At 45.6% G+C, this 71,802-nt stretch overlaps 1 protein-coding gene across 1 annotated transcript; it reads left to right on the top strand.

Annotated features, from left to right (window-relative positions):
• Nucleotides 1–33,995: 33,995 nt before the first annotated feature.
• UPB1 (beta-ureidopropionase 1) lies at nucleotides 33,996–64,801 on the top strand. The gene is made up of 10 exons (XM_021687892.2): nucleotides 33,996–34,143; nucleotides 40,538–40,709; nucleotides 42,706–42,793; nucleotides 50,693–50,787; nucleotides 53,340–53,501; nucleotides 55,794–55,963; nucleotides 59,942–60,023; nucleotides 61,246–61,288; nucleotides 62,762–62,916; nucleotides 64,426–64,801. Exons 1-10 carry the CDS (start codon nucleotides 34,040–34,042, stop codon nucleotides 64,507–64,509), a joined length of 1,155 nt encoding a protein of 384 aa, XP_021543567.1. The 5' UTR covers nucleotides 33,996–34,039; the 3' UTR covers nucleotides 64,510–64,801.
• The last annotated feature ends 7,001 nt before the right edge of the window (nucleotides 64,802–71,802 follow it).

Genomic DNA, 71,802 nt, shown 5'->3' with positions numbered 1-71,802 from the left:
GGTCTAACCACAATGGAAAACAATATGGAGTTTCCTCAAAAAATTAAAAATAGGGGTGCCTGGGTGGCTCAGTCGTTAAGCGTCTGCCTTCGGCTCAGGTCATGATCCCAGGGTCCTGGGATCAGGCCCTGCATCGGGTTCCCTGCCCGCGGGAGGCCTGCTTCTCCCTCTCCCACTCCCCCTGCTTGTGCTCCTGCTCTCGCTCTGTCAGATAAATAAATAAAAATCTTAAAAAAAAAATAGATCTCCCTTCAATCCAGCAATTCCACTACTGGGTATCTCCCCAAGGGAAATGAAAACAAGATTTCGATGAGAGACCTTTACTCCCAGGTTTATCACAGCATTATTCACAATAGCCAAGATATGGAAACAACCCAAATGTCCATCAACAAATGAATATATAAAAAAGATGTGGTACATATACATAATGGAATATTATTTAGCCATGAGAAAGGATATCCCGCCATTTGTGACATGGATGGTTTGAGCACCTTATGCTATGTCAAGCAGAGGAAGACAAGTACTGTATGATAACACTTATATGTGGAATCTTAAAAAGTTAAACCAGGCGCCTGGGTGGCTCAGCTGGTTAAGTGTCTGCCTTTGGCTCAGGTCATGATCCCAGGACCCACATTGGGCTCCCAGCTCAGCAGGGAGTCTGCTTCTCCCTGTCCCTCTGCCCCTCCCCCTGCTTGTGCTCTCTCTCTCTCAAATAAATAAAATCTTTTAAAAAAATTAAAATTTTAGGGGCACCCAGGTGGCTCAGTCATTAAATGCCTGCCTTCAGCTCAGGTCATGGTCCCAGGGTCCTGGGATCGAGTCCCACATCGGGCTCCCTGCTCTTGCTGTATCTCTCTCTGTTAAATAAATAAAATCTTTTGGGAAAAAAAAATAAAAAAAATTAAATTTAAAAAAAGTTAAGCCTGTAAAAAACAGAGAGTAAATGGTGGTTACCAAGGGCTAGGAGTTGGGGGGATAAGATTGATGGGGCTGGGCGCCTGGGTGGCCCAGTCGTTAAGCGTCTGCCTTCAGCTCAGGTCATGATCCCAGGGTCCTGGGATCGAGTCCCACATCAGGCTCCCTGCTCAGCAGGAAGCCTGCTTCTCCCTCTCCACTCCCCCTGCTTGTGTTCCCTCTCTCACTGTCTCTCTCTCTCTGTTGAAAAATAAATAAAATCTTTAAAAAAAAAAAAAAAGATTGATGGGGCTTAATGGTACAAACCTGTAATGAGTAGTAAATAAGCCACAGAGATCTAATGTACAGTATAATGATAAAGATAATAAAATTGTACTATAATTATGTGATATGATAAATATCCCCACATCAGCAATCATATTACAATATATAAACGTATTGAAGTAACTAACTATACACCTTAAACTTATACAATGTTACATGTCAAATGTATTCAATAAAAGAAAGTTTAAAAAATGACAAAGAAGTTCAATCTCATTAGTAATTAGGGAGAGGCAAATTAAAATATATTTTGCACCCATTCATAGTTACTCAACAAATTAAGTGTTGGTAGGGTCCAATCATGTGATTAGGGGGTTGGGGCTTTAAGTGTGACCTTCAGGGAAGGGAGAGCCCTGGGGACTGAATTCAACAAGCCTATGTAATGAAAGTCCAATAAAAGTAAAACTCTGGGGGCACCTGGGTGGCTCAGTAGGTTAAGCGTCTGCCTTTAGCTCAGGTCATGATCCCAGAGTCCCTGGATCAAGCCCCACATCAGGCTCCCTGCTCCGCAGGGAGTCTGCTTCTGCCTCTGCCCCTCACCCCGCTCATGCTTTTTCTCTCTCTCTCTCTCTCTCTCTCAAATAAATAAGTAAAATCTTAAAAAAAAAAAAAAAAGTAAAAAGCTTGGGTGACAGTGAGCACTGGATAAGGCATGGTCCCTGATTAATAATGCTTGGTGCATATTGTTATACATTGATGTGCTGGGAGGGTGATTCCTCCTGACTCCATGGGGAGACAACACAGAAGTTTCAAGTTTGGGGCCCTCCCAGACCTCACCTTATGCATCTTTTCTTTTGGCTGCTCAGGATTTGTATTATTTTTGTCATAATAAAACTGAAATTTTAATATATATTTTTTAAGTATTGGTGGGGAGATGAGGAGATAGAAATATGCAATAGGTGAAGCTGTGAATACCCTATGACCTGGCATTTTCCATTTCTAGGCCTCAATCTTCAATAAAAACATACAATATAATAGAGACACACACATATATAAATAAAACCATGCACAGAGGCGTTCATTGTGTCACTGTAATGCTAAAAAGCTGAAGCAACTCTCAGAAGTATAATGGATATATAAACTGCAATCTGTCCCTTCAAGGAAACTATCATATGGAAGACAAAATGAATGAACTTGATATATCAACACTTATTCTGTACTCCAAGTTAAATGTCTCTAGCTATTTCTAGACCATACTTTGAATTCCTACCTTTAGTGCCAGTGCTCATGGCTGTTGTCCTTTCCCTCACTTTTAGCTCAATAGTCTTAATGAGATAATTTACATGCAGCTTCCTCTTAAAACATTCCTGGGTCCTTTTAATTCCGACGTTACAGATGAGAAACCAAAGACCCAAAAAGGTTGAGTCATGCTAAGTTCACATGGCAGATGACTGGTAGAATTAGAACGGGAACCCTGGCCTTCTGACTCCTTGTATGATGTAAGGCTACAGATAATCTCAGAGAATGGTAAATACAGAATTTATCCCACCTCTCAGCATGGGGGCACTCTGTTGCTCACACAACCTCAGATCGCGTGGCCTCAGCTGCTACCACCCCCTCTGGCTGGTGAAGTGTTTGGATCTGACTTTACCAATAACGTTCCATGTGACTCAGTAAGTCAAAATCTGAGTCTCAGTTTTGTGGTTTGGTTGATGCCAATAATCACATGAGCTGCCTGGCTATTACATGAGCTCATTAATAGAATCAAGTGAAATAAAAGATAAGGAAATACAAGTATATGAAGGGAGAAATTAACTTTTTATTATTCTCAGGATGCAAAAATGCCTGCCCTCTGGCTAAAAGGGGCATGGGATGTCCAATTTGTAAAAAAAAAAAAAAACTGACGCGGAGAGTTTTGTCATTGCAGATAAACGAAGCATGGTGGTGGAGTGGGGGGTGCTGGCCCTCATACCAGAAGCAGCACTCTGGAAGCTCTGCTCCCTTCTCCTGCCTCCTCCTGCTTATAGCCTCTGTGCCACTGAGTTCTCTGGCACGGGAACACTAGCAGGCAGTCTGGGGTCCCTTGAGACAGGGCTGGCCAACCCTGACAAAATATTGAAGTTAGCCAAGTTGGTCTTCTACATTTCTTCCCTGTGCCTTTTCTCCTGGTCTAGCCTTTGTTATATCTTTCCTGAGTTACTGAAGGAGGTGTTCTATACAACCAACTCCCCCTCTCCCAACCACTGTTGGGCTTCCCACTATTTAAGACCTGTAAGGACCCTGAGGTTAGGAACTGTGTCTCTGGCCCCCTCTCGGCAGAGAGTCCATACTCAACAAATGTCAAACTGAGCCTGTCTTCCTCCTTAACCTGCCTGTCTTCCTCCTTAACCCGAAACTCTGTGCTGAGCTGAGCTTCCTGCTCACAAGGAAATATCTGATAGGTCCCTTCCCACAGATTCCTGGGGACTGTTGCCTTGTCTTCCCCTCCTAGGCTAGCTGCTTTTTCCTATAGGCCATGGGAAGTGATAATAAACCCTAGGGGGATGGTCACATACGGAATGGAGAAAGGAATAACGACTGGGAATGTTTGTGCTGGGGGACTCTGCTCCCTGCCCTGACTCCTCTGTTGTAGACCAGAGGTTTCACACCACCATGTTCCCCATCACGGGCAGGCAGGTAGCCTGGGGTTCCCCATGGACAGGGCTTGTGCTGATAAAGGCTTTGAAGTTGAGCAGGTTATACTCTCTTTTCTCATTTTTGAAAATAGAGAAATATGTCCTATTCTCTTGCTTCACAATGTTGTTAAGAATTAAATGTGAATTAATTAATGAGGCATTAAAGATTAAATGTGAAAATTAGTAAGAAGAGAAGCGAGACAGGCAAGACAACTTCAGAGCCAGGCCGGTTCGCCAAGCTCCTCCGCCTGTGATGGACCTCCTTCTACCTGGACCAGAGACATGAGGACCAAACACAGGAGGCCCTGCCCTTCTGAGTGAGCTTTCATCTACATAGGACTGTTTTCTCTGCCAAATAGACCAAAAGGAAGGAAAGCCAGCAAGATGAGTTCTTTTCTTAGCTCCTAAATGGCTGACATTTTAGGAAACCAAAATTCTGAATGGGACCAGAGGGGATTTCAATTCATCCTGCCTATCTATAGGCAGAGTCAGGCTTACACAAGGACTCTGTTACACAGGGTGTACTTTCAGAGGTACTTTCAGGGGATGCCCTTGTCCAAAAATCTCTTCCAAACTTACTTGCTCATACTTGAAAATCCATCATTACAGCCTTATTTCTTTGGCAGAATCCAAATGTAGGTTTTGTCTTCTGTACAATTGCCCAAATCACACATATAAAATCCTTATCAGTCACCTCAATGTGAATGGAATACATTGGTCCTTTCCTGAGAACAGGCTTGGATGGAAAGGAGAGGACAAGAACATTGCAGGCAGCAGCCCTTACGGCCAGGAGAGGGAAGATGGGAAGGTGTAGAAGAGAAAGGATGTAGAAGGAGGTAGAGCTGGTAAACTTTCCACCTGGAAAGTTCGGTATAGCCTCCAAAATACACAGAAAATCTACATGTTAAAAAAAAAAAAAAAAAGCCAGACCCCCCACCCTTCACCACCCCCCCACCAAAAGATCACATTCTATGATTACATTTATATCTAGCAAATGTAAACTAATCTATAATGACTGAAAACAGATCTGTGGTTGCCTGGGAAGGGTTGGGGGTAGGTAAGAGGGAGAAATGACAAGGGGCATAGGGAAACATTGGAAGGTGATCGATATCTTGATTATGATGATGGTTTCAGGAGTGTATAGATGGGCCCAAACTTATCAAATCATACACATTAAGTATGTGCAGTTTACTGATTGCATTTCAGTTATACTGCAATAACATTTTTTGGAAAAGAGTGAAAAAAAAAAAAAACAACCAAAAAACTATGTGAGTACTGTATGCCTGCCAAATAATCCATCTCACATACCTCTGGTAAATTCTGGCAGAAACAAGTGTTTTCCAAGAGCACACCTCATCTCTCTGAGAATCAGGTACTCTCTCCGTAAACTGATAAAGATGAACTAGACAATCCCAAGGTCCTATCCAGATATCACAGTCTCGATTACAAGGGTCAAATATATAAACCAATAGAAAACCATTATTAAAACCTAAAGGATTTGATACAAATACAAGGCAGGAATTATTAAATAATCAACATATACAGAGATATTGGGCAAAAATAATGGATTAAATACATGCATCTAATTTCACTGTATCTAAAACTCCATAAAGAGGGATTTTTCCCCCCAAGGGCAAAGTCTCCAATGGGAACTCTTAGAAAGAAAAATTATGACATCAGAAATGAAAACCTTAATGAAAGGATTAGAAGACAGATTGAGGAAATTTCCCAGAAAGTAGAGCAAAAATACAGGGATAGAAACTAGGAAAGAACAGATAAAAAATTCATCTGGGCGCCTGGGTGGCTCAGTCGGTTAAGCGACTGCCTTCAGCTCAGGTCATGATCCTGGAGTCCCTGGATCGAGTCCCGCATCAGGCTCCCTGCTCAGCGGGGGGTCTGCTTCTCCCTCTGACCCTCTCCCCTCTCATGTGCTCTCTCTCATTCTCTCTCTCTGAAATAAATAAATAAAATCTTAAAAAAAAAAAATTTAAAAAATTCATCTGAACAGTTGAATCACAGAGTTTTAGAAATACAACAGATACAAATTAATTCAAGAAAACACTCCAGAATCAAAGGTCATGAGTTTTCAGATTGAAAGGGCCACTGAGGGCCAGCACAACAGGTATGTCACTGTGAAATTTCTTAACACGGGGGACAAAGAAATCCTACAAGGTCACATGCAAAAAGGGCTTTGTCCTCAACCACAGCCCTGGAAGCTAGAAGACAATGGAGCCAGGCTATCAACGTTCTGAGGCAGTCGGACACACACGATTTCAAAAAATTTCCCTCTCATGAACTCTCAGGAAGTTGTAGAAAATATGTCATCAAAAAGAGGGAAGAAAGCAGGAAATGAGAAGACACAAGATCCAGAAACAGGTGATCCAACACAGGAAAGAGGCAAGGGAATTCCCCAGATGGTAGTAAAGGGAGGTTCCAGGGTGGCAGCTGTGCGGTCTCCCCCCACTCGGAGCAGGAGAGAAGGCTCCAAGAGACCTTCTCAAGAACAAACTGAGAAGACACCGGGGTAACTGGCAGAGTTTAAGGTTAATTAGTGATAAGATCTTAGAAACTTACGTGTATGAAAAAACAAAATAATCAAACAAGAAGATAACGTTGTGAAAGAGAAACAATCATGGTTGACTATGTGGCTCAGCTGTGAGTGGCATTACATTGTCCTAATAACAAGGGCACTAATTATTGATCTACCAAAAATTACCATATAACTATATAGAGAGTAAGGGGGTCTGGGAAGCGTGCATGTACGTAAAAGGGGGGAGCGGAGAAAAGGGAGCTGAATCCTCACCTCCCCCATTGTGGTAAGTCAACAGATAATGCCTGAACTGAAAAATCAGGAAGTAGCAACACAAACATGTTATTTATAGATAGGTAAAAGAATTACTTAAACAAGTTGAAAATGGTCCCTCTAGGGAAAGGGAAATGGGGGGAGGGGAGTAGGTAGAGAGAGGCCGAGGACTGCTCTTTGTCTTAATTAACCTTGTAGAACTGGTTGACTTTTTAAATTATGTGCCTGGTATAACGTTGATAAAATTTTAAAAATAATTTAAAAATGAGTGTGGTGAATGAGTAGTGTGACATTAACACTTACTGAGGGTCTACAGAGCCTGCAGGTGTCCCACATCTATGTGCTAACCTGCTGGTGCCAGGTTTGCTGAGCTGCTGGTCATGCGAAACACATGTGTGAAGGTGCTTCCATTAGGGAGGTAGCATGGGGGCTAACCCCACACCTGTGCTTACTGCTGCCTCGATGACTTAGTTGCTTAGCCTAACTCTCAGCGTCTCACCTTGGGCAATCCTGTGAGGGTTTTGTGAATAAATGTCTATAGAATGCCGAGTGAGCAGGGCCTAGATCTACAGCCAGCTGCTTCAGGTCCTAATTTGGAGAAGAGCAAGGGATAGAGATGTAGTGAGTGGGACAGAAAACTATGCGCTCTGCTAAGTGACAGACAGACTCTGGGGCTGGCAGCATGAAAAGAACGAGAAGGCAGTCCTGCTTCTGGGTTGGTTCATACCCGGAGCATCAGACTTTGATTCTTAGACACTTGTGTCTTAAATTTCAGTGAAAACTGGAAAGTTTCTGCTTCTGGAGGTTGAAATGGAGACTCCATGGGGGAAGTTTCTGAGACTGAGTCCTGTTGTCAGCTACCACCCTGAGGGGCGGCACAGCATGGGGCCAGATCTCAATACAAGGTATTGTGTGGAAGAAAAACACCCTAAACTAGAAATGAAAAGACCCAGCTTCCTAGATCCCCCTCTGACACTTACTGCTTTGTGACCCTGGAGAGTTTACTCACCCTCATGGCTCACTTTTCTCTTTCCTTAAAGGACTTGACTCCATGATCTCCAGGGTCCGTTCCTAGCTGGTAAGACAGTAAACTCCCTGAGGCCAGGGACCGTGTCTGTCTTGTTCTTTGTTGGCTGTATATTGCATTCCGTAAACCTGCTATGGTCCCAAATGTGTAAGGGGTGAGGAGGAGAAGAACCTTTTGAGGGGGGTTTTTTCCTTTCTTATTTTTCATTCTTTTGTGTTTTCTCTGCTGTTGTTGTTTTCTGTTGGCAGGACGCATCCAAAGATCCAAATTTGTATTAAAAAGAAATGAAAAAAGGAGGAAAAAAAGTACCTAGCATAGTGCCTGGTACATAGCAGGTATTCAATACCTATTTGTTGAATGAGTGAAATGGAAGATAAAGACAGTTCATTAGGCTCTTCAAACCAGAAAATGACCCCAGTCAATGAAATTAACTACAGATGAAGAAACAAAAGCCTAGTGAAAAGGAAAAAAAGTCTTTGTGGTCACCCCAGCTAAAGAGGAATGGAACTGGCCTCAAGTCCCAACACTGTGGAAGCTCAATAGATGGTAGGTCAACACAGATTAGACAGGGAAGGGAAGGAGCCACATCTCAAAATACTTAGAGGAAAACATCAGTGTAACAAGATACTATTCTGGAGGTGCCTGGGTGGCTCAGATGGTTAAGCGTCTGCCTTCGGCACAGGTCATGGTCCCAGGGTCCTGGGATTGTGCCCCGCATCGGGCTCCTGACTCAGCGGGGAGCCTGCTTCTCCCTCTCCCCCTGCTCATGCTCTATCTCTGTGTCTCAAATGAATAAATAAAAGCTTAAAAAAAAAAAAAGATACTATTCTGAACAAACTGGTAAAGTCTGGCAGTGGAGTAAGACAAAGTAAAAAGAGCACATAGCATTTGGTTCAAGTTCCACCTCTGTTACTTGCCTGTGTGATTTTAGGCTGGCTACCTAATCTCTGAGGCTGTTTCTTTTTCTAAAAAGCAGGGATAATAATAGCATCTACTTCACAGAATTTTGGTTAGAATGGAAGTAAGTTAGATGTGGTATGTGAAGAAAATGTTTTGCAAGCTATAAAATATAGATTGTTAATCTGTTTGGCCAGGATCCCCCCTAAGTAATCTTTCACTAACAAATCAACGTGGTCATTAACAATAGGGTTGTTTTTTTTTCCAGCCATCTAGTTGTCACTTTGAAAATCAAGTGGAAGGACCTTGAAAGGTAGGTAAATTTTGATGGAGGAGGGCAGGAGGAAGAAGATGTGGGCAGTTAGAATCTAGGCAGGGATGCTTCATGGGCTGCTCCTGAGTGGTCAAGAGCAGATAACTCCAACGCTGAGCATAAAGAAGACTGGCGCAGGAGCCAGAAACCGGATTCTAGACTTTGTGATTGGGAGAATCTGTGAACCCTCATCCCGGTGGTTTCCAATTCTGTAGAGGAGAGGTAACCGCCACCTCTGCTTTCTTGGAGGTAACTGTAATGTCACGTGAGACAGTGGATGTGAAGAATTTTTAAGAATTATTGATCACCATCTCTACAAATGAGAGAATATCATTCCTTTAGAAGAGATGGATGAGGTGATGGGAAGCACATGTATAGTAAACCTTGCCTACTGTCATGGACAGAATTGTGCCCCCCACCCCGATTCTTATAATGAAGTCCTAACCCCCAGTGGGACTGTGTTTGGAGACAGGGCCTTTAAAGAGGTGATTAAGATTAAATGAGGTCATAAGAGTAAAGCCTTAATCCAATAGGACTGTGTCCTTATACCACGAGGAAGAGATACCAGGGGATGTGTGCTCACAGAGAAAAGGCCATGGGAGCACACAGCAAGAAGGTGGCCATCTGCAAAGCCAAGGAGAGAAGAGGTAGGAGAAACCAAACCTGCTGACACTTTGATCTTGGACGTCCAGCCTCCAGAACTGTGAGAAATAAATTTGTTTTTTAAGCCCCCTGCTCTGTGGTATTTTATTACAGCAGCTCTAGCAAGCTAGTACACTCACCTAACAGCTCTGCTTCCCCAGAACAAATTCTCCCTTCATACTGAAGGATAATGTACAAAAATGGTTCCTAGAGGCACTCTGGCCAGCCAGCAAAGGGAGGAGGCCATGTGGCTGGTGGTCAGGATCGGGTTTTAGAAGCTTGTCCTGTCTAGTTAATGGATTATGCTTGAATGGCTGAGTGAATGGAAACCAGCTTTGTCTGCTCTTAGACACTGTTTGTTTTCTTTTGCCTATATACCAAGATTCTGAAGCTCAACAGAATGATAAACTGTTTAAAGAGCTTTTAGTACAAGGGAAAGATGTAGGCCCATGAGTAAAGCTTAACTTTACTCTTTGTGATGTGCTAGGTAATTTGAATAATGATACCTTAGAAATCGGAGACAAAGTTTAAATCTTGGTTGGGAGCTCCAAGAGTAATTATGTGGGCTTCTTTTGAGGTTGAATTCTGTCAGAATTAAAAAGACAAATCTGGCAATTCTGCATTACTCCCTACACATTAACTTCATAGGTTTATTCATTCAACAGATTTTCTTGATCACTTACTTCATGCCAATTTCTATTCTAAATCAGTTGAATGGGGGAAATATAGACAAGAGCCTGAGGATAAAAATAAATTCTATGGCCTGACATTTAAAAATCCAGTTCAGTCTGGGCCCTGACAACCTCTTCAGTTACCTTCTACAACTCCTATTCAAATGCCTTTCTCCAAACAAATCATGCCAGTGAAACCTTTCTTTTTCTTTTTTTTTTTTTTTAAAGATTTTATTTATTTGAGAGAGAGAATGAGAGACAGAGAGAGCACACGAGAGGGGGGAGGGTCAGAGGGAGAAGCAGACTCCCGCCGAGCAGGGAGCCCGATGTGGGACTCGATCCTGGGACTCCAGGAACACGACCTGAGCCGAAGGCAGTTGCTTAACCAACTGAGCCACCCAGGCGCCCCGCCAGTGAAACCTTTCTAAACTTTGTACTTTCACTCTTGTTCCCTACCTGGATTGCTTTCTATACCTTATTTTAATCCTATCCATCCAGCAAAGTGTGGTAGTTAGCCCCTGAGAGGACCCCCAATGATCTCTGCCTCTTGGTATTCACACACTTGTATGTGGGCTGAACCTAGTGACTTGCTTCTAATGAAAACAATCAGCAACAGTGATGGGATATCACTTTTGAGCTTAGGTTACAAAAAGACCAAAGCGTCTATCTTGGTTTCTCTTAAGTCTCTCACCCAGGGGAAGCCAGTACCAAGTCTTAAAGCAGCTCTGTGGAGAGGCCTGTGTTATGAGGGACTGAGGCCTGCCAATGACCTCTTCAGTGGGCTTGAAATTGTTTTCTCCTCTACCCTCCCTATTCAGCCTTGGAGCTTAACTGCAACCTCATGAGAAACCTTGAGCCAGAGGAGCCCAGCTAAGCTGTACCTAGATTCTTAACCCATGAAAACTGTGAGATAATAAATATTTATCGTTTTAAGCCACTAAGTTTGAAGGTAATTTGTTACTCAGCTGTAGACAACTAATACAGAAAGTGGGGTAATTTGTTATATAGCAGTAGATAACTATACACAAGCCTTGGTTCAAATTGCTTCCCTGATTGGCTTTGACCTTGCCTAGCCCAGAGAAGCCTCTGCCTTCTTTGAATTTGATGTAGAACTGTTGATCTCATTGATCATTTTATACTTTTGCAACATTAGCTATCTTCTATCCTCTGTTTCTAGTCCTTTCCAAATAACCGAAAGTCAGTAGCTGCTTAAATTACTCGCTCAGAGTTAAGTATTGGCAAGGTGGAGAAAGGTTTGGGGAAGCTAGAATTTTGTATGACAAAGGAGGTTTAGTTCATTTTTGATGGCTGACTGATAAACATCTTGTAGGTGGGAAGTTGAAGTAGAAGTTAGAAGAGGAACCACAGCTTGGGAAGAACTAATTTTTGGTCTTCATCAAAGTGAGGCATCAGCAGCCAATACTAACAGCCAATTCTCCTTGTAAATTCTTTCTAGTGATTTCCTTCTTATTGTGTGAGGAGCTTAGCCTTCTGTTGGCAGTTGTGAGAGGTAACCGAGGGTGGCTCTGGGGCACTGGGGTCACTTCAGAGAAGGGAAGCCAATTGTTTTCTCAGGGCCCCTCTCTCACGTTTATTCTTTTCAGGGCCTCCGTAGCAGGACTGTGCTGAAACCCATTTCCTACACGTAGCACCATTTATTTAAAACACACAGCACATATACACAAAAAATCAAATGCAAAGGAAAAGGGGGGGAAAGGCTGCTGAAGACCAGAGTCACTAAAAGTTCAGGCTAAGAATAGACAAGGAACTCTGAGAGCTGCTTGGCTATGTGACCTCCTGCAGGGGCTTGGCAATAAGCCCAATTCAGCTTTGTTTTTTCTATGCCTTTACAAAGAAAGAGCACTAGCTTGGGAGTCAGGAGACCTGGGTTCTAGGCCTGGCTCTGCCAGTGCTGCCTTCTATGAACTTGGGTGAGTCCTTCCCCTTTCTAGGCCTCAGTTTCCCATTTGTAAGATGAAAGGGTTAGGCTAGACTCCAAGATGTTCCAACTCCAATACACAGAGAACACAAAGGAAAGTAAAAAGAATGCTGGCTGGCCTGGGAACTAGGAGACCTGACTTCTTACCCCAGCTTTGTCATTAAGAACCACACCTCTTTGGGCCTCTATTTCCTCATTCATAAAACAAAGTGATATATTCATTCATTCATTCTTTCCACAAATATTTCTTGAATACCTGAATACCGTGCTTGGTGCTGGAGATATGATGGTGAGCCAAGACAGACATGGTCTCTGTTCTTGTGAAATTTCCAGTCTATTGGGGGTGGAGGAAAGAAGGAGAAGATTAACTGTAAGTAGTCACATAAATGAGGGTGTTATTAATGTCAAGATAAGTGTGACAAAAGAAGGATCATACTTGGCTCTCAGTGACTGGGGGATGGGATAGTCACAACTTCCATCAATTTCAATGTCCTGTGATCCAGTAGGCATCTCTGCCAGAAGGTGAAGAGAAACCCTTTGAAAAACTTACATCTCAAAAAACAAAAACAGACAACTTACATCTCATACCATAGCTATTTTTCAACTTAATTAACCCAATCAACCATCTATTGTGTACCTACTACAAGGAATCAACCTCCCAATTCCTGTCTTGCTGGAGCTTACACTAGTGGGCAGAATGGATTCATAAATTGACATAGCTATGAAATGTCTCACATCATTCTCTGATTGCTACTTATGTGCTTTAAATAATAATATTTATAAGAGTTAAGAATCAAGTAGGGACTTAGATGTGCTAGGGCAATCAGAGACATTTTCTTGGAAGTAAAAATTGAGATAGGTCCTGAAGGTTTGCTACATGGTTTCAGATAAACAGAAACAATGATATCGGGGTACAATGGCCCCATTCCCTACTAGTAGGCAGTATAAGTACATGGGACATAGAAGAACAACCTAAATCCCCTTTTGCGCAGGAGGCATCCAAGCCTCACTCTTTGTCAAGGGGCAAGAGACCTCTTCTGTGACCTACTCTGAACAGTATCTCGTAGATCAGGAGGCCTGCTTCTGATGGACATCCTGACTTGGGGTGGCTACCTTACCCCTGTGAGTCTGTTATCTCATACGTAAAATGAAGGTATTAGATGATATCCAACACCCCTTACTGACTAAAACCTGATTCTTTATAAGAATTTCTATTCTCTTATAATTACACTGGTGGTTGCTGCCATGGAATATGAGCTATGGGATCTTAGACAAGTTAATAAATTTTCTAAACCTGATTTAATTTCTTTTTGAAATTAATTTTTCAAATAAAAAAGTAATACATGCACAAGACTTTTAAAAGTCAAATACTACAGGGGCGCCTGGGTGACTCAGTCGTTAAGCGTCTGACTTCAGCTCAGGTCATGATCCCAGGGTCCTGGGATCGAGCCCCGCATTGGGCTCCCTGCTCCGCGGGAAGCCTGCTTCTCCCTCTCCCACTCCCCCTGCTTGTGTTCCCTCTCTCGCTGTGTCTCTCTCTGTCAAATAAATAAATAAAATCTTAAAAAAAAAAAGTCAAATACTACAGGGGCGCCTGGGTGGCTCAGTTGGTTAAGTGTCCAACTCTTGATTTCGGCTCAGATCATGATTTCAGGGTTATGAGACTGAGCCCTGCATTGGGCTCTGCTCTGGGCCTGCTTAAGATTCTCTCTCTCCCTCTGCCCTCCCCTCCCCTGTCTCCCTCTTTTAAAAAAAAATCAAATACTATAAAAGACTATTATAATGATTACAGAGCTTCTGTCTGGGGAATAAAAAAGTTTTGGAGATAGATAGTGGTAATGGTTGCACAACCTTGTGAATGTAATTAATGCTGCTGAATATATGCTTAAAAATGGTTAAAATGGCAAATTTTATATTATACATATTTTGTCACAATTTTAAAAAATTAATAATGCGATACAGCAAAACCACTGAATTAAACAATTTAAAGATTTTATTTATTCATTTATTTGAGAGAGTGAGAGAGAGAGAGAGCACACGAGAGGGGGGAGGGTCAGAGGGAGAAGCAGACTCCCCACTGAGCAGGGAGCCCGATGCGGGACTCGATCCTGGGACTCCAGGATCATGACCTGAGCCGAAGGCAGTCGCTTAACCAACTGAGCCACCCAGGTGCCCCTGAATTAAACAATTTAAGTGGCTGAATTGTATGATATGTGAACTGTATCTCAATAAAACTACTAAAAAGGAAAACTTAAAAAACAAGAGTGTACCGTAAGTGTATATTCTCCATCCCAACCCAGAACCTCTGGCCACCCCCACAGGCAGCTATTTATTTCTTGTTTCTCCTTCTAGAAACAGTCAGGCATAAACAAGAATATATGAAAATCTGTCATAGCTTTTTTTCTTTTTTTTTTAAGATTTTATTTATTTATTTGACAGAGAGATACACAGCAAGAGAGGGAACACAAGCAGGGGGAGTGGGAGAGGGAGAAGCAGGCTTCCCGCTGAGCAGGGAGCCCGATGCGGGGCTCGATCCCAGGGCCCTGGGACCATGACCTGAGCCGAAGGCAGATGCTTAACGACTGAGCCACCCAGGCGCCCCTCTTTTTCTTTTAATTCAAATGAAGGAAGTCATATTCTGTTCTGAACTCTCCCAATTCACTTAATAATATTTCTCGTGTTGTTGCATATCAGCACATGCAGATCTACTTTATTCTTTCCTGCTCCTGCATAGAATTCCACTGTAGGGACCTACCACAATTTATTTAATGAGTTCCTTTATTGATAAACATTTTGATTGTTTTTAGTCCTTTTATACAGCAAAAAGTGTTGCAGTAAACATCCTTGCACTAATGACTTTAAGCACATGCCTGATGATATCATCTACAGGATAAATTCCTAGTTCTGGTATCGCAGTGTCAACATATCAAATATGTGCATTAAATATTAACACTGCTAAGTTGATTTCTCTAGAGTCTATATCAATTTATACTCCTACCAACAATTCATTCATTCAACTAATATTTGAGTGCCTACCATGTGCCAGGCAGTATTCTAAGCCCTGGAAACACATCAAATGAACAACAACAAGAACATAAAGACAAAATCCATTCCCTAACAGAGCTTACAAGTCTTGTCCGGGGAAAAGGCAAACAAAAAAGTAAAATATGTAGTATTTCAGGTACTAAGAAGTGCTATGTCTAAAATAAAGCAGAGAAATGAGTGTTGGCCAGGGGTGGGGACTGGTGATTTAAATAGGTGGTTAGGGAATGAGAATTCTAAGCCTCACTTTCCTTATCTGTAAGATGGGACAATAACAGTACCTATTTCATAGGACACTACTGAAAGAATGCTATGAGATTATATCTAGTACATAGTAATGAACATTTCCTAGATGGAAGCTATTGTTATTATAAACAAACTTATAGTTAGGAAAATCTGTGGCCTAGGGAAGAATAATTTGCCAACAGCCCCAGGGAAAATTGTGGTTGGGTAAGTACCAGAACCCAGGCCTCCTGACCGCTTATGCAGTGCACTTCCAAATATACCAAGGGACCAAAAGCACTAAGAAGCCATCCTCCCAGGGCTGCTAATGGGCAACATAGTTTTAAGTTGAAGAGCTCTCTGAGAATGTGATTTTTGAAATCAGCAAGAGGGGAGGGAAGATGTGGGAGTACATAAGGTTCCTCTTCAAGGAGAAGCAGGCCAACTTCACTCTGGCCTAAGGCTGAGCCTGCTGGGGTTTACTCACAAGACGTTCAGATCCAGGATGGTGCTCTCAGCCAAAGGCAACAAGCTTTCTGGCTGCTGCTGGCCCATCTGCTCTGATGAGACTCTCCCAAACCCTGATCTCCCATTGGTTTCATTCCAAGGAATCTCCTGGAGGAAAGATAAGCAGCAGTTATTTCACAGCTGTAGAAATAGTAAGTTCTAGAGGGACATTTATATCTGTTTGGCTGGGTGAGATTTTCAAGTAGGCCAAGGATGCAGTGGTGGTCTCTCAACTCCTTCTCTGTGCCTTTTTCTAACCTTGTGGCACCTCCTCTCCCTGCCCACAAGCAGGTACCCACTGCTTGCCTGGGCCTTCTGCTTACACAGAGCCCTCTCTCTGCCTGGGTTCTATCCTTTCTTCATTGAGAGTCTTATTCCCTAACTCATCCTAACCGCTCCTTTAAAAGAAGATGCTCACTAGTTTAACAGAGTCAGTAGGAAGTGGGATTCAGAGAAATCAGCATTCTGGGCTTGACCTCTGTTAATGAGTGTTTGTAAGAACTTGAGCAACTCAATTATCTTTTCTGGGCCTCAGTATCTTTATCTACAAAAATATTGTATGTCATATGGCATTTCAAGTACCATGGAGTAGATTATTCTGCAAAGGGCAGAGACCCCAGGGATCTACCTAAAGACAAAAAAGTACACAGAGAGGTAGTGAGGCCAAGGGCAGAAATTTTCAGAGTGGAGATGCCAGGACCCCTAAAGTGCTATTAAAAGGTGTGTTATGATGACCAGTGTCTGGTGAGTGGCATCAAGTATCTAGTCCTGGGTCAGCTATAAGGGAGGTCCCCCCTAGACAAAAGGCCTAGGTTTTAAAGTCTATTCTTGTATTGAGTAGGTCTCAATGCAAGGAAAAATCCAGACCAGCCTTGTACCATACCATGTCCACTCTTGAAAGAGCAAACATAAGTAAAAAGAGCTTTGGCCCAGATCACCAACAATTACTTGAACATCATGGTATCGGACTAGCTGCAAGTTTCTTCTGCAAGGCTAAAAAGAGGACGCATGAGAAACATTCAATCAATAAAAGGGCTCTTGAGCTCAAATTTGGGTAAGTGACATAAGAACATTTCAAAAGACATCAGCAAATGTGTGGGTGTGTCCACTTTTGTTTAAGCTCTGGCTGGTTACATTAATAGATGAAGCTTCTGCTGGGGTAATTTGACAAAACTTAAAAATCTTAGTGACTATCACTAATATGTGCTCTCTCTCAAGGTGGCATCCACAATCTTAACTTTACACACAGAGAAAGGTGTGGGGGATGAAGACTTAAGATTCCGAATTTTGAGGGCGCCTGGGTGGCTCAGTTGGTTAAGCGACTGCCTTCGGCTCAGGTCATGATCCTGGAGTCCCGGGATCGAGTCCCGCATCGGGCTCCCTGCTCGGCGGGGAGTCTGCTTCTCCCTCTCCCACTCCCCATTTGTGTTCCCTCTCTCGCTGTGTCTTTCTCTGTCAAATAAATAAATAAAATCTTTAAAAAAAAAAAAAAAAGATTGCGAATTTTGAAATAACCTGACAGTCACTACATCATTGTTCCTGCCTGGAAAAACGACCCACACCCCCAATTTTTCTTCTTTGGTGCCCCACATTTGGGTTGACAATGAACTCTCACAGGCTTGAGCCTTGCAACATTGTTGGCAAGGCAGAAGCACCCACAGACACTTAGTACTTGGGTTGGTAAATCTACTGAGCCTGCTTAGATCCTCTCCCTGCCGAACACTGATACGGTCAGACCTCCCGAGTCAGCGGTGCATCCCAGCTGAGAAACACTGAAGGAGGGGTGGCACTGTTTTCACAGAGTCTTCAGTGACTTTCCACTGAGCTGTGGGAAAATTTGACAGTTGACTGTGGCTGAATCATAACTCAGAGGTCCTGACCACTCAGATCTTTGAAGATTCCTTTCATTCCTTTCCCAAAAGGGGAACCTGGCAAACTCCAATTGGTTAATTCCATTTACCAAGGTTGCAAGGAACAGAAGGTAAATGGAACCTTATTGTTGTCAGGAACTTTTTATAGATTTTTTTCATTGAATCTCCATAACCATTCAGTGGGTTATTTACTATTAGTATCCCTAGTTGACAGATGAGGAAACTGAGGCCCAGAGAAGCTAATAACTTGCCCACGGTCATACAACTTGGGTAGGAGATGCTGAGATAATGTAGCATCCTGACTCCAGAGTCTGTGCTCCTAACCATTATGTTATACCATATCTAAACACCAGCACAGATATTCCGAGCTCAAAGGCACTCTGGATATCATAGATCAACCCCTAGATTTTGCAGCTGAGAAAACAGACCTAGTGGGATGATGGGAATTGCCTAGCGACAGAGCCAGGATCTGAGGCAGGTCTCTTCACTCCGGGGTTCAATGCTCTCTGTTGTATCAGAAGTCCTTGGGTTCTCTATATCATCTTAAGAATCTGGAGTTCTTTGATACCTCATCCCTTATTCTTTAGGGAATAGGAACTTAAATGTACATAAACATAAAAATGCTTTCATATCGTTTTTCTACCATATACTGATCTTCCAATTCTTCCTACCCCTTTTTTAGAAGTCTTTTTTTTTTTTTTTTAACTTGGCTCCTTTTTTGCCTTCTCCTTTTTTTAAATCTCAAGAAAATGAAAGCATTTTCAGATAGGATAAAAAAAATCTTTAACCAACTTTCCCTTCTTTTACCAAAGCATTTTATTTTACTTTATTTTTTGAGGGGGGAGGGGCAGAGGGAGAGAGAGAATCTTAAGCAGGCTCCATGCCCAGCACGGAGCCCGATGCAGAGCTCAATCTCACAACCCTGGGATCATGACCTGAGTCAAAATTAAGAGTCGGACATTCAACCAACTGAGCCACCCAGATGCCCCTACCAAAGCATTTTAAACACTGCTATTCAGTGATGATTTCTGTCAATCATCCAATTAGCATTTTTTAATCTCACACTACCCTCCTCTGCTCCCTCTTCTTAGGAGATGACCACCTAAGGCTCGGTATGTCCCCTTAGCTCCCTGTGTCCAACTGCAGGCCTTACTCTGTTGAGGTTTTTTCCTCACGTCCTGCCCCTTGTCATGAGATAATATCCTTACTGCTCCCCAGGCAGTCTCTATACAGTGACCTTGGTCTCATTCTTTCCCACCTCCTTCTAAATCTGGACCAACAATTTTTTTTTTAAAGATTTTATTTACTTGACAGAGAGAGACACAGCGAGAGAGGGAACACAAGCAGGGGGAGTGGGAGAGGGAGAAGCAGGCTTCCCGCCGAGCAGGGAGCCCAATGCGGGGCTCGAACCCAGGACCCTGGGATCATGACCTGAGCTGAAGTCAGACGCTTAACAACTGAGCCACCCAGGCGCCCCTGGACCAACAAATTTTATTTTATTTTATTTTATTTTAAAGATTTTATTTATTTATTTGACAGAGAGAGACATAGCGAGAGCAGGAACACAAGCAGGGGGAGTGGGAGAGGGAGAAGCAGGCTTCCCGCCGAGCAGGGAGCCCGATGCGGGGCTCGATCCCAGGACCCTGGGATCATGACCTGAGCCGAAGGCAGACGCTTAACGACTGAGCCACCCAGGCGCCCCTGGACCAACAAATTTTAAAGGGGTGGGAATGAGTCTGGAAACAACATGTGGCAGGCAAGTGTTTAGTCTCTGTAGTCCAACAAATCCTCACCCCTCTGGGCAAGTTAGTTAGCCTTGCTGAGCCTCATACGTCAAGTGGATAGGAGACCCCCACTTCAAGGTGATTATGAGAATGGAATGAAAGAATGTATAAAAGTGTTAGGAGATAGCCTAGCACACAACAGACACTGCCTTCTCCCTATTCTGGCTCCTTCCCCTTTTTTCATAAATATGTTCAAAAGAGTTTCATTTTTAAAAAAGCCAGATCTCATCCTCAAACAATGAACTGTTCTTTCTCCTTCCTGTCATTCCAAGCTTATTCAAAGCTTATCCTCATAGTTGTCCCTTCCTTCTCCTTATTCAATTCATTTTGGCCACTATATATTGAACTACTAGGGACAGCTTAGCCCATTTCAATGCTCTCCTGAACTCTGAATTCAATACACACTTGTGAATTGACCCCTCAAGCATTAACTACTACCTGGCACTCTGACCTTGGATGGCCTGCTCATTTCTGCATCTCCTCTAACTTCTCTGAACATTGCTGTCTCAGTCACTTTCTACCTCTCATCTTTCTGCATCCTGTGTTCAGGTGATCTCTTCCTTTCCCATGGATTCAACCACCACTATTTACTAAGATTCCCAGCTCTTGCTCTCTCTAGTCTAAATTCTAATCCTTAGGCTCCAGACCTGAATTTCCAGCTGGTCACAGGAATCTCTCTTTGGAGGTTCCATAGGTATCTAAATCTCCAAATTTGCTCTTTTTCCCTCAGGGCTCCTGTTTCCTAAATGGCTCCACCATCAAACCAATGCTCAAGGAAGAAACCTGAGTCATCTTGAGTGTATCGTCTATACTCCATATTCTGTATTTGAATGGTCACAAATCCCTTTTAATTCCCACAATATCTCCTGAATTCATCCTATTTCCAGTGCCTTAGTTCAGGCCTTTGTCATGCCACAGCTAAGGCTCCACACTGAAGGCCCTGACTTCCAGTCACTCACCCAGTTCACCCTCTGCTCAGATCTGTGATTTATCTAATTAACAGATCCGAGCATTAATCACCTGCTCTCAAGTCTTCCATAGCAGTGACCCTACAAAATCCTGAATATTTACATCTCTAGCTCCCCATTAGAATGGAGGCACCTCTTATTAATTATTGTATCCCACTGCCTACTAGAGTCACTAAATATGCATCAAGAAAGCACATCAAATTAATGAATACAAGCCCAGAACAATACCATGTATAGTAGAGAATACAAAAGAATTATAATATGGTCCCTATCCTCTAGGAGCGTATACTCTAGACAGTATACCGGACAAAAGAAACATGAGAAACTACAGTATTAGGTACCTAAACTGAGATACAAAGTCCAAATGCCAAAGGATCTCAGAAGAGAGAGGTGAGTGTAAGATGGAACTGCTGATAAAGACCTCCCACAGGAGGAGATACTTCCTGAGGACCTTAAAGGATATGGGTGGGGTTTGTGAGGGCATTGGTGGAAGGGGAAGGATGCTCCAGGATGGAAATGGCCAGTAAACAGTACAGCGCACTGGGTGGACAAAAAAGAGCGTGGCTTAATGGGAATGAGAGACTATGTTAGGGGACAATGAGACTAACCTGGAGAGATAAGGTGGTCCCGAAAACAGAGGCCCTCAAAGAGTCAGGAAAAAAGGAGTTTACCTTGAATTAGAAAGCTGTAACTTTTTTGAGTGTTAATAATAATGCAAAAACAATCATATACAAAAACTATCATAACATAAAAGCTACCTTTTGATACACACACACATACTCTTAACACAGCAAAGCTTTGAGATAGAGACTATTATCACCATCTTACAGATGAAGAAATTGAAGCACAGAATAGTTATATAACTTACTTGGGGCCACATAGCTGTGTGCAAGGCCTTGTACTAAGCACTGCTGCCACAGATAAAGAATATAGTTCCTGTTTTCAAAGATTTCAAAATCCAACCAGAGACAGGTACTCAAATTAGTACCTCGTAAATAAATATTTATAAATCAATGTGTTAGGTATTGTAACAAATACCTACACAAGATGGGAGTGTTATTTTAGGAAAACTAATGTAAAACAGCTCTATCAGGAGACAAAAGAAATCAGAGAAATGAGCTTCCTAGCTAATACAGTGATCCAGGCCAGCTCCAGCGAGGAAGGTAATGATGGTGGATACAGTAAGACTGGAAAAGGGGCGGAATGCAAGACGTTTCAAAGGCAGAAAGGACAGTAACAGGTTTAATGTAAGTTTTTTGTTTTTTGTTTTTTTTTTTTTTAAAGATTTTATTTATTTATTTGAGACAGAGAGAATGAGATACAGAGAGCATGAGAGGGAGGAGGGTCAGAGGGAGAAGCAGACTCCCTGCCGAGCAGGGAGCCCGATGCGGGACTCGATCCCGGGACTCCAGGATCATGACCTGAGCCGAAGGCAGTCGCTTAACCAACTGAGCCACCCAGGCGCCCAAGTTTTTTGTTTTTTAAAGATTTTATTTGTAAGTAATCTCTACACCCAACGTGGGGTTCGAACTCACAGCCCCGAGATCAGGAGTTGCATGCTCCACTGACTGAGCCAGCCAGGTGCCCCCAGACTGAAGTCTGGGAAGTCTGGGAAGCTTAAAGAAGGATGTTGGTAAGAGAAAGACATCTTCGTTTGAAGGTATACTGAGTTGAAGACAAAGTAGGACTGCTCTGCTCTGGGAGAATGTAAAAGGCCTTAATATAGTAAGATTTAGAAATGTGACTTTTAAAATTGTTAGTACCCAGGCTTGAGTTGTATATAAAGAAAGAATTTTTAAACATTTTAATTAACTCTCTGCCAGTAGGATGGCCTCTATGTATTTTCTATGGTTTTATTTTCTCCTCACATTCTGCTAGTCTCTATTATCAATGCTGTTTTATATCATCCTTTCCACAGAAATGAGATATGATTATAATGTAATAAAGCTGACATTTAAACATACAAGAACTTATCTATCTGAGACCGATTCCAAAAATGCTGTTTTTGTTCAACACCTTTCTGGAAATTGTCAGCTCTGGAGTTGCTTTCAGGGTCAATCTATAACCCACACTTGTTAACACACTTGTTAACATCGCAAACCTGATCACCCATTAACTTAGCTCTGAGTTAACTTTTCTTGTTTTTGTTTTTTCAAAAATAAAATCTACCTTCCCCCCTAAAAAACAAACTAGATTTCTTGAGCATCAACACTAATGCTCTAGAGGTTGTGCCACAGACTCTGTAGGCAATTTAGGGACAGGCTTTCCTCTTTTTTTTTAAGATTTTTATTTATTTATTTGGCAGAGAGAGCGAGAGAGCACAAGTACAAGCAGGGGAAGCAGCAGGCAGAAGGAGAGAGAGAAGCAGGCTCCCCGCTGAGCAGGGAGCCCGGATGCGGGGCTCGATCCCAGGACCCTGGGATCATGACCTGAGCTGAAGGCAGATGCCCAACCAACTGAGCCACCCAGGTGCCCCAGAGAGAGGCTTTCCAAATATTCTGAAGAGTGGCAACATCACTATGGGGAAGGGTTGCTTCTACTGAGGGTGGGGCATTGTACTGCTAATTATTTTATAGATCTACTTTTCATTTAAGCTTTGGAGCAGCCATACATGCAAGTCCTATCATCTTATGCTAAAGAAGAGGAAAAGAAGGTCCAGAAAAGTTAAGTAACTTGTATTAGTCATAAAACTAATACAGAGCTCTGCCAGACTTTAAAAACTTTTGATTTTGCCACCATACTATGCTGCTTCTGATAAAATAAGAACATTGCTTCCCAATGGATGGTAAAGTTACTAGTTAAAGGATATCAATACTAGGGGTGCCTGGGTGGCTCAGTTCATTAAGCATCTGCCTTTGGCTCAGATCATGATCCCAGCATCTTGGGATCAAGCCCCACATCGGGCTCCTGGCTCAGCGGGGTGCCTGCTTCTCCTTCTCCCTCTGCCTCTCCCCCTGCTCATGCTCTATCTCTGTGTCTCAAATGAATAAATAAAATCTTTTAAAAAGAATAAAGGATATCAATACTACATAATCCCATCTCACGTAGCCATAACTTTAATATTCTTTTAATTTCATTTGTTTCCCCACCACTTTCTGTAATCTATTAACTCAGGAAAATGTAAACAACCAGCCATGAAAATTTTTCATAGAACTTGAATTATGTCTACCTTATAGAGATATAGAACATTAGAAATAGAAAGGTTTTTAAATCATCAGGCCTGACTCCCTCAGATTACAGTATTACTATATGGATGGTGTAAGTATGTTATAATCCAGATCAACAAGCAAATAGAATTTCCTTGTGTTTGTATAATGTGTTCAACTGAAGGTTATTGTATATTTATCATCAGGGGTTTTATTCATGAACACTCAGTTGAATATAGACAGTAAGTTTTACTTATTCCTCTTTTAAATTCTACTCATTCACCAGTGGTATGCCATACACATTTATATATAGCAGACGCTTATACTATCTTAAACTGAATTGGAAGGCTGCAGGCTTGAATTATTTAAGAGAAAAACATTTCCACTTGTCCTGCCAAACACATTGATCAATGCTCACTTAAGTGATGCAATCATCTCCTCTCATTTTGTAAGGGCTACTCTCTTCAGGTGACTAAGCAGTCTGCAATCTTCCTTCCTTTAATTGGATAATTTTCAGGCTTGTCTTCTCCTTCCGGTTTTTACAACTTCACGCAATCATTTTCTCCTGTGAATATGGTTAATGGTTAATGGTTTCATGGCTAGAGTCTCTAGCACACATATATCTAGAACTCTCTAGACATCCTTCCATATACTGGTGCAGTGCAACCCTTTATCTACTCTGCTGTTCCAGACAGACTGGCTACTCTGCAATGGTCATCTTTTTCTGCTTGCAGTCTCGCTTTTCCTTTTTTTTTTTTTTTTGGATTGACCTTCCTGTGTCTTCTACACATCCTCTGGCTCAGATGTTTGTTCTCCCACCTCTGGACCTGTGTGGCACTTTCAGTAATGTTATCACCTAATATTATAAACACAGCTATTGTTTATCAAGCACTAACCATGTGCTATGTCTGGAGCCTTATGTATATAATACAAACTACCCAGCTTTTCCTCCTACCCCTTCATAACACACTTCCTGTACCGTATAAAGGCTCTTAGAGGTCCAGCACAGTACCTGGTACATAGCAGGTGCTCAAGGAATTTCTATAAGAGTCATTATTATGATGATGAAAACAAGCACCACAACTTATTCATGTTTCACCCCAGTACCTAGCACAATGTCTGGCACATTAAACACATGTTTACAAAACTAACCAGTGAAGAGAACAAATATTAAACACCTATAAGATCTCTGTGAAGCAAGCTGTACAGCTTGCCACGGACTGCTAAAACTAACTCTTTAGAGTCCAGACAGGAAAAGTACGCAGTTATTAAGTTAGCAGAGATGGAGCTAGGGAGCCCAGAAGCACAGCTCAGAATTCCAGCAGGACACATACTGGGTTCAGGAAGCTCTTGTTGGCTGGTGGCTGCAGAGGCTGAGTACAGAAGATGGGCTTCTATGGATTGCTCTGGCACAGGCCAGTATCAGTTTGGCTCCCCAAGTGTAGATGGCATGGTCAGACCAACTCCCTTAATCGGGGAGAAACCTGGGACTGTAAGAAAGGCTCATGATGATCAAGGGGGCCCTGATTCTTAGAGAATTGAAGCCTCTATCTGCAGCACCCACAGAGATCCAAAGGTGAGGCTCTGGGGCCGTGAGATTTAGCAGCAGGCAGTCCAGGATACAGTGTTAGAGTCTGGCGAGAACTAGCAGGACCTGGGTGCACCTGGGTGGCTCAGTCAGTTGAGCCTCTGACTCTTGGTTTCAGCTCCGGTCATGATCTCAGGATCGTGGGATGGAGTCCCACGTTGGGCTCTGCACTCAGCGGGGAGTCGGCTTGGGATTCTCTCCCTCTCCTTCTCCCTCCGCTCCTCCCCCTGCTGTGCTCTCTCTCTCTCTCTCAAATGAATAAATCAATCTTAAACAACAACAACAACAAAAAGAACTAGCAGGGCCCAGCAACCAGAATGAGACTCAAAATCTAGATTCAAGTCTTTGGCAGTGCTAAGTTTGAAAGGTGACAGTGCACTGTGATGGGTTTAAGGAAACAAAATGTAGCTTCCATTACTGAGCTGGAGTGCAAGAAGGCTTAATGCTTCAAATATAGTAGACTAGTTATCCGATTTGGGGCATTCATTCAGGCAGGACTAGCAGCAAGGTTGAGATAGGCAGTAGGACTCAGATGCTGGGACTAAGAGCAGGACTTGCCAGTGGTAAGGTTGTTGGTGGGGCAAAGAACCTGGTACCTTATTACAATACTGCAAGCACTCCGTGATGGATCATTAGCAAACACTACAGCCTCTCAGAGCACAAAATCTACTTTGCTTCAGTGAGGATTTCAAGATGCCAGTTATCTAAGGTGCCAAATAAAGTACAGAACACAAATCTGTTTAGCTTGGCTTCACAAATATCTAATTCTTTCTGTATACTTGTTTCACCCTTAGACTGTGTACAGCTGTGTACCTGCTTGGTCTCTTAATCCCCATACAGTGTTTTTTTCCCCTTTAATAGAGCCCCAACCACTTCCAAGTTGAAATTACCTTTTACAACCACAAATTGGTTGTTTCATCCTCTGATTCTGTGACCAAAACTCCAGTCATCATTAGGTCCTAGAATCTAGGTTCACTCATACGAGCAGTAAAAATGGTCCTTTTCCTTTAAAATCAACCTACCAAATACTATACTACTTGAGCGCCTGGGTGGCTCAGGTGGTTAAGTGACTGCCTTTGGCTCAGGTCATGATCCCAGAGTCCTGGGATCGAGTCCCACACTGGGCTCCCGGCTCAGCGGGGAGTCTGCTTCTCCCTCTGACCCTCTCCCCTCTAATGCTCTTTCTCACTCTCTCTCAAGTAAGTAAATAAAATATTTAAAAAAAAAACAAATACAATACTACTACTAATATTAATAATGAAATCTTCTCATCACCTAGTTCTTCAGTAAAATTGCACTTGCTGACTTACACTTTTTCAGACACCAAACTGTCTTGTGTTATTCTATGGTCTGCGTATGGTTCTTTGGATTTGATATGCCTAAGTTGTTGGGTTTTTTGTTGTTGTTGTTCTTATTAAAGCAATATACACAAATCATGGACTATCTGGTTCAACTACCCATCTGATGACTGACTTTCTTCTACAATACTCCCACCAAGTGGTCATTTGGACCATCCTTGAACACCCAGAATGACTGAGAACTCATTGCCTGCAGAGCCAGCCTATTTCATTTTGTACCACCTGTTGAAAATAACTGCTTTGGGTTGAAATATGCCTCCCTGAGTTTCTATCCATTGACTCCAGCTCCTCTCCTTAGGGCCAAATGGAACAACTATAAACCTCTTACATGCGGCCACCTTCAGATATTTGAATAAAGTGACAATATTCTTCCTGACTTTGTTTGCTTTGTTTTGCTACATAAATGTTCCCAGTGCCTTTGACTATTTGTTGTTGTTGTTGTTAAATGTTCTCACCAACATTACTCTTTCTTTTCTGGATGTATTCAAGATGATTTATATACCTTGTATCCAACCCAGAGCTAGATAAATTTCAGGTGTGCTTTAGATACTACACCTCTCAATATGCAACCTAAGACCGTAACAGCTTTTTTTGGCAGCCACAACACACTGCTGGCTCACATTGAGCTGATAGACAACTATCTCTAAATGCCACATGTTTTGCTGCTAAGCCCACTGCATATTTATGTAACTGTTTTGGGAGGAGAAGGAAGTAGAAAAGAAGGTTGGTTTTTTGTTTTGGGTTTTGGTTTTCTTGAGAAGCAGCTTTATTTACCACATTGATATTTCATGAAATTTGGGTCCCAAAAACTCAACCTGGGATTTTGCATTCCTAATGATACATGAGCCTGTGTTTAGTTGGCTAGCCTAAATGATTAACAAACTAGTGATGGTTCATGGAATAGATTTCAGCTTCCAAGAGTCAACTTTGCTTTATTTCATGGCCTCAGACTGCAGCCTTCCTCAAAAATTACTCAATGTTCAAAAAGCTATTTATCACCAGAAGAACTGGTGGAAAGCGTGTAAATGATTCAGTGCAAAGGCATTATCACCACTGGTAAAATACCTCAAAGATAAATATCCAGTACATTAAGGATGGTGTGTGTGTGTGTGTATGTGTGTGGTTTCCCATGGAAATAGTATATTCAAACACCTTTTCCTCAATTAAAAATAATTATCTTACAGAGATAACACTGTATAGATTTTCAAAGATATTTCAACTTATTTGATTCTTTCAAATCAAAGGAAGTGGAATGGGTATTATTATCCTCATTTATAGATAAAGAAACTGAGGTTCAGAAAGGTCATGACTTGTCTATAGTTACATAACCAAAAAGTATAGGACCAGGGTTGAACCCCAAGTTCTTGGATTTCTAGCCCAGTGCAGCTCCCGCTGTACCGTGGCAATCCAAAGTAAGTGTGGACCAGTCCTGGCCTTAAGGCACTAATGTCCAAGAAGCTCTCCTGCAGGTGTCAGGCACATGTGCTCCACTTGCCCTTGCCATCCACATAAAAAAAGGGGGAGGGTCTCAATGAAATCAGTTGTTACAACACTTGAGAGATGTCAAACTCTAGCAATAATAAAACCATAGAATTTATGAGAATTAGCTCAATACCTTTAAATTAAGAGATTAGGGGGCGCCTGGGTGGCTCAGTCGTTAAGCAGCTGCCTTTGACTCAGGTCATGATCCCAGGGTCCTGAGATTGAGCCCCGCATTGAGCTCTCTGCTCGGCGGGAAGCCTGCTTCTCCCTCTCCCACTCCCCCTGCTTGTGTTCCTGCTCTCGTTATCTCTCTCTCTGCCAAATAAATAAATCTCTAAAAAAAATTTAAGAGATTAGGAAGTGGTATCAAGTAATTTACCTAAAGCTGCAATTACCTAATAGCAAAACCAGGATTAGAACCTGTTTATATACCTGATTCAATGTTCTTTCTGTTACACTGTACTGTTTCTCAAAATACAAGTAGGCAGCTGTTACCTATACTTAGGACTTTCTGAAAACGGGGTCTGAAATGTATTATCTATAACTCAAGAATGTTATGGCCAAGGATGCCACCAAACTCTCAATCCAAGGAAATATGAACCAGGAGGCTAATTAGAGAGAGATGAACCATGACCTATTAAACTGCAACTTCCCAGTAAACACAGCTGTGCTATATGAAGTAGTCCCCCAGGATGGACTCCCTCCCCCAATATCTATTGTTGTTGAGAGCCACTCAAGGATTTGGACTACTTGTATCCTATATGATCAGCATGCCCCAAAGACATCTGAGAGTGTGACTGAAAGGAGACGAACATGAATCTGCCCCAGCCAGTTGTGGTCTTTTTAAAAAGCAGGCTAAATAAGTAGCTACTGAGTCAATGTACATAAAAAGGACTCATCAAGTGACTATAAACATTTATAACTGATATGGTGTTCAATTTGGTTCAACAATCATTTATTGAGCTCCAGTTATATGCAAAGCTCTGTAGATTCAAAGATATGTCATACCTCTATCCTCAAAAAACTTCACAGATTGAATATTATGGCAACACAGAAGTGGGAATTTAGGTAAGCCTGAAGGAGCCAGGAAAGGCTTTATTGAAGAGATACTTGAATTTAAGGCTTGGGTAAGAACTATCTAAGTGAAGAAGGAGCTGAGCAAAGACAGCGGTGTGATATGGTATGGAATGTTTGTACAACTGGCAGCAGTTGGACAATACTGGAGCCCAAAGTATAGGGCAGGGAAGAGTGGTAATATGAAATGAGGTCCAGTTAGAGGGCCTTATTCCATGCACTCTTGGACTTCGGACTAAACTAATGGAGTGCCATTGAAGAACAGATCACCCTGGGAACCAAGACCAAGGGGGAATTTGAAGTTGGGAGGCAGAAAGACTGATTATGAGCTGGTTGAAGTAATTTAAGAAATGATGAGAGCCTGTACAAGGAATGTGTAAGTAGCAATAGGAATGCATCAGATAGGTCATATTCCAGAAAAAAAACTAAGGCTGTTGAATGATGTTATCTGAAGGGTGGGGTTTCCTGATCTAAATATCTCTCTTAGGGCCTCTCCTATGCCTGACACACTATCAGAGGTTCCTTCTGGCAGGATTTGAAGAGGACCTTACTAGATTGGAGTTGATCAATGCATTTCAGTTTTGGTCAACTAATATTAATGTGTATTATGCAAGTTTAATGAGTAAAGAAGGCCTTGAAGGGAAGAACATGCCTAGTCATGAGAGGAGAAGCAAGCAAAACAAGGGATAAAGCAAAACACAAGACAAAACATTCAGGCCACTAAAAAGCAAAGAAACTTCACCACTGGCAGACAAAGTCACCATTTTAGCTGGGTTGTCTCTTCTCTGCTACAAAATCCATTTTCAGTCAGCTTGGGTATGCTATTCCAAAACTCCTTCATGTGGGACACTGAAGTCTACATAAGGATAATAATAATAATTATTATAAAATGAACCCTAGCAAATAAAGAAGAACTGTGACTTCTGAACTAAGGAACATCATGTAGGGACAAATTAAGATAGGAATTGGGTCTTTAGAAAGTTGCTTAGAAATCAGGTCACCTCAGATCTTTCCCCCATGACTATCAGTGAAATATTGGCTCCTGTATTTTCATTTCCAGTAAGTGTCATGTTTAACTTGGAAATCTGACAAATACCAAAAACCCCTGCCCCATAGTTCACAGTAGTACTGGGAGGATGAAATGGGACAAAAAGAGGCAAAAGCTTGTGTGTGTTGTAAAGTGCTAAATGACAGTATAAGCAGCCCTCTTGCTCGAAGGAGAAAAGAGAACAGGTGGGATCTCCGCGTCATAGCCTTTGCAAGACTGCTCAGCAATGATTATAAAATTTTAGTTCTTCAAGGCCATAGTACTTTAAACACTTTCCTTAAGAATCAAGATTAACGCACACTGTGAACTTAAAAGTAACACTTGTGAACTTAAAAGTAACACTTAAAAACAGACACTAGTACATTTCTAACAAATGAGCTCTTTCTAATAAATCAGCTTCTATAATGAAACTCTTTTGTCACAAATAAGCATGTTAACAGAGAAATTTATATGACTAGATTATTAGAATCATATTTTGTTAGAATTAGGAAAGGCTTAGTTCATCTCTATAAACTGTCTTCCCAGCCTCTTGCCCTCACCAACCTTTCTTACAACAGGAAAACTGAGATAAAGATTGAACCCAGACTACACTGTAGATTTCCTGTTCCTGGCCTAAGGCTCTCTCCTCTATAAAATAATTTTTAATAAAATATTTCAAATATAAAGAAAAGCATAATAACAAATACCCGGATTTTTAAAATGTTAACATCATATGCTTTGAATCTTTTTTGACAGGAAATGGCACTTTAATGCTTTGAATCTTTTTTTAAAAAGAATTAAAATATTATGTATCAGCCGATGATGCCCATTCCTCTATCCCATTCCCCTACCACCTTCTCCAGAAATAACCACCATATTGAGGTTGGGGTATATTCTATTCTTCCTGTTCATGTTTGTATACACTCAAATGATTATATATCCATAAACCACACCATGTTGCCTCAAAACGAGTTGGTGTTCAAAACAAGGAGTCCCTCATTCTAGTACGCTTGCATGCAATTAAAACCTTTGGGGCTTGGCTGGGTATTTCAAAAAGAAACTAGGGCAGAGCTTAAAGTCTTTTTTAATGATTACCATAGAAGGATCTAGTAATGTGTCTTACCATTTAGAGTGAAAAATAAATCTTAGGCAAATATAAAAATTTAAATACAACTTTTTTTTTTAAATCCGTCTCAAGTTAGCACTTCATATTTGTGAAACCCTGGTTTATAATGACCTAGTGTGAATGACCTGTCACGGAACAATAGGGAAAGATGGATTAAGCAATTTAACTAGTAATAATAGTTTCTACTTCTGCTTCAAGATCCAGCTCAAATGTCACCACCTTAATGAATCTGTTCTTGATCCCATCAGAATTAATTCCTTCAACAGTCATTTATCGAGTGCCAGAGACCTGTAGATACAAAAGTAGATCAGACCCAGTTCCTGCACAGGGCTCAGAAATAATTACACAATAGTTTTTGATAAATGCTCTAACAGAGGTATCCATAAAGGGTTAGTGAAATCTATACTTTTCCTGGACCAATTGGAGAAGACAATACAGAGGAGGCGATATTTGAGATGCATCTTGCAGGATGAGTAGGAGCTCACAAAACAGAAGATAAAAGGTCATTCCAGGTAGGGAGACACTGAATGAGAGGGTACAAAGGATGGTAAGATATCAGTTTTAGAAAGATAACTAAGGATAGACATCAGAGGTATAGGGATAAGTTAGAAGACTAACAACAATTCAAGCAAAAGATGATATGATTATAGGCATGAGGTGGGAGGGGGAAGGATTTTAACAAAATTTGGGAGATAAATTTAGCAGAATTTGATGCTTCCTTGGAGGGAAAGAAAGAACGTGGAGTTGGGGATGACTCTCAAAGGCTTGGCAAAATGAGTGGGCAGTGAGGCCATTAACTAAAATAGGAAATACCATACAAAAGATAAGAACAGGCCTGGGGTTGGGGGGTCAAGTTTCCTTTGAGGCACTTAGAGTTAGCAATGAGAACTCTTCCTTGGGCCTTCAACAATTTCCTTTTCTAGGCCAGAAATCACCCCTTCCTCTGAATTCCATAGCATAATGTATACCTTTTCCACATCAGATTATTTAAATCTGCTGTATCTATAAGTATTTACAAGTTTGTCCCTACCTTAAACCATGAAGAAAAAGTACTAGGTCTTGTTCTCTGCGTATTGTCCTTATCTCAGAGCCTTAACATACAAAAAGCCTCAGCCAAAGTTTGCATTCTTGAAAAGGGAGCTCCATCAGATACTAGAAGCAGTCGGTTAACATTTATCAAAACAATGGCCAAAACTTGTGAGTTATTGACTTATATAAAATATCTAAAGCATTTGGTCTACAGCACCTGCTTTTAGATCCTTTTGTGCTTATCTTATCTTACTTTTTTATTTTTTAAGTAGGCTCCACGCTCAGCGGGGAGCCCAACGCCGGGCTTGAACTGACGGCCCTAAGATCAAGACCTGAACTGAGCTAAAAGTCGGATGCACAACCAACTAAGCCACGGGGGCAACCCTATCTTATCTTACTTTTAAACCCTGCAAGGTAGTTGTATTCCTATTTTACAGATAAAGCAACAGGTCAGAGTGTCTGAATAACTTTCCTGGAGTCACAAGGTTTGCAAGTTGCTTAACCAGGATTTGGGCCGACTGGTTTCTTCATCAGAGTTAAGCTTCTCTGTTCTAATTCTCAGTTGGGCTGAAAAGTAGATCTTTGGCTCCTGAGGGGGTAGCACTCTCTGGTTCGGCGGGAACTGCGAGAGGGGCCTCACCCCTATCATCTCATTGAGTCTAAAGCGCCCCCCTCCCAGCAAAGTGCCCATGCGGGCACATCCACTGCAGACGGCAGAGCTGAGAGGGGGCCCAAGGGCCCGGAGGGTGAGCTCCCTGCCCGGGGACCCAGCATTTTGCAGTATTCACTCCACGAAAGCGCATGGGATCACTTGGCCCTTCGCTCAGGTGAAGCGCTGGCCAGGCTCGAACCCCGAAGCCCGAAGCCCGAAGCCCGGAGTGGGCGCGTGCGGCCAGGGCCTCCCAGCCTGGCCCCGCCGGGGATGGGGGGCGGGGTGGGCCGGGGCGGGGAGAGCCATAAGTTCTCACAAATACGGGGCACTGGAAAACGGTGGTGCAGTTACTGCCCTTGGGACACTGAAACTCGTCCCGTACCTTCCTCCGCAGTCCCGTGCGGCGCGCCGGCCCGGCCGGCAGCCCCGGTTCCGCCGACCGGAGACCGAGGTCGGGGCGGGGAGAAGCCCTGCCCACTGGCTGCGGCGGGAACCGGCCCCACGACGGTGCGACCGAGCGGGCCAGGCATTTACCTCAGACGGCGCCGCTGCCCCCCGGAGGCCGCGCCCAGGGCTCCCTCACCGCCTCTCCGCGTTCTCGGTCCCGCCCGACACCTCCGGCCAGGAACCGGAAGGCGAGGGAGAGTGAGAGGGTAAGAGAACGCTTCTGGGGACCGGGGCGAGAGCCTCCAAAGGCCGCAAGTACCGAGCAGCAGCCGCCCAGGGCGTGCAGCTGAGGCGCGAGGACTCGGGGCAGTCCCGCCCGTGGAAGGGGCGTGTCCTGGCGCGTGCGGAAGGAGGTGCGAAGGGCAAGGGGCGGTCCCCCCCGCGAAGCCCTGGAAGGCGCGAGGAGGGGGCGTGCCTCACGTGAGCCCTCCAGGGGCCGGAGGTGCGCGAGTAGAGAGGAGAGCGCGTGCGCGGACCTGGTTGTTGGCTCCTCCTTCTCCTCTTTCTGGGGGCAAAGGGTAGGCAGTATTAGTCTGGACATCAGCGCCTCATCCGCGCTTGCAGACTCCAGCCATGGCGGGGCCTGAATGGGAGTCCCTGGAGCAATGTTTGGAGAAGCACCTGCCACCCGCAGACTTGAGGGAGGTGAAACGCATTCTCTATGGCAAGGAAACCAGGTCTGGGGCCCAGAGGCTCGGGTGGGGAGACCTTGGGGCCAGCGAGTGTGGGTTTGGGGAACCAGGGAGAGTGCTTCAGGATCTGAAGGGTTCTGAGGGGGCCATGAAGATCGGAGTTGGTGAGCAGAGGCCTTAGGAGATCTAGATGTGATGGCTCTGGGCCTCAGGGGTTCCCCAGCCCCCGAGTGACCTTTACAAGCCAGTTCTCCCCTTGTTGCCCAGAACTCGGAAGGGGAAAAGAACCTGGAAGGGAAAGGACAGTTTTGCTCTCTGTCGCTTTCCCTGTGGCCACCCAGCTCTCTTTACCTACTTCCAGTGACCAGCTTCCTCCCCAGAGGCAGGCCTATGCTCTGGGGGTCTGTCTGGGTCAGTGCTTCCAGCCAGAGCCCCTAGCAAGTCACCTGACTGTCCAGGCCCAGCCCTTACTTCCTGCGGTGACTGGGCCTCTGGCAGATCCTCGAGGTAGAGGCTGGCTGAATCTGGTTAGAGTAGGAACCTTTCCCATTGCAAGGCCCAGGAGTTAGTTACCACACTTAGTGCAAATGTTTTTCCACTCGCAGCTAGTCGTGTGCATCACTAGGACATTCTGAGGTTAGTGCACCGCTGGACACTGGGTATACAAAGCTGGAAGACATTTTCACTCTTGGTTCTCTTCAATCCACTTTTCTCCAAGCAACCCAAAGATGTAAATCATATCTTGTTGCTCCTTTGCCTAAAACTCTGTGAAGGAGGGGCACCTGGGTGGCTCAGTCGGTTAAGCATCTGCCTTTGGCTCAGGTCATGATCCTGGGGTCCTGGGATCCAGCCCCTGGTTGGGCTTGCTGCTCAGCGCCGAGCTTGCTTCTTCCCCTCCCTCGGGCCCCCCCACCTTGTGTGTGCATGCTCTCTCTCTCTCTCAAATAATGGATGGAATCTTTAAAAAAAATAAAAAACTCTGAAGGATTCCGATGGCTCTTAGAATGAAATCCAAACTCTGAACCCATGCAGCTTCTGACTTAATCTCCTTCCACTTCCTTGCCCACTGGTGGGCTCCCCGCCCCCCAAGCCAGACTGTGCACTTCCTGACCTTGTGGCAGTGACCTTGAGGCAGGAAACTGATAAACCTGAAACTCAAGGGTGTTGATTGGGTCAGTGGTTCCCAGCCACTGGCTGCAGTGGAGTTACTGCAGGGAGGCCAGATCTCAGATCTAAGAGGACATAAAGTGAACTTCACCATCCGCTAGTGAACAGGGCTAGTGGATGGTAAAGGTAGAACAACTGCCTTTGGGGGTAGGAGTGGTACAGAACTCTCTTGAAAAGGGCTCTTCATACCCAAAGAGGGATACCTGGGACTGGGTGACCTTCAAGGTCCCTCCAGTGAAATCATGCTGACCTACTACTTTCCACCATACCTGTCAAGAGGGAAGCGTCTTAGAGTTGAAGGTGTTGAAGGTGTCTTAAAGGAAGGGTCTCAGGATGGGAATAGGTTTGTTTTGTTTTGTTTTGTTTTTAAGGATGAGGTGGGCATATTCTTCTGGGAACAGAAATGGAGAGAGTTTGTGGTGTCAGAGAGAGGTAAAGCACAAGAGTCTTAGGAAAAGAGAAACAAGTTTCTCATGTAAGTGACTGGCTGAGGCACCTTCTAGAGACTGGGATAAGGACTACCTTGCAAGAGGGACCTTATGTGAGCATTTGGATCTCCAGAGTGGGGAGGAATTATAATGGGTGGGAAAATGAGAGCCAACACCCATTGGCCAGTGATGACTGGGCCTCATTGAAGGGCTTGGCTTATAGTAACTGTTCATGAAAGGTTCTCTTCCACTCAGCACTGAGGCCTTCCAGGCTTTACCTCTAGGGTATTGTCCTTTGTACTTGCTCAGTCCTTGCAATTGGTTGGGATTTGGCTATGCACATGACTGTGAACTGAAGATGGAAAATCATTAGTCATTTAAAAACCTTCTCCCACTTAAACCCCTGCTCACTCCTTATAGCCTGACTGACAGGGCCACCTCTGTGAAGGCCTGGTGGAGCCCGAGTCCTCAGCCCCTCCCTCAGGACTCCTGACTGCATTCCACACAAGCCCACCTTCTCTCCTGATTAATTGCTGTGCCAAGCACAAAGACGATGCTTAATAAGTGTATGTCAAGTGAATGAGCTAAATAGGCTTTTGCCTGGGCCAGGCAGATGAAATCCTCAAAGAGCATGGACTCTCAATTTTAAGACAGCCAAAACCAAGAAGCATTTATTCATTCAACAAACATTTAGTGCATGTTTATTTTTGTCCTGGGCACTAGGAGTACATGGTTCCCCCCTTGGAGGGGCTTTCCGCCTTTTGATGGTTGCCATACACGATGAGAGAAGGATGCAAGGAAAGCTGGAGAGAGTGTACATGAACAGAGGTGGAGGTGAAGGAGATGGAGAAGTTGGTTTGGAGACAGGAAGGGCTCAGGTACTCCGGGTCATGGCCCAGACACCAGGGAGCATGCTCATTCAGGGATTGCATGTGTAGAATGCTGTGGGGAGGAGGCAAAAGTAGGCACGGTAGGCCCAGGGACTCTGTACACCATGCTAAGGGAGCGGGACCTGTCCTAATGGTGGTGGGAGTCTTTAAAGAATTTGAAAAGAGCAGGTGAAAGATGAGGAGGCCTAAAGTAACAGAGTGCCTGGGAGCCAAGAAGAGGAAGGGTTCCAGAGGTCTTGGGAGGTCAGCAAGCGGTGTGGATAGCCAACACAGCAGAGGAGGCAGATCGGGTGGCTGGTTTATTCATCTAATGGGGAGCAGCTTTGGGGAAGTCTAATGAGTTGAATTGGGGATGCTGTCCAGTTTCCTAGGGCTGCTGGAACAAATTACCACACACTGGTGGCTTAAACCAAAAGAAATTTATTCTCACAGTCCTGAAGACCAGATGTGCAAAATCAGGGTGTCAGCAGGGCCACACTTCTCCAGAGGCTCTGGGGGAGAATCCTTCCTTGCCTTCTCTAATTTCTGGTGGCTTCTGGCATCCCTTAGCTTGTGGCAGCATCACCCCAATCTCTGCCTCTGTCTTTACATGGCCTTCTCTTCCCCCTGACTCTCCCCTGGGCATCTCTTATAAGAATACTGGTCACTAGATTTAGGGCTTGCCTGGATAATCCAGGATGATCTTATCTTGAGATCTTTAATTACATCCGCAAATGTCCTTTTTCCAAATAAGGTCTCATTCACGGGTTCTGGGTATTAAGATGTGGATGTATCTTTTGGGGAGCCTCAGTTCAACCCACTACAGGAATTGTGCAGAGGTGGTCCTCACTGGGGGAGGCTGGGCTTGGGACTGTCCTCATTGCAGGCGGAAGAGTGCGTACAGAGTGGGACAGGCCCAAGGAGGGATTCAGGAGAACCTGCTGTTAAAAAAAAAATCAGAGGAAGTGGAGACTTTGCATGGTACTCCAGAGGTGAGGAAGTAGGGATCAGGGGCCCTAGGGCAAGTATCAAGGACAGCAAGCAGGATAGGGACAGAGTGTCAAATGGTATAGGGAGGTCTAGAAGGATGAAGACAGGAATGTGAGTCTCTCCCATTGCTAAAGCCAACCAGAAGGCTGGTGGCAATTCAGAGTGGGGGAGTGGGCCCCAGGGAATAGGGGGCTGAGAAAGGTGTGAGAGGTGAAGGCTTTGGGGAAGCTCCCTATGAAGGGGAGGTGAGGAGAGCAAGTGAGGTAACAAGAGGGACCTGTGGAGTGTTTCCTTTTTTTCTCTGTTATTTATTTTTTTAATGGGAAAGATTTAAATAGCTTTTTTTTTTTTGAGAGAGAGCATGAGCAGGGGGAGGGGCAGAGGGAGAGGGAGAAGCTGACTCCCCACTGAGTGCAGAGCCTGGGGTGGGGCTCAGTCCCAGGATGCTGAGATCATGACCAGAGCCAAAGTCAGGAGCTTAACCAACTGAGCCACCCAGGTGCCCCTCAAATAGCTTTAATGGTGGATGTGATAGGTCTGTAGGAGACAGGGAGAAATGTCCAAGTTATGCATATTGTTAAGTAAGAAAGGCAAGTGGAGAGCAGAATATACAGAAGGACACCAATGTAGTTTACACACTTATAGGAAAATGTTGGAAAAATACCTACAACATTATTAAGAGGGGTTGTCTCTGAGATTCGGGACTGGAGCTGAGGGGTGTGATGGAGAGGGGAATTCAGTTTTCATTTGATATCCTTTCCACTGTTTGATTTTTTTCTCCCAACGAGCATGTGTTTCTTTTGTAGCAAAGCTCTAGTTTAATTATTTAAAACACTGATGGTAAAGAGCTATTAGAGAGGAAAGATGAAGTTCTAGAAGCTAGAGGTAGCAGAGGAGGCAGGAGCTGGGCTCCCTCAGACGGGGTCTGCCTTGACCCTGATGGGGGAGGTGGGGCCAGGAGGGTATGTTGGAGCCAGAGCAGGAAATGATGGGCTCTCCTCCTTGACATTAGAGGTGAGGCCATGTGGGGCCTTAATATCAGGATAAGGGGCGGAAGGGCAGAAGGCCGACTATGGGGACCAAGGGAGGGTTTCCGGCGGCATGGAGCCCTTCTGAGGTTGTGGTTCATCTACTGGTCTCTGCCTCACCCCCCTGCTGGGCCATAGCCAGTCTATATCCCACAACATCCCTATGCCAAGCCTTTCATGGGCACAGTACTTGTTTATGGAATGGGGCTCAAGGGTCTGTTGGGTTCTCCCAGACTAAGTGGGGCAGGACATGGTGATGGACCACTTGGATAACCAGAAGGTAGGGGTGACTAAACAACCTGAGGGTGGCTCTCTCTGAGGATATAGTGGCCTGGCCTGTGCCATCTCAAGCCTAGGAGAATGAGTGTCTGCAGGGAACTGGGTGTGGGAGGGATGGAGGCAGCACTCAACATAGTGACAAGGCAGGGAGGCTGCACATCACAGAATAACCGGGCTCATGGTGATGGAAAGATGGGGAGAGCCAACAGCTGTGGGCATCGGATGAGGAAAGACGGCCAGAGGCTGAGGGACATCTGTCATCCAGGTGACGGCTACAGGTGGGCTTGCAAAGGTGAGACAAGATCTCTTCCATCTGCTCTCTTCCTGGGATGAGACCCAGATGGAGGACAGGCCTGCCAACAGGTCTCCCAAAGAACGGTCCTGCTCCCCCGCCTGAGGGGAAACAGACACACAGAGCCCTTCTCCTTTTTCTCCTATCCTCCATGGTGACTTGTCGTGGGGCTGAGGGCTGTAGTGGGGGGAGCCCTTTGCTTGAGGGCAGGAGGACTGTGTCTGAGGCAATCACGGCAAGGGGAGGTGCGGTGTGGGCAATGCTGCTATTTCTAACCTGCTAAAGTGAACGGAACCCTGACTAGTTGAAAAGCAAGCTGATTGTCAGGGGTGGAACCCAACTTGGAGCTGTCAGGGCCGTCACATGGAAATCGCCTGGCAGGGGGCGGCGACAGGGGGCTTGGGCTGACAGGGCTGTGATTTTGAAAGGAACGTCTTTAAGAAAGTGATTTAAAGTAGGAGAGAAATATTATTATTAGATAATGGCTGTCAGGTTATTTTTTGATGTGTTCTCTGAGTATTTCATAACCATCTCGCCCCTAGATGGTTAGGCCTTCCTGGCCAGAGGCCATGTCCCGTGCACCTGCCGGTTTCGCCTCAGTGCACGGCATCCAACAAGCATCAGGAGGTGTTTGCTGTTTGGCCAGTGGTCGCTTAGGTGGAAGGTTTTATAAATAATCCATTTGCCTTTGTTAATAAACCACAAACCAGGATGAGCGCCTGCACCTTTGGTCTGGACACCTGGGTCCCACCAGGGCCCCCAGCACCAGGCATAGGACTGCCCCTGGCGGGAGCAGCAGCAGGACAGGGGGGTGGGGCTCACCGGAGACCTGTAACCCTTAGTGGCGAATGGTCACAGGACCCCCCCTCATGCTATCAGTCCCGGTCCCTCTACCCAGCCATCTCCTAAGCCCTGTCCTCAGCAGTCGCTCCTGTCTTATCACAGCCTGCCCCACCCCGCAGGCTCAGCAGAGCCCTCTGATTCTAGTCCACAAACATTTTTGGAAATCCATTGCCTCTCTTCTGTGCTGACTGCTGAGACTGTAATCTCCACCCTGAGGTCAGCAGCTCTAAAACATCAACCTCTTGACCAGTCACCCTACAGCCCCCCTCCCTGCTTCCCGCTTTGCCAGGCCTGACCCCGGCACCTCCCTGGTGAAGCCCATACTCAGTGTAGTGTCCGTTCTCCACCAGGCAGGGCCCCCCGCTCCTCCCGGCCCCCACTCCAGCTTCCCACGAGTGGGCCCTGGCACTGGGTTGCTCTGTGTGCCTCCTTGCCAGATGCCCCCGCCTCCTCTCTACCTGATGGGTGACTACAGGGGGGTTGGAGGGGAATTTTCAACTCAGCAGACATGCAAATCGTTTCCCATCTTTCCTGCCCATTTAGGAAGCTTGATTTGCCCAGCAGGGCTTTTGAAGCCGCCTCCGAAGGGGACTTTGAGCTGCAGGGGTATGCCTTTGAGGCCGCAGAGGAGCAGCTGAGACCACCTCGGACCGTGCGTGTGGGACTTGTTCAGAACAGAACTCCCCTGCCTGCAGATGCCCCTGTGGCAAAACAGGTGCAGCCTCTTTTGACCATAAATACATAAACGGAGCAGTTGGCCCGCTCTGTGTTTTGAACACGTCCACAGTCCCCAGGTGGCCACTCACTGCAAATCCATAGGCACCACGAGTGGTCATCTAGATGCTTCTGCCCTGGCCACCCCCCTTCCCTGTAGCCCGCATCTCTGGCTCTTCTTTCTTGTCTGGCTCCTGCCCTCTCTTTGCCTTCTCGCTCCTCAGTTTTTCTCACCTTCCCCTCCACGTCCTCTCCTGCGATTGATCTGAAGTTCCATTTCTCAGTGGGGAGGGTGCCCTTTGTCTGGCTCGAGCTCTCTCTGGAACTCTGCCTCTCAGTCTTTTGCCAGAAGGGTACCTGCTAGCACACGCCGGTCAGGACCTGTCTGTCCATCCGTGATCCTGTGGGTGGGGACTCACCAAACCCAGATGTCTGTCAGCTGATGGTGCCTCAGGGTGGCGGGAATATGATATGCATTTCCTCATGACCTTACGGTTAGTATAAATGTGACAGCATTCTTGTATGTCCCTAAAGAAATATGTTGTCACAGACACAGGCGATTTGTTGTCTACACTTCTTCACAGCATTCCTCCAGCTGCTCAAACTTTTAAGGCTTTCTCTGCAGAGGTTTCCTGGGGATACAGCATGCCTCAGAACTCCTAGGGATTCTCGAGAAAAGGTCAATTGGATTCCAGGTCAGGTTCTGCATCATCTTTCTCTTTGGTCCTTCTGCTTTTGTTGGATTAAAAGATTTCTGGTTCTCAGGTCACTTTTTGTCTCTGGATTAATTGACTGTGAGTATGTTTCCTCAACCATCCCAGATTGTCAGGGGCAGGGACACTGTTCTCACCCCCACGGCACCTAGGAGCACACTCCGCACACTGTCAGCACCTAGCAAATACCCATGGAGCCTTGGTGTGTAGTCTTGAAGGGGAGAGACAGCATCGTGAAGAGTTGTTGCTCTCTGGGTTTTCGGCCTAGTTCTTCAGGTCTTTCTCTGAACAGACGTTCCAAACATCTCCTGGGGGCCAGGCATTGTGCTGAGGACACCAAGAAGATGAAGACAACTTTCCTCCTGCCCCTAAGGAGCTCGTGGGGTAATGGAGTGACAGACAGTGGGGAACACAACAGCACAATGGGAACAGCGCCACCATAGGGACCTACCAGGGCATGCTGAGGCACCTCTTGATGCTCAGCCTTTTGCTGGGAGAGTCACTCCTCTGTGGGTGACGCATGACATGAATAACACATCCAGGGAAGATTGGGTGGAGTGGGGAAGTTACATTCCTAAAGGAGGACACACTTGGAAAATGGGATCCATTCATTCAATGATAAGATACACACAGGAAAATGGAAGTGGCAGGACAAGTCATACCGGAAGCCTTGAGTACAGGATGGTAGAAAGTGGACTCTGTCCTGAGGCAAAAGGAGCAGTTAGCCCAGGGGATGGCCAAAGTGTGCACTGGGTGTGGTCCCCTCTTGCAGTAAATAGCAGATAAGCTTATACACTCCTCTGTGCAACCCTTTGGGGCAGATGATGTTCTCCCTATTCTCCAGGTGAAGAAACTGAGGCTCTGAAAGGCAGCATTGAGTGTGTGGGACCCTAGAGCCTCTGCACCTCCACCTTTTATTTATTTGTTTATTTAGAGCTTGCGGGGGAGGGGTAGTGGGCAGAGTAAGAGAATCTCAGGCAGACTCCACTGAGTGCAGAGCCTGACGCGGGGCTGGATCCCACAACTCTGAAATCATGACCAGAGCCAAAACCAAGAGTCAGAAGCTCAACTGACTCTTCCACCCAGGGCACCCCATGCACCTCCACCTTTTACTGCAGATTTTGGACTTTATTCGAGTAGGATGTATCAGAACCTCCCCACCTTCCTCACCCTCTTGCCGCTGCCTAGGTGGAGGGTTGTTCCTCGTCCTTGGGGATGAGTTCTGAAAATAGTCTCAACCAACAGAAGAGAGTAGGTTCTAATCCTTGCTTTTTGAATTGCCAGGTCACTGCGCTTCACAGACGCATAGAATCCATCGTAGAGGTGGCCGCTGTATGCAGAGTGAACATCATCTGTTTCCAGGAAGCATGGAGTAAGTCTCTCCTGGGGTGCTTTCTCTGCTGCCTTCAGATAATAGTGTATTATCTCCATGTCACCAAGAGGACTACTTGACTTTTTAAAAAATCTCTTCTTCTCTCATCTATAGAAAGATTCTTTTGTCAACGACACCAGAAAGCCAGGAATCCTGGCCTCCACACACCCCAGTCTGTTGTCTGGTCCTGCCAGTTCTTCTTCCCAAAGGGTCCTGAACCCACTCAGTTGCTCCTACCCACCTTCTCACCACTGCCCTGGCCCGAGGTGCCACCAGCTTACACCTGGCTTCTGTATTTGCTTCCAGCTGGTCTCCCTGCACTGTCCACTTTGGCCCCTTCTAACTGCTCTTCATGCCTTCTAGGAAAGATCTTTACAAAACTCAACTCTGTACTGCTTAGTCTGTTCCTTCCACCTCCTCTGCGGCCTCATCTCGGCTGGGCTCTCCTCTGACCTCCTGGATCCTTCACTGCCCTACGGCACCCTCTCCCTCCTCCCAGGCCACTACAGCAGCTGCTCCCTCTGGCCTGGCCTTCATCCCCCTCGCCCTCCCCTCCCCCTCTCCTTGCCTTTTAGACCCCGTCTAGCCTTCAAATAGAAGCTCAGAGCCCACCTCCCTATCTCAAGGTATGTCCCTGTAATGTACCCCTGGTACCATATACCTTTATTTTCTTTTTATCAAAGTTCTACATGCTTGTGGTTGGGAGTCAAACGGTCTACAAGGTCTGTTACCAAAAACTAGCTGTCCTCCTCCCCAGAGGCAACCACTTTCTACTCTTGGCTGGTTCTTTGGGAATCTCCTTTTGTGTTGCTGCTTCCTGATTGTTCACTTTCATACCATCTATTAACTTCCCACTGTGGAAGAAGACAGCATTAGTCCCTTGCCTCCTCTGCCCACTCTGTTCACACATACCCTTCTTACCTTCCATCCATTCTCTGCCAAGCCATTCTGTAGACTTAGATTTCTTTTCCTGAATCACTTTCTGTTTTCCCCAGAATTTGCTTTGTTTTCTGTACACCTACCCCAAATTCTACCCCAAACTTATTTCCAGCTTCCTAAATCCTCTTGGGAGGTTTAGACGTGTGAAGCTGTCTGTTGGTTCCATCTCCTTTTTTTTCAGTTGTAAGTTTTCATTTTAATTCCAGTTAGTTAACATACAGTGTTATGTTCATTTCAGGTGTACAATATAGTGATTCAGCAGTTCCGTATATTACCCGGTGCTCATCACAAGTGCTCTTCTTAATCCCCATCAACTATTTCCCCCATACCCCCTACCTGGTTCCATCTCCTTGAAGGAGTAAGTCCCCAGAGCCTTCTGACTGCTCTAGTCTGATTAGTTGCCCCCTCTGCTGGCTGCACAGCTGTCATCCTGGGATTTCCCTTCACCATCATGCTGGGGAGTTCCTTTATCTTGCTCTTGTGTTTCTTCTATCCCCCATCTTCCTCTTTCTTGCTTTTCTCCCTCTTTTTGGTTGAGTAGTTTTCTGAGAAAGAACACATAGGAGGTAACCTTTTTGAGACCTTGCATATCTGAAAATATGTTCCTCTTACAACTAGCTCGATAGTTTGGTTGGGTATTGAATTCTAGGTTAGAAATAATTTTCCTTCGGAAGTTTGAGCACATTGCTCCATTGTCTCCTGGCTTTGAGTGTTGTTGACTAGTCTAAAGCCCTTTTGACTGATGACCCATTGCATATGATCTGTTTCTTTTTCTCTAGAAGGGTGTAGAATTTTCTCTAATGCTTTGAAGTTTCATAATGATATGCCATTGTGTGTACCTATTTTATTTTTTTCATTAAGTCATCAAATATTTATTAAGCATCTGCTATATGCTGGGTGCCACCATAGGTCCTTGAGATAGAGCAGCAAGCCAAAAAGAGAGACACCTCTGCCCTTAGGGTGCTTCTTGTGGGGAGTGGGGAGACAGTACATAATGTGTATGTATCTATTTTAATCCATTATTCCAGGAACTCATTGGGTTCCTCTAGGCTAGAAATCTGGGTCCTTCAGATCTACTGTTCATTAGTGATTTTCTCCCCTCTTTTTTCTTTCCTCTCTTCCTGATATTCCTACTATTAGGATGTTAGAACCCGGGGCGCCTGGGTGGCTCAGTTGGTTGAGCGACTGCCTTTGGCTCAGGTCATGATCCTGGAGTCCCGGGATCGAGTCCCGCATCGGGCTCCCTGCTCAGCGGGGGGTCTGCTTCTCCCTCTGACCCTCTTCCCTCTCTTGCTATCTGTCTCTCATTCTCTTTCTCTCAAATAAATAAATAAAATCTTTAAAAAAAAAAAAGAGGATGTTAGAACCCTGGGCTAGATCCCTAATTTTCTTAAGTATTTCCTCCTATTTTTCATCTTTGTCTTTTTGCTCAGTTTTCTGGTAGATTTTATCTTGATTTGCCATTCAGTCTTTTGTTTCTGCTGTCATATTTTGAATTTACAAGAGTTCTTTTGGTCTGAAAGTTCCTGTTTTATGACATCCTGTTCTTATTTTATAATCGCAGTACTTTCTCTTGTCTCTGAGGATGTTAGGTAGCATTTTTTTTCTCCTTGCACGTTTCCTACTTACTCCAAATTGGTCTTTTTTCCCCAGCTGCTTATATTTTAAGAGTTGGGGGTTAAAAAGCTGATTGCAAACTCTGAGTTTGTGGGAAGAGCTCCTTCCCACTGAGCTTCATGAGAGGGTAGGGTGACTTGGTTTAGCTGTTTGTTAGCTATTCCTTCATATAGTGTCTTTGGGTCATTCTTTTCAGGCTGGTCAGAGTCCCCAGAGAAGATTCTTCTTACCTCCTGCCAAGAAGAGAAGGAGGATAGGGGTCCGGTGTGCCAATGTTTACTGAATGCCTCTGTTTTTGACACTCTACTCGTCTTCATCTGTCCTGGCTTCCCCAAGGCCAGAGGCCTTCTGTTTAAGCACCTCCAGAGAATGAGCCTCTAGCCTTCTGCTGGGGTGGGTGGGACTCATGGCAGCCTTGTGCAATGGAGGAGGGATCTGGGCTTCTGACTGCTTTTTAAGCAGACTTTTGACCAATTTTTGTTTGTTACCCCTTGCTGCTTCCCCACCTTCAGAGCCCAATGGTACCTCTGACTCCTCAACTTTCTAAGGGTGTATGGTGGAGAACAGTATATGGCTTCCTCTACTGCTGGAAGCCTGAATTTTCTGGGTCTATCTATCACAATATCTACCCTCATCCCTTGGCTCTCCAGCCTCCCGTGTTCTGTTGCTCTTGTCCTTTTCTCAGTGCTTCATCCTCATGGGTTTGTACCTTTGCATAAAAGTCCCTTTACTGTCATTTGGTGCAGCTACAGAAAAGAGCAAAGGCGTGCATCCAGTCTGCCATCTGTACCCAGAAGTTCATCTCATTTTCCATGTTCCCAGTTACTTATACTTTCACTCATTTGGGCAACACTTTTGATTTGTCTGCCTCTTCCATTAGACCATAAACTCCATGAGGTCATTGTGTGGTGTTAGTTTATTTTTCCCATTCTAATTATCACCCTTTTTTAAAAATTTTTTTTATTGTTATGTTAATCACCATACATTACATCATTAGTTTTAGATGTAGTGTTCCATGATTCATTGTTTGTGCATAACACCCAGTGCTCCATGCAGAATGTGCCCTCCTCAATACCCACCACCAGGCTAACCCATCCTCACACCCCCCTCCCCTCTAGAACCCTCAGTTTGTTTTTCAGAGTCCATCGTCTCTCATGGTTCGTCTACCCCTCCGATTCCCCCCGCTTCATTCTTCCCCTCCCGCTACCTTCTTCTTCTTTTTTTTTTCTTAACATATATTGCATTATTTGTTTCAGAGGTACAGATCTGAGATTCAACAGTCTTGCACAATTCATGGCGCTTACCAGAGCACATACCCTCCCCAGTGTCTATCACCCAGTCACCCCATCCCTCCCACCCCACCCCCCACTCCAGCAACCCTCAGTTTGTTTCCTGAGATTAAGAATTCCTCATATCAGTGAGGTCATATGATACATGTCTTTCTCTTTTTGACTTATTTCACTCAGCATAATACCCTCCAGTTCCATCCATGTCGTTGCAAATGGCAAGATCTCATTCTTTTAGATGGCTGCATGATATTCCATTATATATATATATACCACATCTTCTTTATCCATTCATCTGTCGATGGACATCTTGGCTCTTTCCACAGTTTGGCTATTGTGGACATTGCTGCTGTAAACATCGGGATGCACGTACCCCTTCGGATCCCTACATTTGTATCTTTGCACCCCTATTTTTTAACATTAAACATACTTAACTATAATAAAATACATATAACATAATATTCATCACTTTAACCATTGCTAAGTGTACAATTCAGTGACGTTAAATGCGTTCACAAAATTGTGTAACCGTTACCACTATCTATACCCAAAACTTCTTCAACATCTCCAACAAAAACTCTGTACTCATTTAATAATACCCCTCCATCCTGCACCTCTGATACCTCTGTTCAACTTTCTATCTCTATGAATTTGATTACTCTAGGGACCTCATGTAAGTGGAATCATATAGTATTTGTCCTTTTGTGACTGGCTTATTTCACTTTAGAACAATGTTTTCGAGGTCCATGCATGTTGTGCCAAGTGTCAGAATGCCCTTCCTTTTTATGGCTGCATAATATTCCACCATATGGATAGACCACAGTTTGTTTATCCATTCCCCCACCCTTGTTTTATCTTTAAAAAAAAAAATTATTTATTTGTTAGAGAGAGAGAGCACGAAAGCGCAAGTTGCAGGGAGAGGGTGGAGGGAGAGGAAGAGAGAGAATCTCAAGCAAACACCCCGCTGAGCAGGGAGCCAGACATAGGGTGTGATCCCACGACCCTGAGATCATGACCTGAGCCAAAATCAAGAGCCAGACGCCTGACTGACTGAGGCACTCAGGCTCAGCTTTATCTTTCTTTTCTTTTCTTTTTTTTTTTTTAAGATTTTTATTTATTTATTTGAGAGAGAGAGAGAATGAGAGAGAGCACATGAGAGGGAGGAGGGTCAGAGGGAGAAGCAGACCCCCCGCCGAGCAGGGAGCCCGATGCGGGACTCGATCCAGGGACTCCAGGATCATGACCTGAGCCGAAGGCAGTCGCTTAACCAACTGAGCCACCCAGGCGCCCTCAGCTTTATCTTTAAATGCTTTATCTTTAATGAACAATCCCTGCTACGTGACAGACAAAATGTTTACGGGATGGTTTCACCAGCTTCTTCCTTTTCTTGGATCTGGAAAACTCCCAGTCATCCATCAAGGTCTAGCACAAACACCCCCTTCTTTGGGGGACCCCGGGAACTCCCCTGCATAGAACTGAGCACTCTGTGAAATCGTGCAGCCACACGAGGTTATAATTGAGCTCCCCCCCATCTAGGCTGGCAGCTCCTGAGGGCAGAGCCAGGTCTAAATTTAGAGCCTGACTCATGGAGTGTTGGTTCAATAAATAAGGAACCCTCTTTCCCCTCTAATCTGAAAGCTGTGGAGTTGGACTTTGCAGCCAGCCTCCCGCCAACCTCCATTCCCCATTCCTCTTTGGAAAGTTTGTTTACAGAGGTTGTGTAAACAGGAAAAGAAGCCATTAAAATGGAAATGGAGAAATTTGGAGAGCTTAGCAACCTGAAATGAAGTCAGAAAGGGAGGTTTTATTCTCTTGGGGTATTTGAGTCTCTCCTAATGTGCTGAAAGCGGAGAATAAATGGTCATTAAGGATCTTTTTTGTCATTAACAGCTTTTTCCGTTGGCTTCCTTAAAATAGTCTCTCCCTCTTTCCTGACGGTAGGCCTGGGGAGTCTTGAGCCTGAGGCCAAGGCCCCTGGGGCTGTTACTGGCAGGGCCTGGGTGGCCAAGATGGTGGTGGTGCCATTGGTAACCTCTTCACGCTGGCCATATCTTAGGACCAGCAATCCTACAACTGAAAGGAATTGGGAGACTGATGCTTCTTTTCTCTTCCTTTGTGAAATGAGGAGAGTCTTCCCTACTTCACAAGGATATGGGGACCAGCTGCCTATTACTGGGCCCATGGCCCATGTTTGGGAAAGGTTGACTACAATTAGTAACCCCAAACAGGCCACCCGCCCCATGCCGTGACCACGTGAGGCACTTGCCATGCACGTCACGCTGCTTCCTGAATACCATCCCTGCAGGTTAGTCAGTTCAGAGCGACGTGAACCATAGCAAGCATCTGGAAACTTCCATTAGGCTAAGCTGCCTGAAAGAAAATGGACTTGGGTTATTGGAAGGAGGAAGGTCTAAAGAGTATACAGAATTGGTCCAAACAAAGAATTCAGTCATCCAAAGCAAGAAGAAAAAGACAGCCTGTTAGGAAACGGGCAGAGTTAGGAACAAGACTGCCTAGAGGATGAACCCAGAAAGGCCAGTGACCATGTGGCAAGGTGCTCCACCCATAGGTGAGGGAAATGCATATTTAATCATGGAGCTTTACCAGCTCACACCATCAGACTGGCCGACACTAGAGTGTATGGGAGCGGTGGAACACACGTAGCCAAAAATCCCTGTACCCACCCCCATTGCAGCCCCCACTCTCCCCGACAAAGGCAAGCATCATTTTGAACCCGGTATGTGTAGTATTCTGTGAATTGTTACTCCATATGTAGGTACCTGCTGTTTGAAAAATAAAAAGCAAACAAAAATCAGTTTATGAATTTAATGAAATTTCTTATTTAATTAGCCCCCTGATGGCATCTAGCCAGAGAACATGGGAATAATGCATTTATCCTTGGGGAACATTCAGTCCGTCATCCAGCAGTTCCCTGACTTCTTATGGGAGTTCATTAAGTGAGTGGCTTTTCTTGTTCCTGAACAAGCCTCTCTATCCCCGTGAGGAGGAACATTTCTGTGATGTGCCCAGGGTCCCCAGTGCCATCCTCAGTGGCCCTCTGACATTTTCCCCAGGGAGTCTTGGCTATGCTTATACCAACCCGCAGATTGGCCAGCAGTTTGGGATCCAGAGTAAAATATACATAAGATCAACTTTACCACTTTAGTCATTTTTATACAGATCAGTGGCATTAAGCACATTCACACTGTTGTGCAACCATCACCATCATTCATCTCCAGAATTTTTTCCTCTTCCCAAACTGAAACTCTGTCCTCCCCCATCCAGCCCCTGGCAACCACCATTCTAATTTCTGTCCCTATGAATCTGGCTATCCTAAGTACCCCCATCTAAGTGGACTCCTATAGCATTTGTCCTTTTATGACTGATGTATCACTTAGCATAATGTCTTTGAGCCTCACCCATATTATAGCATGTGTCAGAAGTTCCTGCTTTTTAAGGCTGAATAACATTCCATTGTATGGATACATACCACATTTGGTTTATCCATTCATCCATCAGTGGACACTTGGGTTACTTCCATCTTTCAGCTGTTGTGAATAGTGCTTCTATGAAATGATTATGCAGATATCTGTTCAAGTCCCTGAATTGTTTTTTCCCTAAATTCAATTGTTTTTAAGACTGCAGTAAAGAGGGCGCCTGGGTGGCTCAGATGGTTGAGCGTCTGCCTTTGGCTCAGGTCATGATCCCAGGGTCCTGGGATCGAGTCCCACATCGGGCTCTCTGCTCCTTGGGAGCTTCCTTCTCCCTCTGCCTCTCTCTCTCTCTGTCTCTCATGAATAAATAAATTAAAAAAAAAATCTTTAAAAAAAAAAAAAAGACTGCAGTAAAGAAATTTGGCCCAGCCCTTTGTTTTGCTATGAAGCCTAGAAGGTTAGGGTCTGCCTGGTGCTCACATTCGGGGACACAGGACCCAGAAACCAGGCTGAGACCCTTGGGAGACTTGTTATCTTGTGCAGACCCTCAACAGCTGGGCTGAGGAGCGCCCCCTCCGAGGTCATGAGTGTTGGATTTGATTCTGACTTTCTCCTCTTCACAGCTATGCCCTTTGCCTTCTGTACGAGAGAGAAGCTTCCTTGGACGGAATTTGCTGAGTCAGCAGAGGACGGACCCACCAGCAGATTCTGTCAGAAGGTACAGACCTCAGCTGCTGGATGTGGCCCTTCACCATGGAAAATGCACCCATTTGGTGCTTGTTTTGCCAAATGAGATTAGATAAGACTATTTGCTGCCCTTTTTTTTAGTGTACTTTCACTTGAAATCATAGACTTTCAGAGCTAAGAGGGCCCTTAATAGCTTTTTCAGGTGAGGGAGCTGCAGCCCAGGGAGGGGTGACCTCCCACGGCAGGTTCTGCCATTGGCAAGTGGCAGTGGTGGCCTTCGGGGACCAGGGATGAGGTTGATTCCTTGTCTGGACCTCTGCTGCTGCCCAAGTTGTTTGCCTGCATTATGTAAGCTTCTCTGTGTGGCTTGTCTCATCAGTACCGAGATCAGTCTTCATTTTTCTTTGTTAAAACCTTATAATGTTGTTTGACCCCACTGATATGAAATGTCCAGAGTAGGAAAATGAATAGAGGCAGAAAGACATGGTTGCTGGGCAGAGAGAGGGATGGGGAGTGACTGCTAATGGGTATGGGGTTTCCATTTGGGGGTAATGAAAATGTTCTAAAATCAGATTGTGGTGATGGTTGCACAACTCTGTGGATGTACTGAAAGCCACCCAGCAGCACACTTTATTTTTTCCCCCCTCGCCCATCAGCAGTGACCCGAACAGCACACTTTAAAAGGATGAATTTTGTACCATGTGAATTATATCCTAATAAAGCAGTTCTCGGGGCGCCTGGGTGGCTCAGTCGTTAAGTGTCTGCCTTCGGCTCGGGTCATGATCCCAGGGTCCTGGGATCGAGCCCCGCATCGGGCTCCCTGCTCGGCGGGAAGCCTGCTTCTCCCTCTCCCACTCCCCCTGCTTGTGTTCCCTCTCTCGCTGTGTCTCTCTCTGTCAAACAAATAAAATCTTTAAAAAAAAAAAAGCAGTTCTCTCTCTCTCTCTCTCTCTCTCTCTCACACACACACACACACACACACAAACCCAACCCATAACAACAAAGAGGTTACGAATGATGACTTATCCTTATTCTTAACAAAGCACTTTTTTCACTTCTCCATGTCCCATTTCAGATTTTATAAGTATTTTTAGGGGATTTTTTTGAGCAGAACTGTAATCATAGTGATTCTATCAAAACTGAGCTGCAATTCCAAACATCAGCGTTCTCATGCTATCAGAAAAAAAATCTGTCATCTGCCAGGTTGTTGATTCTGTGCTGTGGATAAAAGAGAGGAGACTGATTAAGTGGTGACTGTAGACGACACACTTGAACCAGGGCCAGAGGAAGAGGAAAGGGGGAGTAGGGGATGAGAACTGTTACCAGAGGACACCTGTCTGCATCGAGAGGGGCCCAGGACCCATGGATGCCCTTACATGACTTGGAACATCACCTTCTGCCCTTTGTGCCTTTCTCCATCCTTAAGGCCAGAGGTGGTGACAGGCTAGTTAGAGTTGAGGACAAATGACCATCTGGGGCTGCTTATCCTGATGGTCACCAAGTCCTTAATGTTCTTATTTGAGGCAAAAGGAATTCAGCATCAAAGAGTTTGGTTTGGCTTGGTTGGTATGGTGAAAAGTATGAGGAATATTCTTCTTTTTTTTTTATTGTGGTAAACAGCACATAAAATTTACCATCTCAGCCATTTCTAAGTGTATCGTTCAGGGGTGCTAAGTACATTCACATTGTTATGAAACAGATCTCCAGAACTTTTTCATCTTGTAAATCTGAGACTCTGTACCCATTAAACAACTCTCCATTCACCCCCAGCTACTGGCAGCCAATATCCTACCTCCTGTTTCTATGAATTTGACTACTTTAGATACCTCACGTAAGTGGACTCATTCAGTATTTGTCTTTTTGTGACCAGCTTGTTTCATGTAGCATAATGTCTCCAAGGCTCATGGTGTCATGTGAATCACATGTCATCCATGTGATGACAGGATTTCCTTCCTTTTTAAGGCTGAATAATATCCATTGTATGGATATACCATATTTTTAAAAGATTTTATTTTTATTTTTTTTTAAGATTTTTTTTAAGTAATCTCTGCAGCCAATGTGGGGCTCAGACTCACAACCCCGAGATCAAGAGTCACATGCTCTACCAACTGAGCCAGTCAGACACACCAAATGTACCACATTTTATTTATTCATTTATCCCTCAGTGGATTTTTGGGTTGCTTCTGCTTCTTGGCTCTTATGAAGAGTACTGCGATGATCATTGGTGTACAAATATCTCTTCAAGATACTCTTTCAGATATATACCCAGAAGTGGGACTTCTAGATCATATGGTAGTTCTATTTTTAATTTTTTTGAGAAACTGCCATACTATTTTCCACAGCCGCTGCACCATTTTACATTTCCACCGACAGGACACAAGGACAACAGTTATTCTTACTTAGCTCAGCTTGGGCATCAGGACAACGCTGGCATTCAGCCTTCCAAAGAACAAATACAAATGATAGATAGCTCTGAACCAAGTCAAATTATTTAGTAGGATCATTTAATTCTTCAATAAAAAAAAAAACAACTCTGACGGTTGATTTAAAAGTATGACTCTGCTACATTCCTCATCTTTCCAGCTGGCAAAGAAGCATGACATGGTGGTGGTATCTCCTATCCTGGAACGAGACAGAGAGCACGGGGACGTTCTGTGGAACACAGCCGTGGTGATCTCCAATTCCGGAGCAGTCCTGGGAAAGACCAGGAAAAACCACATCCCCAGAGTGGGCGACTTCAATGAGGTGAGCCGGCCCTACAAAAACCCGCTCAGCTTACTGGCCCTTCGGTCCACACCTGCCTGTGGATCTTTCCACGAGGGAAATCCTGTGTTGGATCATGTCCCGTCACACAACACTGGAACACAGTATGGCTGTAGTAATCACATGGAGAGATGAGATTTGAATGGGACTCCTGGGTGAGTCCCAAATACCAAGCACAGAGGGATATTTCTTTTTTTTTAATTTTTTAAATATAATTTTATATAAAATTATTATATAAAAATTAATTTTTAATTTTTAATTTATTTATCAGAGAGAGAGAGACAGAGGCAGGCAGAGGGAGAAGCAGTCTCCCCACTGAGCAAGGAGCCCGATGTGGGACTCAATCCCAGAACCCTGGGATCACGACCCAAGCCAAAGGCAGACGCTCAACCAACTGAGCCACTCAGGCGTCCCTAAATTTTTAATTTAAAAAAATTTTTTATTTATTATTATTATTATTTTTAAACATTTTATTTATTCATTTGAGAGAGAAGGGGAGAGGCAGGAAAGGGAGAAGCAGACTCCCCACTGAGCCAGGAGCCTAACGCAGGGCTCGATCCCAGGACCTGGAGATCATGACCTGAGCCGAAGGCAGACACTTAACCAACTGAGCCACCCAGGCACCCCTAAGATTTTATTTATTTATTTGAGAGAGAGTGAGAGAGAGCAAGAGAGAGAGCGTGAGCAGGGGGAGGGGCAGAGGCAGAGGGAGAAGTAGACTCCCTGCTGAGCAGGGAGCCCAATGCGGGACTCTGTCTCAGGACACTGGGATCATGACCTGGGCTGAAGGCACTGAGCCACCCAGGTGTCCCTGGGTATTTCTTTTTTTAATATAACCTGACTTGGCTTTCTTAAATTCATCTCTGAGGTAAGTGGTATATAGATTAAAACCAAAATAAATAAAATAAATAGTGCACAAATGTGAAATGATTCCTGTAGCCCCTTTCGGGCTCTGAGCTCCTCACCTGTCACAGTCTAGCCCTCGTTTGGGAAGTGGAAGTCCTTGTTCATAAGTCACGTGAGGTCTTAGCCGCGTCGATGTGTTGGGATGGCAGGAGGTAAATGCGCGTATCTGTGCACATGGGTATTAGGTAAAGCTTTGTGCCCGTGATCAAGGTATAAGTGAGGAGAGCTATTATGATTAGTAAATGCCAATGCATGGGTAGATTGGGTGAAGAGGGGTGGACTCTACCTAATACCTAAGATATGAAACCTGAACTTGACCTGCAATAAATACAGTTGTTCAGAATGTGATATACCCAGTCCTTTGCTGCCCTCCCTGATTGTGGGTGTTCCAACCACACTCCCAGGCTGGTCAGAAGGACAAGGATGGACCTACAGAGCTAGATGGCATTCCCTAGGGAGAAAAAAACCCCTGGTGTCTCTCAGTGACAGCTGGAGGTGGGGTGGGAAGATGCGCTCATCACCTGTTTACCCTGGGATTAATCTTTAGCTCCCAGCAGATGGTGAAGGGCTTGTCTCAACACACCAGGATCTACTCCAGTGTCCACCACATGTACACATCCTGGTTGCTGCCTGACCCTAACACATTTTGAAATTAATGGGAAGAGGCAAAACGTTCTGGGAGCAGATCTGTTTGGGACCCCAACTAGCCCTCTAGCCCCTCCACAGTGCCAGCCATGAAAATGCCCCAAGGGGGCAGGCAGAGAGGCAGACATGGCAGGACATCCCTAGTCCCGGGCAGGATGCCCAGGGAGCTCTGTGGAGGAGGGTACTTTCAGGGTGTGAGCTCTAGTCTCAGATTGGCCTTCATCAGCTAGACAAGTCGCATGGCCACTGAGGCCGTGGTGTTCTCCCCAAATAGGCGGGGATTGCTCTGTATGAGTTTCCAGTCCCTTCAGCTCTGACATTCTTCATAGGAACATGTGGTTGGTGAAGACATTGACTAACTCATGTTAACATTGACCAAACCTTGACCATTTGTTGTACCATGACTGAAACCTAACCAAAGTTTGTCCTTAAAATACTGTGGGAAGTTGCTTTGGGGATTTTTTGGACGTGCCACAAAAGAAATTGTGGGGAAAAAATTAACCATGGTGATTTCCCAGTTATTCTGTCTGGTTTCTTCGGTTTCTCTCTCTCTCTCTCTCTCTCTCTTTTTTTTTTTTAGCAGATTGAAATTTGGGAACTTAGAGTCACAGCCAAGATTGTTACTTTTGGAGTCCTGGCAATATTTTCTTTTTTTCTGTCAGGTCTAAAGAAAGAGAAATTGTACAGATCAGAGGCTTTCATACATGGCCCTTTGTTTTTCAGTCAACTTACTACATGGAGGGAAACCTCGGACACCCCGTGTTCCAGACTCAGTTCGGGAGGATTGCGGTGAACATCTGCTACGGGCGGCACCATCCTCTCAACTGGCTCATGTACAGTATCAACGGGGCTGAGATCATCTTCAACCCCTCAGCCACCATTGGAGCACTCAGGTCTCTCAGCAAGTAGGATCTGGGAGGGTTCTTGGGACCTAGCTCTCTTTGGCTCATGGCCAAGCAGCAGGGTTCAGAGGTGGGTTTGGTAAACTGTAGCAGGCAAGTGAGGCCACCAGGTTGTCTAACAAATCTGAGCCATGGGATTGCGTGTTGTATATTTCAGAACTGTGAAAAAAAAAAAATACTCAACATCAATTAAGATCCCCCCCCGCCGAGAGCTGCTTTGCTGTAAAATACTATTACTTTGCTATTATTCTGAACACTGAGAGGCTAATAGTCCCCCTCCACTCACGCCATAATTGTCAGGCTTCCAAAAAGTTCCTCTTCTGAAGTGCCCAGAGCATAGTAGGTGCCTGGCCAGAATTAGCCCCCTTCCCTGTCACGGCCACTGTGCTCCCTCACAGAGGGACCACGGATTCCTAAGCCTCTTGTCTGCGACATCCAGCACATGGAGGGCAGACACCTGGACGAGGGAAGGAGCCAATGAGAGAATCAAAGCCGAGAGGGTCCTTAAGAGATCAGCCAAGTGGCTCTGAAATTTGTTTTTAACCAGCAAAGTGTTCTCTTCTAACACCTAACACGAGTTTCGGTGTTAGCCTCATCCTGAAACAGATAAATCTATCCTGATGAAGGCAGTGGGGGGGCGGGCCCTGGCAGTTCCTGGGCCCCTGCACAAGACCCCTGGGGCCCTTCATTTAATAATGGCGGGTGAGCTAAGATGACCCAGCATGACTGCACTTCTGCTGCTTCTCTCTTCCCCAATGGCTGAGTATTTGGGTGGTTTCCACTTTTGCATCATTAACAAGTACCAGAACTCTAGGAATTACGTGCAAATATCTTTCTCCCCAACTTACTTCCTCCAAAGCAGGATTCCTGAATGAGGAGGTGCTGGCTTTCACTCTCATTGTCCTGGTTGCCAGTGCCCTAGCAGTGGGACGCTGGTGGTGGGGAGGGCCCCGATCCCTCGGTGGGGAGCAGCTGGGACAGTTCTGGTGGGCAGCTTTGAGTTCCCTGCCAGCCTACCCCTGTCACTCTTCTCTCTTGACTAAATTGCAGTCTAATTTCTTCTGAAGGTCAGAATGTGACATTTACTTTACCTTTTCTTCTAAGCACTGTGCCCCCTTCTCAAGAGCGACATCCCCACAGCATTCTGATTTGCACAGCAGGTCCCTCAATGAGCCAGAACGCAAACCTAGTGGGCTACCTCAGGTCAGCTGCCCCCTCCGTGCACCCGAAGTTTCTGTCTGTGTCCCGGAGGGGCGCTGTTGGGCAGAAGGGGAAAAAACTCGTCTTCGACATCCCCTGAAGAATCTCCCTGGGGCCTCATAGCAGCTTGGTTACTATGACAGAATCCAAAGGCAGTTGTGACGTAGGGTAATTAGTGGTCATCCAGCATCCGGACCTGGGCTGAACCTCCGGGCCAGGCCCCTGGAGCAACCTCCTCCTGCCGGCCATGTGTAAGGCATTCAGCAAGCGCCATCTACCTGCAGGGGTCCCTCGAGGAACCTGAAGCCAATGTGCTGAGCATCTCTGCCTGAACTGGCTCTTGGGCCAAGGCAGGCAAAGCTGAGGACTCAGGCTCAGACGGTCGCATCCCTGACCTTATTCTGTCGGGCTTTTATTAGCCCCAATTAAGCACACAGAAGCACCCCAATGTAATATGCACATAACTGCTTGTGTCTTCAGCAGCCTATTAGGCTTATTAAAAATTATTGATTTTCCTTTCTCGACCAACAATCATCCAACTCGTGCCTTTCAAGGGTATGATGAGGCTGTCAGTTAAAACGGTAACAGGTCCTTTGGAAAGTGGTATGTTTCATGAGCTCCCAAAATGTTCACACCCTTTGACCGGATAATTATACTCCTAAAACTTTACCTGACAGAGTGTCTAAAAGAGGAGGAAAAGGCTGTATGCATGAAGATGTTTCTGGCAGCTTTATTTATAATAATAAAAGAGCTAGAGGTGAGAGAAATGTCAGGGTTAGGTAAATTTCAGCCCATCTCTTCCATGTTAGTGCACAGCCACTCAAAAGTCATTCTGAAGATAATGCAGCCTCATGACAAGAGCCTGTGAGCAAAGAAAGATGTTTCCAGGCTGCGGTCAGAGCTCTGTAAACATTTCTTGCCAAGGATAGATGTGGAGTATAGAAAAATTACAACAGATGGTTTATTAGGATGGTGGGATTCTGGGTGGTTTTCTTAAAATGATAAATGATTATTTATGGAATTGATGGTGAATTTTTTCAGCACAAGGTCAGGCAAATCCCCACCAGCTGCACATAAACAATGGCTTCTGGAACCATCCATCCCTTCTCCGGCATGTCCTATCCCCCCGACTCCCACATGCTCTGTGGGTTGGTGGGGTGTTCTCACTCATTTTGGGGGTCCCACAGTTCTAAGCACACAATAGAATTGAAGTGTGTTTTGATGAACAGAGTCATCCTGATGGCGCATGCAGCCCATGTGGTCTAAGATTTCGGCCACATATGTGTGTGAATAGGAGAGTCGTGCCTTCATCCCTTCAATGCGTGTCTTCTTCCCACCATGATTATTTTTAGGGGCTAGTGTAGCCACACTGGGAATACGGCAGATGTCCCCATGCCCCCAGTGGGCTCTCCATGATTCCCGCACACGCTGGGCTCTCATGAACCTCCAGCTTCCTCTCCCTTGCTTGTTTGGAGAGCCTAAGTTTTATTGCCAGCTGTGGGTTTGAGTCCTACGCAACGTACCCTCCCAGGAGAATTGCAAGAAAGATGTTTTATGGCACTCACCCTGCAACTGTCTATTTAATTCCTGAAAATGTCATTTTACGGGTGTGTTTCTATAAAAAGCCTTTCTTAAAAGTTTTGTCAGCTTGGCTTAGCAGCTGGGGGGAAAAAAGCAGCAAATGAGTCCCCTCAATCAAGCCTGTGATTTTTTTTTTTTCCAGACTCGTGAATCCTCCTGAGAATTAGGCTTGTCAAGCACCCACTCCCTCCACCTACTCCCGGTTTAAACCAGGTGCACACTGACAGGAAGAAAGATTCCAGGGCATTTTGCTCCCAGTCACTTAGTGTTTCTAAGTGGGCATTACACCTGTCAATCCAGAATCCTAATGATGTTGTTCCTCAGACAAGAGATAATTAGTGACAAGAAGGCCCACTGGACTCCATGGCACATTGTAGTTGGTGGGCCGGAGAAGGGCGGGGTCTTCAGTTGGGACATCGCTTCCCATCCTATCCTACCTTTGTGGGCGCCGAACTGAGGAAGGCCCACAGCTCAGCTGTGCCCTTGTGGTGCCTCCTTTCTGGGCCAGTAAGAGGGCCAAGGAGCCTCTGCTTAGAGCCTCGGGATTCAGGAGAGGAAAATAGGAAGGCACTGGGAGATGGGGACCGGCTCAGGGGAGATGACACCTGCTACAGAATCTACTACCCTTTCCAGTTACCTAAATTCCTTTCAGGTTTCCTCTGTTTGCTCTGGGGACTGCTTTGCAAGGCAATAGAGCAGGATAGGGATTAGGGCAGCAGTTGGAGCCCACAGAGGGCTGTGCATGAGCCCTTAGGCCCCCAGCTCCCTTCTGACATTTGCCAGGTGAGGCCCTGACCGGCCCGGAAGGTGAGTTCCTCACCCAACCCAGGAGGAGGGAAGGAGAGAGAACTAGCAGTTATGGAGTTTCTGCCATGCAGCCCCCTCTAGAAGCTTCACCGGTGTGGTCAGTCCTGACAATATCCCTTTCAGGAAGTTTCAGAAAAGAAAACTGCGGCTCAGGGCTGCTTTGGCCTGCAGCAGACCCGTGCCAAAAGGCTGCTTGGGCTTGAGCACGGGACAAGCTGGCCTGCCCTTGGGTTTGGGGACACCTGCAGCCACACCAGTCTCCCTGGCCATCCCCGCTGCAGAGCTGAGAAGGCCGGCAGCCTGGCTGTAGCTCGGGAGGGAGCACCCAGCCCGTCTGGCTGGGAAGTCAGCCACCTGGTTCCTCTCGCTTCTCCCTCACAGTGAGTCCCTGTGGCCAGTTGAGGCCAGAAATGCGGCCATTGCAAATCACTGCTTCACCTGTGCCATCAACCGAGTGGGCAAGGTAAGTCCCCGCGGTCTGGCTGGGCTCCCGGGCTTGGTCAACCAGGTGTGCTGGGGAGGGGACAGAGCTGCTAGGAAAGCTGCCTGCCTAGAGGGGGCCTGGCCTCTTCAACCAGCAAAGGCCACAAGGGAAGCAATTGTCCGCTGGCCCCGGTGGGGACACCACATACCTCTTGTCCTTGTCCCTGTGTGCGTGGCACAAATTCTAGGATCCCGGAAGAGGGGAGACTGGCTTGGTTTGTTCCTTTTAAAGGTATTACTATGTCTCTCTTCTGTTTTTGTCTATTTGGGTTTGTAGCTGAAACTGTTTTGGAAGGCTCTCACCCTGTCCCACCAAGTCTCCTGTTTCATATTTTTTTAAATTTTTTTTAAAGATTTTATTTATTTATTAGAGAGAGAGAGCGAGAGAGGGAACACAAACAGGGGGAGTGGGAGAGGGAGAAGCAGGCTTTCCGCAGAGCAGGTAGCCCGATGCGGGGCTTGATCCCGGGACTCCGGGATCATGACCTGAGCCGAAGGCAGACGCTTAACCGACTGAGCCACTCAGGTGCCCCTCCGTTTCATATTTTTCCCCATTGACCCATGCACTGAGTGAACTTGACTACAAAACACAATGCGTTCGTTACGTAATAATCCTCTTCCTCATTCTTATTAATCGGATGTCAAACTCTGATCAGAGCATCTGCTCAGGCTGGGATAATCAAGGTATGTACAGTAAGTCGGTCCAATTTCTGGCAACATGAAGAAACTCAGTGTTTTCATTAGCCTGTGTAACCCCATCACGGCTCGAGGTACTGTTTCCATTAGGCTTTGGGGGAAGTTCTGACAGCAGTGTGTGAGCACCCCCTTAGTCCCCTCAGAGACCCCAAGCTGGGGCTTTATTTCCCAGGCAGACAAACCTCAGCCGCCTTCCACAGGCCTGAGAACCACTCTGCTCAACGTCTTTTTTTTTTTTTTCCCCTCCCAGCAGATTATAAACTCCGCAGAGACAAAGTCGGGGTTTTTACCTTGCCTGTCAAATTCCCTGCTGGCCGCCTGTGTTGGCCCAGTGCTGGCGACTCAGCGGGGACATTTCATAAGTACTTGTTGATCGCCCGGCGAGTACAGGCCATTCCTTCTCTGCCTGTAACTTGCTCCCCTGAGGCCCCCTCAGCCGGACTTTGCGGTGGGACATGCTGGTAGTGCCGCCTATGGGTTTGCCTCACCTCGGTTTTGTTTCACAGGAGTGCTTCCCGAACGAGTTTACCTCTGGAGATGGGAAGAAAGGTATGTTCCAGGAATTTCTGTGGTTGGCTGCAGCTGAGGCGTGGGCCTCACTGTCCCCTTCTCTGTCTGCCCCCTCCGGGCAGGGTCTACCCCACAGACTGTGGTCTGCACATGTGACCCATCGTCGGAGGGGTGCTCTCCTCTCGTCTTCGTGGCCCACAGTGTGGGAGCCTGACTGTGGCTGGGTCCTGGGCTTGTGACTACCTCATTCCCCAATTGGGGATTGAATGGTATTGGGTTGGACTCCATCCCTCCCCCGGGACTGGTAAGGAGATGGGCCTAGAAGACATGGAAGAGCCTTTTGTGGGCTCCCTTGAAAGAGGGGGTGCTTTATCCACCCTACACATCTCCTTCCCTCTCTTCCTTTGTCCTTTTCACCTGCCACCACACCCCATCCCAAGCTGCACAAATGTCCCAGAACATCAGCATAGACTGCCTTGGGTTCCTCAGACCGCAGCTTGTTTTGATCTGAGGGCAGACACCACCTCACCTCTGGTAGGAATCCCCCACCCACTGGTCCCACCTCTCTGGCTAAGAATGTGGAAGACAAGGGCCCACCAAGGAGGTCTCAGAACTAGCTTAGGGGATCCCCTGGAAAAGGCAGAGAGGACTGAGCAGGTCTGTTTTCCCAGAAAAGCACTTCCTAAAAGGGTTCCAGATCCCCTCACTTGAGGTCCAGAGTGTCCAATCCCAGTTAGCTCCCTGCAGAGAGAGGTGCAGTGAGGCAGGGAAATGAGGTCCACTGGGTGCTTTCTGTGTCCAAGCCCCTCCTAGGCCCTGCACTGTGCCCACCTGCTCCTTACATCGTAGCTGTTAGCACCACCTGACTTGTGAGGGGACCGAGGCATGGAGGGAAGGGACGGCAGACGCAGCTGGGAAGGCAAGTGAGGGCAGAGCCTCTAGCTCACTGTGTTGGGCCACCATAGGAAGCAGATCACACAGGAAGCGCTGCAGAGCTATAGGACTCCCTTGGGCTGTGGGTGGCTAACGTTGGGAGTAAGGGCTAATACTTCTACAAGGATGACCTTTAAGAATGTTCCGGGGCTGGGGAACCTGGGTGGCTCAGTTGGTTAAGCAACTGCCTTCGGCTCAGGTCATGATCCTGGAGTCCCAGGATCGAGTCCCGCATCGGACTCCCTGCTCAGCGGGGGGTCTGCTTCTCCCTCTGACCCTCCCCCTCTCATGCTCTCTGTCTCCCATTCTCTCTCTCAGATAAATAAATTTTAAAAAATCTTTAATAAAAAAAAAAAAAAAAGAATGTTCCGGGGCAGAGGTGAGGGCTGTGAGGGTGACTTTTGTAGGAACTTGCTCAGCCTCAGGCCCGAGGAGGGAGGCAGGTTGTTTGAGGAGGTGGCACGGGGATGCCGGGGAGGGTGGGGAGGGTGGCACGGACACTTTGTCCTGGGTGTCGCTCGATATGCCTACCTCTCTGCCTGCACAAGCTCACGGATGCTTTCTTTTGCTCCTCCAAAGCTCACCAGGACTTTGGCTACTTTTACGGCTCGAGCTACGTGGCAGCCCCGGATAGCAGCCGCACTCCCGGGCTCTCCCGCACCCGGGACGGGCTGCTGGTTGCTGAGCTCGACCTGAACCTCTGCCGGCAGGTGAATGACATCTGGAACTTCAAGGTGGGTCCCTGAGTCCACTGCTGTTGCCCCGCTCCTCTGTTTGGACCCCTATACTGCTCTCAGAGCTGGAAACCACAGCTGCTAGGGTTGCTCTCAGGAGCGGCCAGATGAGGCTCCAAGCCGAGCAGAGGACCCGGTCTTTTCCTCCCAGAGCTGGTGTGCGAGGGAGGAGCCACTGGGTCAAATGATGCCCAAGCAGCAGACCTTAATAAATTCTCCTCTTGTCTGATTTAGATTCTGGGCGCCTTCAAACAAATTAATCTCAATTTCATTTGAACGGAGAATAGAGTGGATCGGCTTCTCTAATCCTTTTTTTCCTTTCCAGGCATTTGCACTTATCACAAGATAAATGTGGGTGTCTGGCTCTGCCTGTGGCCTGGCCCCATGGTCTAGGCCTTGACAGTAGAGGGAAATGGGTCACACATAGAAATGGAATCTAGGCCCGTCTCTGCCACGGCCTTTCTCAGTCACCCTAAGCAAGCCCTTTCTGCTCCCAGGCCTTAGTATGCCTGTTTGTAAAACTGGAAGGTCTCAAGTGGCCTTTGAGACCTAACACATGTGACACCAGGGGTCCTGGGAGGAGCGGAAGTGCCCACCCTCCTGGAATGGGGTGGTGGCAGCCATTGGCCCCCTGGAATATGCCCTCTTATCCTGGATGCAGATGGAGTTTGCTGCATTCGTGTCCAGCAGTATTTCTACCAACTCAGAACCCACTTCTACCTGCAAATGAATGTCCTCATGATTGCATGACTTTGCCCAGCATGTCCTGGAGGAATCACCTCCCCCGTTTACCTGAGCATGGGTCTTTGGGCATGTTCCCTGAGTCTCAGATCCTCATCAGACAAATAAGGCATTGCACATGAACGTCTCCTGGCTTGGCTCTCCTCTTCCTGGGAAGCTGAGATTAATGCAAGATTCCACACAATAAACAGAATGTTTTCTCATCGGTAACTTTTTGAATGCAAAAGCCCCACCCCACCCCAAACTATGGTGATGGGCCTGAGCTCCTGTCAGGGTTTTGGGAAGGAGGGAGGGAATGCCTGGGTGTGAGCACCCTGGGTAGGTTTGCCAGCCCTGCCCCCACTCTCCCCCAGACCCAGAACCAGGAGTCCAGGGTGCAAATCCCAGCAAATTCCACTGCTGCCTGGAGACCTGGAGCAGGTCACTCCCCTCTCTGGGCTGTAGGCTGTTCTTCTGGGGTTCTGCAAGACCTCAGGACAGCCTTCTTCCCTTCTACCTCGGGGCAGGCCACACCTTCTGGAAGGACAGGTCACAGAGGTCTTCCAGCAAGAGGGGCCAGTGTGTGTGAGTCATCTCAGCATCTGTGATCTTTGCTATAGCGCTAGAATCAGTACCCAATGGCCACACAGGGGTTGTTCCTCTACGTTACAGTCTGAAACTGTCCTGTCCTCCCGCTGGCCTTCCTGACAAATTTCTGTCCCATGGCTGCCCTCTAGTGGCAAGAGGTGGTGGTGAGTAAACCGGAATCTGCCTGTGTTTTGCTTTCAGATGACCGGCAGATATGAGATGTACGCTCAGGAGCTCGCTGAAGCCGTCAAACCCAACTACAGCCCCAATGTTGTGAAAGAGTAGCTGGATTTTAGCCCCTGCCCGCCAAGGAGGGCACCTCTGCTCCTGGCGGATCAGCAAGTACATCAGGCTTTACAAAAGCCCAAGTTCCCCCTGATGATGTCCTGATAACACTGTTGGTTTAAAAATGTTCCAGGCGGGGAGGGTAGATTGAAGAGTAACTGCAGTGGGTATGAGGTTTCCTTCCTGGCTGATGAAATGTTTTGGGCCTACACAGAAGTGATGGTTACACAACACTGTGAAAGTACCCATGTGAAATGCCACTGAATTGTATACTTTAAAATGGCTAAATCTATGTCATGTGAATTTTACCTCCATTTAAAAAAAAAATCTCGGGGCGCCTGGGTGGCTCAGTCGTTAAGGCTTTGCCTTCAGCTAGGTCATGGTCCCAGGGTCCTGGGATCGGGCCCCGCATCGGGCTCCCTGCTCCTCGGGAAGCCTGCTTCTCCCTCTCCCACTCCCCCTGCTTGTGTTCCCTCTCTCGCTGTGTCTCTCTCTGTCAAATAAATAAATAAAATCTTTAAAAAAAAAAAAAAATCTCAGGCACTGATGGTGCAGGTGGATTTGCACTTAGACGCATGGGATGCCCTAGTTCTGAGGTTCCTCTCTTCCTCTGTTTAGACCGTCGGCAACCTGAGGGTAAGGGTGGGAGCATATGTGCAAGTAGGGGAAGCTGAGGCTGATCCAGAGTCATTGAGCTATTGGGTGGCTGTGGGCAGGGGAGACAGTCACTGGATGTGTCAACATGGCTCTGTCCCCACATATTCAATCAGACGCTGATCTGGGTGTTGCTATGAAGGTATTTTGTAGATGTGATTAAAGTCCATAACCAGTCAACTAAGCAAGTGAGATTATTCTAGATAATCCAGGTAGGCCTGATTCAATCAGTCAAAAGGCCCTCAGGAGGAGAGCTGAGGCTTCCCCGATGAAGAAATTCTGCCTGTGGATAGCAGCTTCCCCCACCCCTATGTGCCTGAGAGATCCCATTTGTTTTTCCTGATCACCTGCCCTACAGATTTCAGACTTGTCTCTCCAGCCCCCACAATCACTTAAATCAATGCCTTGCAATAAATCTCTTAATATATATCCTACTGTTCTGCTTCTAATCTTCAGGATGAGTTTTCTGCATTGGTGCTAGGTTTTCTGGAATTCTTCTCTAATTTGTTTCATTTAAAGGCACTCATGACTATTTGCAGTGTTAAAGGGGGCCATGGTAGTCCATGGTATGATATAGCAATAGAGATTTATAGAGAGAGCACACCATCAGTCTGTGCCCCCCGAGTCTCAGCCTGCCATTCCTGGTGGCCTGTCCCATCTGGATTTTAGGCTTGGCTAACCAGCCCCCATCATCATGTAAGGCAATTCCTTGCACTAAATCTCTTTGTATCTTTATATATATATGCGTGTGTGTGTGTGTGTGTGTGTGTGTGTGTGTATATATATATATATATATGTATATGTATGTATCTCCTGTATATATAAATATATCTGCATTCCCTGTTGATTCTGCTTCTCTGATTGAGCACTGATTGCCTGACTGACATAGCAGGTTACTCACCTCTCTGCACCTTGGCTTCCACATCTGTAAAGTGGGACCATATCCCCTCTTCTGCTTTATGTCACAGGACAGTGGTGAGGCACAGACTAGATGGGCCAGGGAGCCTATGTGGGCTCTGTTCCTTGCATCACACGGCAAAAGTCCCACCTGTGCTGAGAGCACCTGGGTGACTCAGTCGGTTGAGTGACTGACTCTTGGTTTCAGCTGAGGTCATGATCTCAGGGTCATGATCTCAAGGTCATGACATCCAGCCCTGAGTTGGGCTCCGTGCTCAGCAGAGAGGCTGCTTGAGATTCTCTCTCTCTCCCCCTCTCTCTCTGCCCTTCCCCCTGCTTGCTCTCTCTCTCTCAAATAAATACATATTTTCTAAAACAAGAGTCCCAACTGTGAAGTCTCAAACCTCCACAGTCGGCCACAGTGTTGGAGGTGGGAGTGGGGACACCCTTACTGTGCCCGGTCAGAGAAGGCAGATCATTCCTTCCCTGGCCCAACAGGTGAATTGCATGAACCAATCCCATGTCAGGGCCGGGGTGCTCCTGGACAGCCACCTGGGGAGAAAAACCTGGTTGGAACTGCCTGGCCATCCCTCTGTGTTAACCCCCTTAGCCTCTCTGAGCCACAGACTTTTCGCTTCATGTAAAAGCCCCCTTTGTACTTATTTTTCACAGAATCCAGCCCTGCAGATACAGTGAGCTTTTCTGTCTGGCCTTCAGTGTCCACAACTTTTGTGCCTGTGGTTTGTAAAAGGAGCGTGTAGTCAACCTAATACAGAAGCCAGCTTAGATAACAAGTTGGTGCATTTATGAAATGGGCACTAACACACCAGAAAGGATTTGATTCTCTATACCTCTCACTGCCTAAAATCAAAATGTTCAGGTCTGCCTTAGAGTAGATGGGCCCTGCACACATGGACTCATTTGAGGGTTTAACTCATGTTTAGATGCTCGGCAAACATTTGTTGACTGAACCTAGGGTGGAAGTTTTTGTTTCTGTGTGATCATTGCTGATGCCATGGAAGGGAAGTTGCAGTGGTTTAGTGTACAGGGCCTGTGGCCCATGGGTGAAGCCTCTGATCCTCTGAGCCTCAGTTTTCTCACCTCTAAGATGAGAGGTGACTGGGTTTGAGGCTTTTGAGGGGCTCTCCAGCTCTGCAGACAGCATTCCTGCCAGCCCATTGCTTTATTGCTAGAATCTGGGTTACCAGGGGAGAACGGTGCCAAGCCACAGTGTGCCTGACAGGAAAAAAGGCAAAGACATTCTCCAGGATAGATAACATGTTAGGCCACAAAACAAGTCGTGATAAATTTTTTTTTTAAAGATTCTATTTATTTATTTATTTGAGAGAGAGAGAGAGAAAAACAGCATGAGAGGGGATAGGGTCAGAGGGAGAAGCAGGCTCTCCGACGAGCCGGGAGCCCGATGCGGGACTCGATCCCAGGACTCCGGGATCATGACCTGAGCCGAAGGCAGTCGCCTAACCAACTGAGCCACCCAGGCGCCCAGTTGTGATAAATTTTTAAAAGATTGAAATCATATGAAGTATCTTTTTCAATCAGAATGGAATGAAACTAGAAATAAGTAGCAGAAGGAAAATTCAAAAATATGTGAAAATTAAACCACACATTTTTGAACAACCGATGGATTAAAATCACAAAGGAAATTAGAAAATGTCTACAAATGACAACAATAACAAAACATACCCAAACTTGTACGATGCAGTGAAAGCAGTGCAAGAGGGAAATGTATAGCTATAAACACTTACATTAAAAAAGAAGAAGGCAGGTGGGCGCCTGGGTGGCTCAGTCGTTAAGCATCTGCCTTCAGCTCAGGTCATGGTCCCGGGGTCCTGGGATCGAGTCCCGCATGAGGCTCCCTGCTCAGCGGGGAGTCTGCTTCTCCCTCTCCCACTCCCCCTGCTTGTGTTCCCTCTCTCTCGCTGTGTCTCTGTCAAATAAATAAAATCTTTAAAAAAAAAAAAAAAAGCAGGCACCTGACTGGCTCAATTTGTAGAGCAGGTGACTCTTAATCTCGGGGTCATGAAATCAAGCTCCACACTGGGCTTAGAGTTTATTTAAAAAAATAAAATAAAAATTTTTAAAAGAAGGATTTCAAATCAACAACCGAATTTTACATCTTAAGGAACTAGAAAAAGAAGAGCAAATTAAACCGGTAACAGGAGCGAGGAAATAATAAAGATTAGAGCAGAGAGAAATAAAATAGAGAGTAGAGAAACAATAGAGAAGAGCAATGAAAACAAAAGTTGTTTCTTCAAAAAGACCAACAAAATTGACAAACCTTTACCTTGAGTGAGAAAAAAAGGGAAGACTCAAATTACCAAAGTCAGAAATGAAAGTGGAGACATCACTACTGATTCTACAGAAATAAAAAGGATTATAAGAGTACTATGAACAATTTGTTAGAGGAGGTCACCAAGAGCATGTGATTGCCGGTTGACCCATGAGCTGGACCCAGGCAATCAGAGGCTCCTTCCCTCCCCCGCTGCTTCCCCCCATCCTTGGAATGTACGTTCTGCCCACTGTTGCTACACTAGGAGCTACTTCAAAGACACAGCTTGAGAGAGTAATATATTATTAAGACCATCTGGACAGTATATGTGACTGAACCCCGTTAAGATTTCTATATGAGCTCTTAAGATTCTGGTGGACACGTGCAGAGATCTACTTGTCTTGTGGCCACTCGAGACGAGCCTCATATGTAAGTGGCCTTGCTTATTAAAACTGCCATCTACAATCTGGGAAGGTCTGCGTCTTTCTTCAGTCTCTCCTTGTCCTCCATGTATGGGGGCCAGTTTCAGATTTCACCTGGGGAGCTCCCACATTTGCAAACCAACACAATTGTCTGCGAACACATCGGACAACCTAGATGAAGTGGACAGATTCCTAGAAACATGAACTACCAAGACTGAATCATGAAGAAATAGAAAATCCGAATAGACCCGTAACTAGTAATCAAAACCCATAATGAGTAATCAAAACCCCCCTAACAAAGGAAAGCACTGGACCTGGGGGCTCCACTGGTGAATTCTATCAAACATTTAAAGAAGAACTAACACCAGGGCACCCAGCTGGCTCAGTCAGAAGAGCATGCAACTTTTGATCTCAGGGTCATGAGTTCCAGCCCCACGTTGGGTGTAGAGATTACTAAATAAATAATAAGCTGTTAAAAAATAAACAGAAAGAACTAAAACCAATCCTCGAATTCTTCCAAAAAATTGAAGAGGAGGGAGCACTTCTTAACTCATTGAGGCCAACATTACGTTAACATCAAAGCCAGACAAAGACACTGCAAGAAAACAAAACTACAGAGCAATATCCTTTATGAATATTGATGCAAAACTCCTCAGCAAAGTACAGTTGACCCTTGAACAATGCAAGGGTTAGGTAGGGGCACCGACTCCCTACACAGTCAAAAATCCATGTATAACTATCGACTCCCCAAACCTTAACTACTAATAGCTTACTCTTATCAGAAGCCTTACCAACAACATAAACAGTTGACGAATACATATTTCATATGTTATATGTATTATATACTATATTCTTACAATAAAGTAAGCTAGAGAAAAGAAAATATTAAGACAATCCTCAGGAAAATACATATACAGTACTGTACTATATCCCCCCCCCCAAAAAAAATCCACATATAAGTGGACCTGTGTGGTTCAAACCTGTGTTGTTTGAGGGTCAACTGTACTAGTAAACTGAATCCAGCAGCATATTAAAAGAATTAATGGCTAAGTTAGTCTTAATTCTATTGTTTCCTTTAGGATAAGTTCTAAGAAACAGAATTCACTGTGTTAAAGAAACACGAACATCTTGTCAGGAACTGGGAAGAATCTGAGCTCTTACCCTGTTTGGAAGCTGACAACTTAGCTGACCTCAGTTTCATGGATGCTAGCAGAAGACACAGCATTCCTCAGAGACAAAGGAGCTTAGGACAGCAGTAGAAGCAGCCAGAGTACCAGCACCGTCTTGCAGTTCCCTGAGCCCCAATTCCCCCAGGACAAGACAAAAAAGGGTCAAGAGACTCCTGCATGTGCAGTGGGTTGCATTAAAAAGAGAAAGGGAAAGAGGGAGAAGAGCTTAGAGAATTGGAATCTTTCATACTGGAAAGTAAAGCATGCCTGCCCTTTGCTCTAAAGGCAGACACTATCTCTGTCTACCAAGGTTGGAAGAACACCTGCACTTTGCTCCAGAGGGAGACAGCTCTATCTTCTAAGGCTGTTGGTTCTGCAAACATCTTTGGAAAGACAGTCCAGGACAAAGGCATTCATGGTTCTAGCTCATGCATCATGCAGAAATTTGAGAAAAGTGAGAGACCTGTAGCAATAACTTCCAACCAATATCCATTTCTCATTTCTGCATCATCTTGACTTCTGGCAATTTCCCCATGAGTGTACTACTCTATCAGACACTCTGATTAATTTGACTAACAGAGGCTGGACCAAATCAGTTCCATTTTTCTTGTAGGAGCTCATCAATTTTATCCACAGAACTTCAAGGAGCAGAACAAGCCCAACCTGCAAATTACCCTCAGTCCTACTTCCCAGGGTCCTCAACCCAACAGGATGGACAAACCCCACAAACCATCAAGGTCTACCTTAGAATGTCAAGTGGCTGTCTCAAATATTGACCTTTCCACTTGGCCTAGGCCATTAATCCAGGTATGGCAGGATATATTAGATATTGCCCAATCTCTACCTTGGCCTACCTTGGAGAAGGTCTAGGCAACTCTATTATCTATACCAACCTAGCCAGTGATCTAACACTGACCTGAAATGCCCTCCAGGGCCAAGGTGGAAACCCTGATTGCTTCAGCTGAAATCGGGGGCAAATGTTGTATCACCTTTTCTAATCAGGTGACTACCATCATGGGGATATCTGCCCACAGAGTGCACGTAAATAACGAGTCAGTTACTGGTTCATGAAGCTCCCCTTAGTAACTAGGGCTAGCCTCATTTTAGCGGGATCTCCACAATTGTCTGTGGGCAACCTGATCTATTGGTGGTATGTGCTTCAACAATTGAATGGACCAAAGACCTAAGTGTAAGAGCTAACACTATACAATACCTAAAAAAAACCCACAAAAAACAAAAAACAAAACACCACACAGAAATCTTGATGACATTGGATTTGGCAGTAATTCCATGGATTCTGGCCTATGACCAGCATGAAGATGCAAGACACTATTCTGGGGGAGGTTGGCAAGTTACTGCCTGGCCTCCATACAAGAACAGTCAGCAGGGCACACGTGGTGCGCCTAGAAAGTGTTCTTCACAAGTGTTGGGGTTTCCCAAGTAGGACCTATATAAGTCAGGGCACAGGTTGATTACATCTCCAGTGTGGCTTCCTGACCAGCTGGTAGGCCTTAGGTTTCCCAGTTAGTTTGAATAATTAAATCTAATCCTTGTTTTTGGAAGGACTGCCTGAAGGTAATCAGGCCAATCTATCCCGTTTGCCCATGCCACCGGCTGGGTGACATTTGCCTTCTTCCCAGAATGGCTGAATGAGTTCTATGAGGATAGGGGTTGGGAAGACATCTGGCGGTATTATGGTTGTTTTTCCTGGGAGATGCAGGAGCCAGGGACATCCCCTGTGTTGTGTTTCCAACAGGCTTCTGGTAAGGTTAATTAGGAATGGTGATCAAGCTGTGATCAAAACCATCTGGTTGGGAAGAAGGCAAACGCCTGCAATCAGTTATATTTAACATGCTTACGA

The sequence above is a fragment of the Neomonachus schauinslandi genome, chromosome 14 (genome assembly GCF_002201575.2).
Source record: "Neomonachus schauinslandi chromosome 14, ASM220157v2, whole genome shotgun sequence".
Lineage (NCBI taxonomy): Eukaryota > Metazoa > Chordata > Mammalia > Carnivora > Phocidae > Neomonachus > Neomonachus schauinslandi.
This window is presented reverse-complemented; position numbering and strand designations above follow the sequence as displayed.

Excerpts from the sequence above, each read along its gene's own strand:
- UPB1 (XM_021687892.2), top strand. The coding sequence starts at position 34,040 with ATGGCGGGGCCTGAATGGGAGTCCCTGGAGCAATGTTTGGAGAAGCAC. Across the intron at positions 34,144-40,537 it reads CTCTATGGCAAGGAAACCAG|GAAGCTTGATTTGCCCAGCA; the intron begins GTCTGGGGCCCA and ends CTGCCCATTTAG. Across the intron at positions 61,289-62,761 it reads CTCTGGAGATGGGAAGAAAG|CTCACCAGGACTTTGGCTAC; the intron begins GTATGTTCCAGG and ends GCTCCTCCAAAG.